At 36.4% G+C, this 72,089-nt stretch overlaps 4 protein-coding genes across 4 annotated transcripts; 3 read left to right on the top strand and 1 right to left on the bottom strand.

Annotated features, from left to right (window-relative positions):
- The first annotated feature begins 6,243 nt into the window (after window positions 1-6,243).
- LOC113355639 (ADP,ATP carrier protein 1, chloroplastic-like) lies at window positions 6,244-10,414 on the top strand. The gene is made up of 5 exons (XM_026598558.1): window positions 6,244-7,324; window positions 8,658-8,912; window positions 9,080-9,223; window positions 9,311-9,658; window positions 9,751-10,414. The coding sequence occupies exons 1-5, from the start codon at window positions 6,557-6,559 to the stop codon at window positions 10,129-10,131; spliced, it is 1,896 nt and encodes a 631-aa protein (XP_026454343.1). The 5' UTR covers window positions 6,244-6,556; the 3' UTR covers window positions 10,132-10,414.
- A 14,695-nt stretch (window positions 10,415-25,109) lies between these two features.
- On the top strand, window positions 25,110-28,303 carry LOC113361056 (root phototropism protein 3-like). The gene is made up of 2 exons (XM_026604436.1): window positions 25,110-25,910; window positions 27,584-28,303. Exons 1-2 carry the CDS (start codon window positions 25,176-25,178, stop codon window positions 28,109-28,111), a joined length of 1,263 nt encoding a protein of 420 aa, XP_026460221.1. The 5' UTR covers window positions 25,110-25,175; the 3' UTR covers window positions 28,112-28,303.
- A 20,865-nt stretch (window positions 28,304-49,168) lies between these two features.
- On the top strand, window positions 49,169-52,235 carry LOC113355638 (pentatricopeptide repeat-containing protein At1g15510, chloroplastic-like). Its single transcript, XM_026598557.1, has one exon. It carries the CDS (start codon window positions 49,228-49,230, stop codon window positions 51,859-51,861), a length of 2,634 nt encoding a protein of 877 aa, XP_026454342.1. The 5' UTR covers window positions 49,169-49,227; the 3' UTR covers window positions 51,862-52,235.
- A 519-nt stretch (window positions 52,236-52,754) lies between these two features.
- Window positions 52,755-56,520, bottom strand: LOC113355637. Its single transcript, XM_026598556.1, has 2 exons — window positions 56,307-56,520; window positions 52,755-56,120 (listed from the first exon to the last, which is right to left on the bottom strand). Exon 2 carries the CDS (start codon window positions 56,104-56,106, stop codon window positions 54,571-54,573), a length of 1,536 nt encoding a protein of 511 aa, XP_026454341.1. The 5' UTR covers window positions 56,107-56,120; window positions 56,307-56,520; the 3' UTR covers window positions 52,755-54,570.
- Between the last annotated feature and the right edge of the window lie 15,569 nt (window positions 56,521-72,089).

Raw genomic sequence — 72,089 nt, 5'->3', positions numbered from 1 at the left:
TTTTAAGGACTATTCTTTATCAACTTACTCGAATCATGAGGAATTTCTGGCGAGGTCACACCAAAAACAAAAGCAAGATGCATTTGTTGAGGTCGATATATTTCACAACCTGTAAAGACAAATGTGATTTGGGGTTAAGGTTTCAGGAGGAGTTAAATAAGACACTGATTGCAAATTTTCTTGGAGATTCCTACAAGACTCAAGGGATACTTTATTCCGGGTTACAAAAAAAAAAAACCCTAAAAGTTGTTCTTTTAGATACAGTGTCATGTTTAAATCAAGAAAGGACCTAAATGGTAGATGGATTTGGTGTGTGTCAAATGAGAGAGATATCAGAAGTTTTGATCCCCAGATTCGAACGATTCAAGATTGTACACCAATTCTGGCATCCACAAATACTCACCAAGTAAATTAGGTTAGTGATTTTATTTATGCGAATGGAGACAGCTGGAATGCTCCACTTAACCAGATTTTTAATTAAACTATTATCACCTAGATTATTAACTTCTACATTACTGATGATGAAGAAGAAAAGCTCATATAGTCCGAGTTCAAGTACACAGATCTTTAGTCTATACATACTGATTGTGGTAGAGAAAGAGAAAAACTCTATATACAATCATCTTCAAGGATCTTTGTTATGACCTACTTGTGATTGTATTTGGTTTCATTCATACAAGTTGTCGAACGAAAAAGTTGGTGATGTACTTAGTACCACCTACTTTTTATTTGCAAGCCCACTTGGCATGAAAATGGAAGCTGAAGATCAGACTATTAGGAATGAGTTAATGATCCCTCTATCAAAGATAAGGGATAATAAGTATGGTTTTTGTCTTTTAGCGCTTATGATGCAGGGTGTGTAAAAGAAGATAAGTCAGCTAAATTTTGAGCAAAAACAACCACAATTAAACATATCATCTCTCAAGGACTTAAGTGGTTCAATCAATATTATGCTCCTCAAGACTTGAGTTCGCCTTGACCACAAGATTATGTTACTATCCAAATTGATCTTACATCCCATCCTAACTTAAAATGGACGCAATCTGCCTAAACCACTTACTGAGAATAATATTAATGTTTTTTGGAATAATAATCATCCTTCATGGGCTACAATGGTTTATAATTGGGAGAATAACCATACTTTTGCACGTATTAATAATGCTTTGCTTCATAGGTTCGTGGTTTCAAATTGGCAATTCGCCCGGCTGTCAAGATCAGTTATAATAAAGTTATTATTGAAGGCGATTCTCATATTTTGGTAAACTCACTACAAGGAAACATCAACAGAGTTCCATGGAAAGTTCTCTGTATCACTGCTCAGACCAAATAATTATCAGACTAATTGAGTCAATGTACTTTACCTACATTATGGGAAGAGCAAATTAGACTGCTCACACTCTCACAACCTATGTTTTGCTCATAATGTGGTGTACATCTCCGCACCCTTTTTCCTGCATTGCTTCTTTCATTGACCTGGAGTCCTCTTTCTTAAACTCTAGTTACATAGTTTATTTTTTGTTTGGCTTTTTAGGCATGCGACAAAAAAAAAACACCTTTGTTTTCTTCCTATTTGTCCTATTTTTTTGGTATGAAAAAAAAATCACTTTACCTATAATGGGATAATATTAAACTTTCAAACTTCAGAAAAAGCAGAAGCATTAGGGCTACTACAGGCAGCTAAATGGACAAGAGAATACAGACTTTCAAACTTCAGTGTTGAAGGAGATTGTAAAGATCTTTTTGATTATTTGAATGATTTGCCTTCACAGATGATGTGGCAGTATCAAACTATTATGGAGGAAGTAAAACATGAAATCAGTTTTTGTTTAATTTTTAGGCTTTGTTTTTGTTCCATGACCAGCAAACAATGTGGCTGACGTTCTAGCTAAGGAAGCTAAGACTTTTAATATTGTACTTGATTGGGTTCACACCTCCCCAGCTTGTATTCTTCAGCCCTTATAAGTAGATAAATCAAATATTAGGGATACTACTGCACTCATAACATTAGATGGTTTACTCATTTTGATTTAAGGGTTACTAACTCCCTAAGTTAGTTCTTGAATGAAATATCCAATTTACAAAAAAATAAATAAATAATAATAATAATAATAATAATAAAAAATGTCGGTTATGCATTCCCTTGAATGAACTCCCTAAGTTCAGTTTTTCAATATCGATTATGCATCCCCTTGTTTACTACGGACAGTCAATGCACAAGTTGCAATTGTGTCATGGATATTTACGGAGACCACGCGCTGCATTGTGCCAAGAATGTCAGCCCCAAATTTCGCCATAGCTTGGTAAGGGATGCTTTAGCGGACATTTGTTATAAGGCAGGTATTTCTGCTCGCAAGCAGGTACCCATGACCTTTTTATCCGAGAATGCCATGGCTATGAAACCTGCAGACATACTTGTATACAGTTGGATAAACGGTGTTTTGATGTTACCGGGGTTTCTCTCTTCACAACTTCCCAGACTAGCAACTTCATTACAGGTCCTGCTATTTCTATGGCCATTTCTCACAAGCATAACAAATATTTCGACAAGTGTTCGACACATGGTTATGAGTTTGGTGTTCTAGCTTTCACAACCCTAGGCGAACTAGGCGAAGACACATGTGCTTTTTTAAAGAGGTTGAAGAATTGTCTCGCCAGCCAAGATGCAAATTGCAAAATCGGAGGTTCTCTTTTCCATCGATTATGTATTATTATTCAAAAAGGTGTTGATGCCCAGCTTGTCGCTCGGCTACCTTATCGCGCTTGCGAGTGACTGCATCAGAAAATTGCTTGGCCTGGGGTAAAGGAAGTAGTTCAGCACTAGTAAATGGAGAAGTACCCGTGACATCATAACAAATGTCCTTGCCATTGTCCCAATTATAAACCAGCAAATTCGCGGGCCTCAAAGCTTTAACCGAGTCAGATAAGAAACCCATACAGACCTCTTTACGAGCTGCAACACCCGCTTTAGATGATGATACTTGTGTTTTTTTAAGAAGGTTGTGGAACTATCTTGCTAGTCAAGATGCCAATTGTAAAGTAGGAGGGTCACTTTTTCATAGAATATGTATTATTATTCAAAAGGGAGTTGGTGCCCAGATTGTTGCCAGACTACTAACACCCTCGATGTAAAAACTGACTTTGTAATATACACTTTTCTATAAATAAATAATAATAATAATAAAAACGGGCACCTAACTCAGCTGGTCATCCCTGTTTCCCAAAGCTTCATGCGCTCCAGGAGGTCCCAGGTTCGGGCCCCAATGGCGTAATATTGCAGGAATTAACATGAAATGTAGAGTTAGCTTGCCCCCTTTGTGATACCATTTCAGCCTCCATCCGCTTCGGCTTCCTTATTAGGTTACCCATGAGACTTGTTAGTAGCCTAACACGACAATCTGTTCAATTAATGAAGTAGTACGATGTTGGAGCTTAACTTGTTATGCTTCCAACTAGTTAATGTAATAATATTTTTCTAATAATAAAAGTTTATAAAAAAAATAATATTATACTAGATCAAGTGTTTTTTTCTTTTCACAAACAGTACTATTAAATTCAATCAAGGTGGCCATCGCTTTACGCGTGTAAACTTTAGAGTAGTTGAGGAGCCTAGTAGAATGGATCTATTTGGTTCCTAAATTTTTGTGACGACTAATTTAAACCTTTGGGACTGGGAAATGCACAAAAAACCATGAACAATGAGACATACAGTATATTTTTCGGAACTAGAGTCGCTGCATCTCCCGTGTAATTGAACTCCTCCTGCATAGTGCGTATGGTATTCAAGCAGAAAATGGCCGGACAGATTAGAAACTTGTTCAGGTTTTATATTTGTTTGACCCCGAAAATGATTTACATTCCGCGGGCCCAATCGCATAGATTGCATCGATGCGGCACAAAGGTGTGAGAGTCGTGAGACCCATACTAAATCCAGTCCTGTAAATCCGCCGGGTCATTAGTTTTTTTTTCTTTATCTCTGGCCGGACAACCCCTAGAATTGGGTCCACGGGATGTATATCACTTCCGATTTGACTCACCCGCAAGATGATTTAGAAAATTCATTTTTTTAACAAAATGTAGTTTTTTTTAATCTTTTGTCCACCTAGATTTTCGGTCGTTGAGCATGAGGCACCACACCACAGTCCTTCTCAAAATGGGGTTCGGTGGAGACATGATTTAAAATCGGCTCCACACATTTATACCATATAAGCTTTACTCGTATGATAATAGGTTTTGGTCTTCAAATTTGGCCTCGAAGAAGCTACCATTCCCCTACCTTGCGTAAAATATGAAAGAAGGCGGAAAGCCATCGGGAAGGACTTTGAATATTTGTTTGAGAATAAAGTAGGTGACTGAATCTCTTTTTAAGGTGGTGATTGAGGACAATTTATATTTGGAATCTAAATTTAAACATTTCAAGTTGGCAACTAGTCAGATAATAATGGTCATATGCTTCAAAAGAAAAAAAAAAAAATAATAATAATAATGGTCATCCACCTCATTCCTAATTATACTAGTATAAATGACTTTTTTTTTATACAAGGACTTGTCATGCTGCACAGTCTTCGTCACTAACATCCTTGTAACAAATGTTTGAATCCATAAAGATGCTAATTGAGAAACATCACCATTTATGCATATTTACCATGTCCAACGACCTATTAAATGGCCCTTTTTCATTAAATTTTTCCCAAATCGATGAAGAATGCATTAAGAAGTGCTTCAGCTATTTCAGAAGCTGAAGTAAATCCGAAACTAATTTTCGGCTTTTTGACTAAGGGAAAATTTCATTTGGTCCTTTTTTTCGATGGTCCCAAGTTTATTTAGTCCTTTCAGAAATCATCTTTTCTATTTAGTCTTTAATTACTTAAAAATATTAAATGTACCAAAGTACCCTTCCATGTTAATTCCTACTTATTTTTTTGTAGCAGTTCATTCTGTCTGATGAACTCCGGAGTCCATTCCTTCAATTGAACACCTAATAAAAACATAAAAATATTCTGTTTACTTGTTTTTTGTAGCAGTTCATTCTTTCAAATGAACACCTAATAAAACCTAAAAAATTCTGTTTACTTATTTTTTGTAGCAGTTCATTCCGTCTGATGATCTCCGAAGTTCATTATGTAAAATGAAACCAAACTAAATCACATATGAAAACAGAGTTCATTCTGTAATATGAGCACCGCAAAAAACTTCATTATTATGACAAAAAAACAGAGTTCATTCTTTCAAATGAACTCCTAATAAAACCTATATGAAACCGAGTTTATTCTTTCAAATGAACTCCTAATAAAACTGTTTGTACCGTGTATAAAATACACATAACGCCCATTAATCAAGCCCGTAAAAAAGATTCCAGAAATTTCCAGAAGTCATGTTGCCCAAGTTGCTTGCGTATCAAGTTTACATCATAATTAGGGTTACATAGCACTATAAGTACATGTATCGGAAACCCTAAAAAGACATGGAATTTTAGGTTAGCTAACCATACAATTGTAAACCACATGTCAATACAATTCTCCCATATGGGATTCCAAAAAAGACATGGAATATTATTTATAGGACTAATTGGTACTATTTCCTACAACTAATGAAAAGTAACTTCTCAAGGTATTTAAACACGCTTAGGGTATTGGGACACTAGAAACAGAAGTGTTTTTGCTTTTCTAAAAGCAGAAGTCATATGCATAAGTCAGAAACAAACACAATTTTCTCTACAAAAGGTCAACTTTTACTTCTAAAATTTATTTTGAAATTACGGGTCCAAATTCCTTTTTTCCAAAAAAATAGAAAAATAATTTTTTAAAATGATATACAATCAGATTAATAAATATAAACTTTTTTTTCCGGCTTGAACACTTCTGCTTCTGGGTGCTAAACTTTTAAGGTTTCCATTGAGAAATATGCACCGGCATATACCGAAGAAAGACGTGCACTGCATCGCAACTTGCCATTGCACAGAATAGGTACTGCATTGCCACCAACCAAGTCATGTTTAGGTCCACCAAATAGTGGACCAAGATTCAAAGAAAGTGTAAGAAAATATCTTCCTTCAAAAGGAAAAAATTGAAGATAAAAATTTAAAATTACCTACTAAGCAAAACCCTTGAAGAATATCTTTTTGGATCCTATTTTATTGGTTTTTAGATTAGACCATTTCACAAATTCATCATATATTTTATTATAAAAATACACTCTTTTCTACTTAATTAGTACTAATTACACCATTAGTCAGTTCTTCTAATCTGTACAAATCTCTTTGTTCTTGGACACTTCTCATCAGAAGCAGAAACAGAAAGCAACCCTTTATTAACCCTTATCACCAGATAAAAAAGATTTAATCTTTACCCTTTTTTGTTCATTAGTGATTGAATAATCATATATATAAACTAAGGGTTTTTCCTCTTTTGCTCTATCTCTGAACAACCCATTTAACACAGCAGCCTGCACCATTATCATCATCTTCTACCACCTTATCTTTCTATGTTCTCCTCTTGAAAACCCAAAGAAAAAAGGGGCTTCTTTGTTCTTCCTTTTTTTTCTTCCTTGGTGAGGGAACATGGAAGCAGTATTAACAAAGGGGCTTCTTTCTTTACCTTTAAATCCTAAAACAAGGGTTTTCAACCAACAAAATGGTCTTAAAAATCGATTAAACATTGAAAAAACCAGAGCTGTTAATGGGTTTAGTTCTTTATCTTGTGGTATTGCTGGTGATGGGTTCCAGAAATTTCAACCTATTAATGGAGTTTACCAGAAAGAGAGGAAATTGAAGGTTTCTTGTTCAGCTGCTGCTGCTGCTGATGGAGGTGCTGGTTATATTGAAGATGTGAATAATAACAATACCCCAAAGCTATTAGGTGTTGAGATTGCAACTCTTAAGAAGATTATCCCACTTGGGTTGATGTTCTTTTGTATTCTCTTCAACTATACAATTTTAAGAGATACTAAAGATGTCTTGGTTGTTACAGCTAAAGGAAGCAGTGCTGAGATTATTCCATTTTTAAAGACTTGGGTTAATTTGCCTATGGCTATTGGATTCATGGTTTTATATACCAAGCTTTCTAATGTCTTGTCAAAACAAGCTCTTTTCTATACTGTTATGGTTCCATTCATTGCCTTTTTTGGGGCATTTGGGTTTGTTCTGTATCCTCTCAGCAATGTGTTTCACCCTACTGCACTTGCAGATAAGCTATTAGCTTCGCTAGGGCCTAGTTTCCTTGGTCCTGTTGCAATTCTCAGGATTTGGAGTTTCTGTTTGTTCTATGTCATGGCTGAGCTCTGGGGAAGTGTTGTGGTTTCAGTTTTGTTTTGGGGGTTTGCTAACCAGGTGAATTTTCCAACTGAACTTATCTTATCCATATTAATTTTGTTTTGAATTGTTGCTTCTACTATGTTCTAATGTCTGTTGTTGGTATTTGATTATGGGTTTTTGTTATTGCTTTTATTGTGGATGTTTTAAGTAATGGTAAGAGATGTCCAGGTTTCGATGTTGTATTGGTTGATTAATTTGCTAGATATTATGGTTTTGATGTGGTATTGGTTGATTGATTTGCTTGATATTATGGCTTTGATGTTAAATGTTTCCTATGTAACTTCATAAGTTAAGCGAGGCTAATTCGTGCTGATTAATTTCTCTTTCAGGACAACAGTTGTTTTGTTTCTTCAAAATTTTGATTGCGGCCCTTTTGATATCTTTACACTAGATGAATACCATAGTTTATCAATTGGATTTACTGTTTTTTTTTTCGTTTTTTTTTGCACCTTCATGCATTGTTTTTTGCATCAGGCCTTGAGAAAGTATGGGGGACATCGATTCTGTTAGGATTCCTTCTTATTTTTGTTTTACTTGAGAGGGTGTTTTCACCTATTTATCATGTGGTTTGTTACGATTCTTCTTATTTTTGTTTTACTTGAGAGGTTGTTTTCACCTATTTAGTCTGCAACAGAGTTGACTACGTTGGTTATTTCCTCGACGTGCTAAAGATTTTTGATCAATGTGTATCAAGATAGTTTTATTGTTTTAGACTAGTCACACATTATAAGCTCTTCTCTTCACATGTGCCTGTACAAGGGAGTCATACTATAATTCTTGATATAAAATTGGATCATGATGTTTGTTCCTTCTTTTGTTCATGGTCGTCTTCAAAAGATGAATGGTAGGTAAAGGAAGAAATAGAGGAAACACAAATCTTGCCAGTTCCAATAGATAGTAATTGTCAATCAAATAACTTGGAGTCCAAAAAGCGTTGATGTAAAGTTGGGATACAGGTTGCTTGCAATTGTGAAAAACTTTTTTACCTCTTGGGTGATCTTGTACTCTTACTTAAAATGTTATAATATGACTGAAGCTACCAAACTTGGCATAGCATGTCTACACCATACTTCAATTCATTCTTGATTTGGTGAAATATTTCTCTCGGAGTATTTAAACATATAGTTAAAAAATCCTGTCTACATGTAGGATCGGGTGTAGATTGATACGTCTGAAATGATATGTTACATGTTATGGTAATAAATGCCATTGTTGATCTTATAGATCACTAGCAGAATACATTTATTTTAAGTGTGTTTACTCTGGAAATTTGTCCGTACTATATGTAATATCTTAATGCTAGTAGGGATGGAGCTAAAATAATTGGATTCGTTTATCTCTGTTGCAGATAACAACTGTTGACGAAGCCAAGAAATTCTATCCACTGTTCGGACTTGGAGCAAATGTTGCCCTTATTTTCTCGGGACGAACTGTCAAGTACTTCTCTAACCTGAGGAAAAATTTGGGTCCTGGAGTTGATGGTTGGGCTGTTTCCCTGAAAGGAATGATGACCATTGTTGTCTGCATGGGGCTTGCAATCTGTGGTATCTATTGGTGGGTTAACACTTTTGTGCCTCTTCCAACACGTAGCAGCAAGAAGAAGGTAAATTGACACAATTCCAATGTTGCGTCACTTTATACTTGTTTTTATCCAACTCGGATGTCATTTGGGTCAGAATTTTCATGGATGCAAACTTTAAATGTCGCTTTCTTGCTGTTATATCGGCATTTCTGCCTTTTGTTAACGTGGGATCAAATAATTACTTTCAGTCTAAGCCAAAGATGGGTACAATGGAAAGTATTAAGTTCCTTGTATCATCAAGATATATCAGGGATCTTGCAACATTGGTGGTTGCATATGGTATTAGCATCAACCTTGTCGAGGTCACATGGAAATCAAAGCTTAAGGCTCAGGTGAGAACGTTTCGTTTCAAGTGTTAATTTTACATCTCTCCTCATCCAACTTTCTCTCACCACCACATTTTCCCCTGCAATTTTCAGTTTCCAAGCCCGAACGAGTATTCAGCTTTCATGGGTGATTTCTCAACTGCAACTGGAATAGCAACTTTCTCAATGATGTTGCTCAGCCAATGGATTTTCAACAAATATGGATGGGGAGTTGCAGCCAAGATTACACCCACAGTTCTTCTCCTCACAGGAGTTGGATTCTTCTCGCTGATTTTGTTCGGTGGCCCTGTGGCACCCCTTATCGGGCAGCTTGGAATGACTCCTTTGCTTGCTGCAGTTTATGTCGGTGCTCTGCAGAACATATTCAGTAAGAGTGCAAAATACAGTTTATTTGATCCTTGCAAAGAAATGGCTTATATCCCCTTGGACGAGGAGACAAAGGTTTGAGCTTTTCTGACAACCCAAGTTCTTGTCTCTGAATTTCGCTAGTCTTCTCTCTCTAGATTTAACCCTATATATTTTCTTGCTTACAGCTTAAAGGAAAGGCAGCTATTGACGTTGTCTGCAACCCATTGGGGAAATCCGGAGGAGCTTTGATTCAACAATTCATGATCTTGACATTCGGCTCACTTGCAAATTCAACTCCCTACCTAGGTGGAATTCTATTGATAATTGTCCTTGCATGGTTGGGGGCAGCGAAATCGTTGGATACTCAGTTCACTGCTTTGCGCCGTGAGGAGGAACTCGAGAAGGAGATGGAAGAGAGGGCAAATGTTAAGATTCCAGTCGTGTCTCAAGAAGGAACTACTCTTTCAGTCGAAGTCGGAAATGGGACTCTAGCAAATGGAATGAGTTCGTCAGGTGGAGACAAGTCCAGCAACAGCTCATCCGAGTCTACAAATCCCCGCATCTAAGTATAACACCTCTTAAACTTACTTGATGGGATGGAAAGAAACCCAGGATGAATAGAAATAATCTGGTTGGTTAAAATTGTGGTAATGTTTAGTTTCGGTGGATAAGATACGAGGCAGGATTTAGTTGCACCTGATTACTTTAAATCCCTTTGTTCGTTCTAGGGTTACAGAATTCAGGATTGTTTAATTACTTAGATTTACAATTTGATGGTTAAATTTTAAGTAGTTCAAATAAGAATCGAAAATTTTGACTTTTAATCGATAAAATTCTTCCTTGTTTGTATGGCTTGGATATACTAGGAAAACTGTCATTTCGTTTCGCATCTGTCATTTACACTGGATTGGTGCAGGATAACTCCAGAATGAAAGGTATCGCAGAGGGTTTGCCCCAGTCCAGCTCCCATTTCGTTTTCATGCTTTTCCCAGTGTTTGATTTTCATGCTTCCCAGCAGTTGCCTGCGGCTGTAGTCTGTAGTTGCCATATGGGTAGTGTCTACGTTTGGATCGATTTTTCTTCTTCCCATTTCGAGTGTTAGATTCACATAATGCCTGACAACATCGACCATAATGCTGCAAATTATGGACATAAAGAAGCCAAAGAGCAAGGCAAAGTAAGGTGTAACCCATGCCAAGATAAGCCAAGCTAGAATAGATATGCAACAGACTTGGAAGATATTAGGAAGATATTATTTCCACAGCTATGGTTGTGAGACAACAGACTTGGCCACTTACATGCCAAATACTCTATCCTGAATCTGTGGATTCTGCCTGACACAGAATTTGGACTCACGTACAACACCATGTCTGAGAGACTGAATAGAAATGAATGTTAGCCATGCGATAGGATATTTTCCAACTGTAGAAAATATCATTAGTCGAGTTGTATGACATTTCATTGCATAAATCTCCACTCTCTTGTCCCTTTATTCGAAAGGTAACAAACGCTGATTTTTGCGAACCTCCATATGTGATCCCAACCGGTTTGCAGCCGATAAATTCTTCAAATGTCGGGATTGCAAGTCTTAAAATCTTTTTTCATTGTGGAGCCTGTGCCTTTTTTTTCTTCTTTTTTTTTGGACCCTTCTGTTTTTATTTGAGGCTGTGCAGCAGTTAGCAAGTGAAGCACCTGTTTGGCATCAAGTCAGATTTGAATCCCAGTCGCATATCATGCTGGTCTGTTGGATCATCTGGTGAACACAGGCATGACCGGTTGCAAATTGTAAAGCTGGCAACAACCTGTATAGCCTCTGCATAAGCCTAAGATCAGCTAACTGGTTGCGAATTGTTATTATTGGTAAATTCTGCTAGGTTGTTTAGTAATGGCTTTGTAGCCTTATCGATCTGTTGCCGTCTCCCATGGGTGCCATTTTGTTCTTTCTTATCATCACAGTTTTTGCTGTTTTTCAAAAGCTTAATGATAAAAACTTTACATATCAAATGGTCTTTGAGTAGCCTTGTTTGGGGTCTAATAGATGCTAATATGTTATATCATATAAGCTTGCAGAAAATAAGGATAATCGGAGTTTAAGTATTGTAGGAGACGATGATGATGCAACATAATAAACTAACTGTTCCAAATCAAAGTAATTCAACTCGTGTTCTATTCAAAAAACATATCTTATTAAAACAACAATTGCATCAAGGTCGCCATCATGAGGCAAGTATTAATTATAGCAGCAGCAAAGGGGAGTTTGATCAGGAACAAATGGGATAACAAGACAGGAACCGCCTTTATGGAATTTGTGGCGCTCACATTGATCAGCACACTCCTTATTATTGGTGCAACTCGTATAGACATCCGATATAAATTGACAACTCCAATCGTCTTGTGGCACTATTGCGCCTGCGCCTGTGCATTCACATAATATGACATATTCTTAAAACTCAATGATACACCAATTTATCAGAAAACTAACAAATAATCAACTTGTGGTAAAATCATTACGAGTTGAAAGTGTGATCTGACCGATTAAGAAAAACATATTCTACGATGGTAAATATAAGATGAATATTTCTGAAGGAGTACTTACTGAAAGTTCTAGCAGCATTAATGGCGAAGGAGGAAGCCAAAATGAAACCAAAGATGAGAGCAATGAAGGAGAATTGTTTGAGAGAAGCCATTTTGAGTGTGAAATTATGTATTCTCTTGTTCCCAATGTATTTATAAGTAAAATGAATATCTTTTATATTAAAATACAGGTTTAATTACTTTGTATTTCGCATTGATAGGAGAGAAAAAAAATATGGTGAAAAATCTGCCATGTCCATATAAGGCTTGATACGCATATTAATTGTAGGCAATGATCATAATTCTGCATGGTCTACAGATAGTGATCAAAAGCTACTAATTTTTAAGTAACGGCTGTGTACGTGATGATCAAGATTCAGTCCAATCTAGTGAGTTTTGAAGAGCTGGTACTGTGCAACATTAGTTGAGTTTTGGCATTAGTTGGTATTGCAAGAGCTGGTACTGTGCAACATTAGTTGAGTTTTGAAGCTGCAGAATGGCTGTAAGCTGAGAAGAATGAGGTGGGAAAGAGCTACAGAATGAGATGGAGAACTGGTAGTTGGTATCAGGGACCATAACTTGGCTCAAGGCAGTGCAAATGAAGTGCTGCTGGTGATGATTTGTTGTGAATGAGATTTGAAATAATTGAAGTTATAGAGTTATAAATGATGGGTTTGCTTGAGTTGTAAGGTATATTATTTTCTGTTAAGCTGTTTTAGGGATTTTAATCTATTTTCAATTTAGGGTTTAATTTATATTTTTGGGTTGTAAATTATAAACTGATTTTATGGTTTGTTATTTATATTTCAGTTCATCTGAGTTTGAAGAAGAACTGGTCAGAGTTGGTTTAGGAAGAACTAAGAAGGTATATGTTTCTATGAAATTGTTTTGGTTGTCCTTTAATATTTTATATCTGAAGTTGGATAATTTAGAAAAGGAAAATACCAGGTCTTTTGTTAATTTGTTATGTGTTGAAATATCTCAACCCGTTTCAATAAGATCTGTAACTAAGCATTAAGTTGGGTTTATCCTAATTAATCTCTGGCTTTTGAAAATTGTTTATTTTTGGAATTCATGTGTTACAAGAGTTTGTGAAGGAACCCAGGGCATATATATGAGCTCTTTAGACACCAGGTTAAGGAAGATGGAAGCTTGCCTATGTTGGTAGTTGTGATGTGTTTGAGTACCTCAGCTTTGCTGACTTTGCAATGCGTGAGCCTTTAGACAGTTAAGGCTGCTATTGTTGCAGAGAAATTTGCTCTTGATCCATGTCGGTTAGGGTGGATAATGATAGAGCTTGTTTGCATCAGCAGTATGTCATATCCCAAATTGCTTCTTATACAGTGCGTGTATATTTTTCGTTCTGCGCCTATATTTCACCCTTAAGATTTGTGTTCAGTATTTTGGTCTCTAATACTTCTATGGTGGCAGTAGATGCCATTTTTCAGTTGATTGACAAGGCAGGAGAATTTGTCTTCTATTTTATTTCTTAAATTTCTTGTCATTCATCATTTTTCTGATGTTTATCTTCTCATCCTTAAGCAGCAGTGAAAGCTAGAGAGTATCTCGACAAGCCTGCTATACATGAAACAATGGTCGAGGTGAGCAAATGAACTTTATTTTCTCAAGCTTATAGGGTTTATCAAACAAAATGTCTATTTTATATGTAGTTATCTTCAGTTGTTGTTATTGTGAATCTAATGGGTATCTTGACTAGGAACCTTGGTGGAAATCTTGTTAGACGAAGGAATATCCCACAAGGACCTTGACCAAAGTAGATTTTTAACTAGCCGTGCCGTCTGCAAATTCCTTAGTGATCTTTTGGGTTTACTGGCCATTGAAAGCCTCTTTGTTGTTGCGGCCACAACAGAACGAAAACCACTTTTCAGCTTTCAGGGTGTCCAGAGTACATCAGATTCCATAGCACTTTCCCTTCTTAAAGAGCAACCATGCTTGATTCACGTATACTTCTGTAATTTATATATTTAGAGAAGGCTTTATTTGCGTCTAGTGATAGTTTGGGTAGAACTTATTCTTTCAAAAGTTATAATTGGGATTGTAACAGCTGATTGTATCATAGGTTTGCAGTCGATAAGAAATATTGTTGAAAGGTTTAATGCATTCAGGTATGCTTCCACTTTGTTCATCATTGTTCTTTTGTTTCTAACTATTTTAGCTCTTCTTATCTTCTTATAGCTCTATGTTGGAAATTAATATTTCAAATGTATCATCATTCCGTAATATATCATTTCATTAGTTTAGTTATTTACTCCTTTTATTTTCAGCGTAGCATAGATTTAGTTCATCGTAATTTTGGATTGAAGTTTCTGTCATTTTTCGTTTCATTTTCACCTCAATAGTCGCATAGATTCGCATCTTATCATCTTTATGCATTGAGTTTGTAGGTTTTGAAAATGTTACGTTATCTTTATCCTATATAAGACTACTACTATAACATTTATCATCAGTGAGATCTTTTGTTGTTTATAAATATTTTGGTTGTACATTATCTCGTTCATTTGGTGCTAAAACTACGAGTGTTTAGTGTTGTAGGGTGCTCGGGATTAGACCACTGCATTAGCCAAAGAGAAAGAAGAAAGAAGGCAAATAAATTTTTCTTTTCATACTCCCAGTCGTTCTCTCGGGTAAGTATCCTTAAATACTCTGTGTATGTGTGTACATCTGTGGATTTAGGAAATTGTAATGAATGCTGGGTTGATGTCTTACTTGACCCTGGTTGTATTTCTCTTGACCGAATTGATTGTCTAGTTAGTATTCATCAAGACTGTCTACTAGAAATCCCATTTTCAGTTGTTGACACACCTGTCTGAGTTGAGATAATGGGTGAATGTTTGGAGTCGGTCCCATACTCTCCATGATTATATGTATCCTACAAGAACAAGTCATGTCTCATGTGTTGTCTTACCCTGGACCGACAATCCATTTTATATGAATGCAAGCATGATATAAATACTTCCGATATTTCGAGGGGTTGATTCTGAAAACTCTTGTCATCATACAAGAGAGTTTGAGCAAATTTAATAGCTCATAAGTTTGCATAAAAATTGTTTATTTTTTTCGAAATATAAGATGCTCAAAGACGCTTTTTAACCCTTATATTCATACAAATCTTTTGACAGGTAGCAGAACCGTCGTCGAGTGTACACCAGCCACTTACATGTAAAGGGAAGAGCTTATGTTATTGGTGGGGAAACATGCATTGTAATTGCTTTCATTTTCAACTGGACATTGATGGTGAGTTGGTCCTACTTGATAACATTTTCGCATGCCCCTCTTTATTTTCTGTTACTCAGCCTGCCAAAACAGATAAATTATTAGTTTAATATCATTGTTTTAATCTTCTTTGTTCTGTTTGTGCAGTTCACACTTTTTTCAGTCCTGGAACCAGCTCTCAAAGCTCTTAAAGATAAGCTCTTCAGTTCTGTTGTTTTTTTCTCAATAAACATTTATGGATTAAAATTTGTACGTAAGTCTACAAACCGGCGGAGTCTATACGACTTCGTTTGCTAATTTCTAAGATGTGTACCTCAATTTACAAGAAGGTATTGTAGTTAGAAGGACTTTTACTTCACTAGGAAATTATCAAATTGATGGCAATGAACCATCAGGTTCTAGAGGGTTAACAAGTACGACGTCATGACATGTTTAGTTGCATTGTTTGGTGCTCTTCCTCTCTGTACAAATGGGCCTCCCAGTTGCTGTAAGCTTTTTTTCTGTTCTCTTATTTTTCTTATTATATATTTTTCCAATATGTTAATTCAGTTATTACACTAAATTGGCTCTATAAACGCTCGCTGCGATATCTGATTGGAAGAATTTGATGATCTCACTAAATTGGCTCTATAAGCATCGATGCTTTGTTCGCAGGTTTATTGAATGATGCTCTCTTGTGAGATAAGAAAGGTTGGAGAACAAAGCCACAACCATTAGGTCCCTTAGCAGTTGCAAGAACTTAGGAATTTCATAAGTTTCTATGAACTGAACTTAGGAACTAAGTTTTTGTTGTGATACTTAGTATACATTTGTATCGAATACTCATATTTTTTGTTAACTTCAATTCAAGAATCTTTTCTGTATTTCTGTTGAATTAATGAATGACATTGTAGTTTGTATATATATGTGGAAATGATGAATATGGGAACTGGGTAATTGCAAGGGGGTAAATGTGGGGTACCTGGATTTTGACCAGGTCAATGGAGAGTTGAATTCTTTTTTTATCTGTTGCAAAATATTAGTAACATCGTTAACTTGTTGCTAAGTTAGAACCAGAACCAATAAATTAGAACCAGAACCAATAATATTTAGTTCCGGGTAGGGGTATTCCTGTAATTAGAAACAGCTTAGCAACGGCAGATCTCAGTTGCGAATAAACACAGTCGCAACAGAGATTATGCCGTTGCGAAAAAATGCAACACGGTGTTCTGCAATAGGGATCTGCCATTGTGGCCCCAGTCAGCAATAGGCAAAGTCCGTTGCTAATCTCTAAAAAATGGTGTAGTGTTTCTTATCTTTTTCTATGGTTACTGGTTCTCAAATGGAAGATGGAGTTAGGGTTACTGGTAGTTCTGGTTCGGGGCATATGGAATCTCTTAAGTGGTCAGATCTTCTCCCGCGAGAGCAAGATAAGGGGACTCAGGATCCTTTACCTTTCGAATCACCGTCTCTGGTTGAGGGTAAGAAGATGATGGTGTTTTCAGAGGAGGAGATTGAGAAGGATGTTCGCAACTGTGAGGACATGGTTGTTGGTTGTTTTGTTGGAAGGATATTGGCATTTCAGTTGGTGAAGAATACTGTTAAGCGGGTATGAAAATTGAAGGAAGAATTCAAGACAATTCCCATTCGGATCAACAAGGAAAGTGCCTCTGCATCTGTGGAATGCTAGGGGATTGGGGAAGCTTGCTAGTGTCATAGGAGTTCCTTTGATGTTGGACAAGCAGACATTAACTAGGTCAAGAATGGCTTATGCTAGAGCATGTATTGAAGTAGCTTTGGACTCTGAATTTCCTTCTTATATTGATGCAATGGTAGGTAAGGTGCAGATTCAAATTCCCGTGGAATATATCTAGAGACCTCCAAGGTGCAAACGTTGTGGAGGTTTGGGAATAATCAAGAGAAGTGTGCATCAGCAGCTGCTGCTGCTTCAGCTGCTAAGGTTGTAGCTATTGCTGCTGCTGCTAAGATAGTGTAGGGGGTAATTAGTCATAAAGAGAATGCTTCAAATAGTCAAGAAGTACGCCAAGTAAAAACATCGAAAAGAGGGAGAGGGCCAAATGGATGAAAGCAGGATAAGGCTACAAGTGAATGTAGTAGGGAGGTATAAGTGAATGTAGTATGGCCCCACCAAAAGTTTTTTATAGTTCTTCTTAGAGCATCCACCGCCTTCTTAGAGATGATAGAAGTTGTCATGTAGTAGGGAAGAATAAGTCCCAGGACTGATTGTATTAATATAGTTCTCCCAGCATGAGATAAATGACATCCCTTCCACCCTGCAAGTTTCGCATCGAATTTATCATTAAGAAAATCAAACGAAGCATTTTGGTGTGTAGGTTTAAGTAGTTGATGCCCAAAATATTTGTCACTAATCTCCATTTGCTTTACTCCTAAAATTCTGGCCACCTCAACTCTTCTTTCCTCCATATGGATAATCTTAGAAAAGCTATTTTACTGAATAACTTCCAAACACTTACATACTTTACTTTGTGCTAGATGTACGCTGACTAACTCCTAGGTTGAAATGGGAGTTCCTCATCTAGGAAGCATACATAACTAATTCGTAACCGTCAAGGTTATATGCCTGACACATTCTTCTAGTCTTGCCGTGCCAATGATGAATTCACCGGCCAAATGCATCATTATTGGGCATCACCTTCCTATGCCTGCATTTTCTGGATGCATCATGCACCCTGGGCCCTGGCCATGCCCGTTGTTCAGGCTGTCAGGCCCTATAAGCTGCGACTGGCCCAACTGGTGCTACCTATACCTATATATATATATATTTATATAGCTATTAGATTTGTGCCCGTGCTACGCAACTGGATTTTTTTTCTTTTAACTTGGTGAGTCGCAGGCTTCGCCCCGCCCCGTGGAGATGCATTTTCGATTTGGTGAGTCCCGGGACTTTGCCCGGCCCCGTGAAAATGTATTTTTGATTTGGTGTGGCGAGGCAATACATTAAATAGGTGGAACAAATATAGGAAATATGTGCAAATTTTATTAAATTTTTCCTTTTTATTTTCACATAAATTGATTTTTTCCTTTTATTTTTGCATAAAATATGTGGTTTTTTTTGGAGATGCATTTCGATTCGGTGAGTTGCGGGACTTCGCCCCGTCCCATGGAGATGTATTTTTGATTTGGTGTGGCGAGGCAATACATTAAATAGGTGGAACAAATATAGTAAATATGTGCAAATTTTATCAAATTTTTCCTTTTTATTTTCACATAAATTGATTTTTTCCTTTTATTTTTGCATAAAATATGTGGGTTTTTTTCTTCTTTTTTTCTTATATGTGTTAATTTGGGGAAAAAAATCCTAATATGGTAGGTATTCGACTTCCAAGTCGAATTTGAATTTCCATAAAATTCCAAACACGTTAAATTAAGAAATTTTTAAACCAATTATACGTTGCAAAATGTCCTCACCAAAACGCTCGTTTCACAAAACTCAAAAAAGACCTATTTCAGCCAACAGGAAGCGAGGATTTTCTCAAAGTTCAATGTGGGAGTTAATTTTGTCTAGGCCTTTAGGTCTTTTGATTAGCTAAAAGTAAAACCCTAATTCTTTCCATCCCTTTCTAGGCTACTCGGCTTATAGGGTTTCAGGTGTTTTATCGGCGATGAGCAGTTCCCTAATAAACATTCTTTCACGTTTACTTGTTGAATCAGTTTCTCTTAGTATGCAAAATATGGCGAAATCTCGACTACAACGATAAGTCCTTGGCTCAGATCGGGTTTACGATCGCCACTCTCTTGTTGCAGTTTATTCTGGTAAGGCAAAGTTTATTTACTTAGAATCAATAAAATGAGCATCGTTTAAGATACGCTGCGGTTGGAAGAAATATATATTATTATTATTCATGTTTATAGGAATAACAGCGTCTGAAACAATTGTATTTTCTTTTCTTTTTTCCTCCTGATGAGTTGACTAGTTTAGGCTTATGTGCATGATAAGTTGAAGCTCAAAAAAATCCTTCAACCTCGGATCATTACTTTTCCGATCTAGTCAATCTAGTCAAGACCTGATATACCAAGTTTGATTATAGTTGCGCTTCCTTTTTAAGTCCGTGGGAGGTTTTTGGCTTGTATGTTTTATCTATGACGTTATCTCTTAGTATAATAGCTTTCTTGCGTAATTTTTTTTTTGTTAACATGGGACTCTTAAGATGCTTTATGTCAAAAAAAATAGAAAGAAAAAAGACACTTTTATTACCTTGTTGGATGAGCAAGGCTAAGAGTACAATGATGTGAGGTACCTAGCTAGGCTCATAGGCTTGATCAACGTTAAAAAAAAGGTCAAGGTTTACATTTTAAGGAAAAATGGAATGAGAAAATTGATGGCGCACTTGGCCCTTCTACAACTGAAAATGCAAGCAAAGGATAAGACTCTACTACCACTTCTCTTTAAAATGTAGACCTTGAATTTCTTCACGTTGATCCAAGACCGAGAGCCTTGGAAACCCGACCGCTCTATCCATTACTTCTAGCTAGGTATGATCCTTGTAATACCTTTGACCTTGCTCATCCAACAAGGTTTTGTTTTCTTTTGTTTTTAGATAAAATCTACGTAATCTCTTAAGGATCCCATTTATTCAAAAGTAAACAAAATGCGAGAAAACCATTACACATTTACTGAAAGATAACATCGTAAATTGAAACTTACTAGCGGAAAACCTCCACTGGCTTGCTAAGAAAGCATAAGTACTATAATTAAATTCTTCTAATCGCTCTTTGGCTAATGACAATACATATTTCAAGCTTTTGAGCGAGGGGTGTATGTCCTATGTTTAGTTATCGTACAACAATTCCTCCATGGGTGACAAAAGGTAATTTCTGCTCGCGAAAGACATGTGGCCGTGCGTATGTGATCCCAACTGGTGTGCAGCGGAGTAAATTCTTCAATTGATGAGATAAGTTAAAAAATTGTGCTGATTTTCTTTTTATTTTAATAAAACGTATGTGTTTGAAGCTACTACAATGGTAAGAAAAATAAAATAAATAAAGAGACAAAATTGCATAATAAACTTCCATGATCAATAATGCGTCATGCCTGTTACTGATTTCGTTTGTCTTTTCCATTGGCTTTTATGTACATTTCATTTTCAATAAAAAGAGCATCCTAAACGCAAACCACAATATATTGTCAGTCTGATTTGAGACCCTGTCGCATATCATGCTGCCTTAATACTAGTGTAAAGATAAGCAGCATTTGTACGAGAAGATGATAACAGATGATAATGCAACGTATAATAAATACAAAACGAAACACTGCCGCTGGCCAACAGTTCTAGCAGCGTTCGCAAACGAGTAAACCAAATATGAGAGCAAAGGGAGAGAAAAGGTGTTCAATATACGGCTTGATACGGACAATAATTGAAGGGATGATTCATAGCATATATAATAATACAGCTAAGAATGACTAGTGGACAGTGGTGTGGTAGTAATAAATCCTGGTTTTAGTTCAAGCTTCAGAGGGCAGTATTTTGTAATTGCAAGTATGATGCAGCAGCAGGTTTTGTTGCCTCCCTGAGCTCCCTCTAACAACTGAAAAATCCATGGTTACTGTCTGCATTAATCATAGTTTTTCCGGTAGAACACAAGTGTTAGATTCACATAATGCCTTATCACAGTGACCATATTGCAAAATATGGACACAAAGAAGCCAAAGAGGGAACAAAGATGAGCGAAGCCAAAATATGGAAAAAGGCAAAGTAAGGTGTACCCCATGCCAAGACAAGCGAAGCTAGAATAGATAAACAACAGACTTGGAAGATATTCACCAAGGGAACAAAGATATTATGAGGATATTATTTCAAACTTGGCCGCATACATGCCAAAAACCTCTATCCTGAATCTTTGGATTCTGCCTTACACCACCATGTCTGAGACACAAAATAGAAATGAATGTTAGCCATGCGATATGATATTTTCCAACTGTAGAAAATATCATTAGTCGTAACAAATGCTGATTTTTGCGACAGAGTTATGGCCCTCCATAGACGATCCCAACAGGTTTGCAGCCGAATAAATTCTTCAAATGATGGGATTACAAGTCTTAAATATGTGTTTCTTTTATTACATTTTTTTTGGGCTGTGTGAAGCCTGTCAATCTATGCGAATAATTCATCAACCACATTTACTAAAAAATTTCAGCTATGGATTCAGTTCCACAAAATTGGTGCAACATGAGTTCTGTTTCAATATGGTCTAACTTCTCCATGTATTTCCAAGGGTTGCAAAAGTACTGGTTGATGTTTACCTTATTCTTGAATCAAATGTGACACTGTTGGAGTTCATTTCACTTGTCGGAGCTCTTCCTAACCACGCCCATTTGCGGCAGATGATGGGCTATACAGTTTGTAAAATTGTTTCGTAATGACTTTGTAGTCGTCTGTTTCCCTTTCCCTGTGGACGACATCTTGTTGATTCTTACATATGGACTATTTAAGTTTCTTGTTATCAGATTTTTCTTTTATCCTTTTGTAAATGCTTAATGGAGGAAACTTTATGGAACCAATGGTCTTACTAGGCTTGTAAGGTCTAATATGCTACTTCGTCCGTCTTTAAAACAGAGATACAGTTAGTTTTTCATTTTAACTTAAAAATAGGCCACATTGAAAAAGTGATAGTATCTCTTTTTCGAAAAAAGAGTGAGTATATCATACAAGCTTGCAGGTAAAAGGATAAGCAGCAAGTGTAGAACGGACGGGCGAGATAATTATAACGCAACATGATAAATAAAAATGGCTAAGTGTTCTGAATCATATTTATTGAACTCATCTTCTATTCAAAAGAGATGTCTTATTAACTTGTACAAGAATCGCAACTAGGTCGGCATCATGAGGACAAGTACATATGGCGCCTGGATTTCAGAATATCAAAATAGCAGCAGCAACGGTCAGGTTCTGAATGGTCGTATGGATTAGGAAAACAGATACCACCGTCATGAAAATTTTGTTTCTTACATTGATCAGTGCACTCCTTACTATGGGAGCATGTTTTGGGGATATCCAACAGCATGTGACAACTGCGAACATCTTCTCGCATCACTACGTCTCCAATATTCACATGAAATAGTATATTCATAAAAGTCAAATCAGTTGTACATTTATAAATTGAACTTGTGGTAGAATCGTTGGAGGTTGAAAGTGCAATCTGACTTGATAAAGAAAAATGCTTATAAGAAACCGAAAATAGGAGACAAATATTTCGAAAGAAATACTAACCGGCAGTTCTAGCAGCATTGACAAATGAGGAAACCAAAATGAAACCAATGATGAGAGCAACAAAGAACTGATCGAGAGAAGCCATTTTGAGTGTGAAATTTTGTATTCTCTTCTTCCCAATATTTATACATATATACATGTTAAGGTTTCATAAACAATTATTTTTGTTCATTGAATGTGAAATTTATATACATATATATACATGTTATGTTTTTTTTCTTCTTATTCTACTGGAAATAGGTTTTAACAAGAATTAATCAAGAAGAATTAAGTACTCTAGATTTTGCATTAACGGGGAGAGAAGAATTTGGTGGAAATACGTTATGTCCATTCAAGCCTTGGCATGCATAATTAATTGAAGGCTAATGAGCATAATTCACACGCATATACACGGCTAAGTATGACTAGTCGCGCATGCACGTCGGCACAGACACAGCTACTACAATGGTAAGAAAATCTAAAGAGACAAAATTGCATAACAATTAACAAACTTCCATGTTCATTAATGCCTGATGCTTGTTACTGCGACCAAACGGAATGTTTGATTCGCCAACCCGGGTGTCCTAGAGCGAGACTTCCAACTCAAGTCCAAAGAATATTGCTGTATAAGCTCTAATTTCATTTGTCTTTTCCGTTAGCGTTTCAATCTACAGTTCATCTTCAACAATTAATGTAAGAGCCATCCTAAGGTTACTAAACTGCCCTGTACTCATATTTGACATTTTCGAAGTTCATTTCACTTACAGGAGCTAGATTCCAGTGGTGGCTTGAACTGGAAATAGGTCTCTAGCTAGCAAACGGATTGAGTTAGTCGGAGGGAAATAAGTCCAGCAACAGCTCATTCTGATGAATGGAAATACATTTGGTTGGTTAAACTGGGGTAGTGTCTGTATGTCTTGGACATGAAGTGTCACTTTCACGCACTAGAAAACGTCATTTGGTTTTGCATCTTCATCATTTACACTGAATTGGTAGGACTGATCTACCCGTGATATGTCCACACCATTATATTTGTGTCTAGCTCACAAAATTTGTGTTAGCATATAAAAATAAATCAAACAGATAAAATAATATAATGTGTTTAGAGGTGATTTTCATCCATAAAATATCATTTTTTTTTTACATTTCCAAAGTCTAATTTAGACCTCCGGCCGTAGTCTGTACTTGCCTAACAGACACTCACATGGGTAGTGTTGTCGGCTTTCGATCAATTATTTTTCCAGAAATCATATATATATATAGAATATACAAATGTTGGATTCACAATATTGTGACATTGTCTGATCACATTTGATCGTAATAGCAATCATGGACATAAAGAAGCCAGAGAGAAAGAAATGCAAATTAAGCAAGTTCCAAAGATGAGCCAAAAGTTTAATCGAAAATATGCAAACTATATAAGAATATATAGTTATTTGCATGGCCCGGTTACAAGGACCACATAGTTTACTACAATGTACCAACAAGTAGCAGTCCTGAGAGGTTCACGGGGAGATTAGTCCCAACAGACTAGAAGATATTCACTCAAGAGATGAAGATATTACCTCCACAGCTAGGGCATCTGGATATGTGAGACAACAGACTTAGCCACGTACAATGCCAACAACTCTATCTCGAAATGTTTATTTTAACATAACCTTTGGATTCACATACAAACCAGACACCTCTGAGATCACAGAATAGCCACGTGATATTGATTTTTTACTAGTATTCACTGTAGAGAGTATCAGCTTGATCTATGTGACATTTCATTGCATGGATGGAACTGTCAACTATTTAATGCCGTTCTCTGTCTCTCTTGATAAATCTCAGTTTCTTATCCCTTTATTCCATATTCGTTTTGGTTGACATATATTAATTCTTCCAAAAGGGTCACGGAGACGCTTATTTTTGTGAGAGAGACAGATATATGGACCTCCATAGGGGATCCCGGCCGGAGCGTGCAACCCTATCAACATGAACCGTATTTGTGTACACATCAAAAATTTCAGCTAATTCGGTTCGAAATTAATGCAACATCATTGAACAAGTACGTACATCTTTCTTTCAGTGGCCAGTACTCATTATATGTGTACACATCTGAATGTACTCATTATATGTGTACACATCTGAATTAATTTCAGTGTTTCAGACACTGTAATAAACCTATCTGTGGAAACAAAAACAGCTACTACAACGGTAAGAAAAAAAATCTAGAGAGACAAAATTGCATAACAAACTTCCATGCTCATCAATGCCACATGCCTGTGTACTGCAACGTCGATTCGCCAATCTGAGAGTCCTAGATTGAGACTTCCAGCTCGATGCCAAGGAATATAGCTGTATGAGTTTTAATTTCATTTGTCTTTTCCATTGGCTTATTATCTACATTTCATTTTCAGCTTAAAAGCCATTCCAAAACGCAATCCAAGATATCCCAAGTTACCGTTTAAACGACAGCTCTCCTGAATTACCTTTTATGTGGTTCTAACTCTTATATCTGCTTCATGTCACTTCATTTTCTTTATATCCGCTTCGCAAGTTCATTCCCATTATAAAACCTGAAATTTCCTCCAGTACTGTTAAGCAAAACAATGAAGAAGGTTTCACCACCTGCTGATTCTACAGTCATCTCTACAACATCACCTACGAAATACACGAGAAAATTCTGGTTCGACGATGCATGTATTCTTGACATGGATCACTTCATTAAAAACCTATACGTCATTAAAGAGAAAGGTGTAAGACCTGATCTGATTTCATCTATTATAGCGAATTATGCATCGAAATGGCTCCCTGATCTTTCAACCGAAGAACCCATGAAAAGTCCGGCAACTTTGACAGGTTCACCTGAGAGTGTTACAGCTTTGTGGATGAAGAAGAGATTCTTTGTTGAGACTTTAGTTGGAATACTTCCTTCTGAGAAAAACTCCGTACCTTGTGACTTCTTGCTGAGACTTCTCCGAACGGCGAATATGGTTGGAGTTGAGATGAACTATCGAGCTGAACTTGAGAAAAGGATTTCATTGCAACTCGATCAAGCGACTCTGAAAGAGTTAATGATACCTGCTTTCGATCATACTTGTGGGACTTTGCTGGATGTTGAACTTGTTCTTCGTTTGGTGCATAGGTTTCTCAACCTTGATGAAGTGTCAAAGAGCGGGACTTCTCTGGTTAAGGTTGCGAGACTAATTGATGCTTACCTTGCAGAAACTGCTCTTGACACAAATTTGTCACTGTTGGAGTTCATTTCACTTGCCGGAGCTCTTCCTAACCACGCTCGTATAGTAGATGACGGGTTGTACCGAGCTATCGACACCTACCTCAAAGTAAGTATACATTTCATTTACAAGGCACCTTTTTTTAGTTGTTTAAGCTAATGAAGGCTGCATTTCTAGGATATGAACCAAATCTTTCGCAGTCATCGGCTTGAGGCTGACGGATTACCCGTACTTACATTTTTATAGCAAGTGAAGCACATCAAGGCTGATATGAGTCCCATTCGTATACCATGCTGCAGGTCTACACAGGCTAGACCGGCTATCTTCCCCTCTTTAGAGAGACTTAGAAAAGTCCTTAGAATCCATATTAGTCCCAGCCTGTTCAAGCTAATTAAATCATTGTACAATTCAAGCTTCTAGCATAAATCCGATTATATTTATGACAAAAAAAAACTTTGTGAGCAAAAGCGGAGCCAGCATGGTCCACAGGACAATTGCACCACTGGCAACCCTAGCCTATTTTCAATTTACGTTCTTTCTTATCAACACAGATTTTCGATCTCTTTTAATATCTCAATGGCGGAAACTTAATAACTCCTAAGGTTTTTGCATAGCCATGTTTAGGGTCTAACTGATGCTTTAGCATATAAGCTTGTAGAATCAAAACAAGGATAAGCTGCGTTCGAGTTTTAAACGTTGAGACGATAGCAATGCAGTATGATAAAAGAAAATAGCAATGCTAGTTGTTTAGTACATAAACCACATTTAGAAAATAGCAATGCTAGTTGTTCAAAATTATATTGATTGATGAATTGATCAAATGAATATAGTTAGAAGATCCAACGATAAAAAATAATACGAGGAAACTCATCTTCTATAAGATGATACCTTATTAACTAAAACTAATACTAGATCCATCATGAGGGCACACATATATGAATTTTTTTTTTTTGATCGATCAAAGAGAAATTAAGCAACATTAATGCAGCAGCAACGGAGCGCCAGACTCCCCCCTGTTGAATCAGGCATGCAGATACCTCCTTCACTGTAAAATTGCTTCCTACATTGAGCACTACAACCTGCCCTATTCCTGCATGGACCCAAGTAGTGACAATCTCCATCTTCTTGCGGCACTAGTACTCCGTCTGCATTCGTACGATACAGTACAGTCATTCACTTGGCATGGATAACAAACGAATATAACTTTCTTTGCTTAAAAATAATAATTTATTAGAAATTATTAAAATCAGCTACTGGTAAAATCGTTGTGAGTTGAAAGTGTAAATTAAATGGTAAGAACATATTGCAGTGAAATAATCATAGACAAATGTACCGAAAGAAACACTTACCAATAGTTCTAGCAGCATTGGCAAACGAGGAAACCAAAATGATACCAAAGATGAGAGAAATGATGGACAACTGCTTGAGAGAAGCCATTTTAATAGTTGTTAGAATCGAAAAGAAAAAAATATTGTGTGAAGAATTTTGTATGTTCTTCCCAGTATTTATATTGGGTAAATAAAAATGAATATCTTTTGCTTTAATTTTCAATCAAAACACAAACTTATGATGATTCAGGGGGAGAAGATATGGTGGAAATATATTATTTTGGTATTTAAGACTTGATACAAATTTCATAACTGAAGGCTAATGAGCATAGCTGCATGACTGCATGCATGTAGGTAATGAAATGGTCATTGCATGTATAGGGTATAACCCAATCAGGGGTAAGGTAATTCTGCAACTCTTGTGACCCCTGTATATTAATTTCTACCGTGCAGGTGCATCCAAATGTGTCGAAACAAGAGAGGAAAATTCTGTGTAGAGTGATTGACAGCCAGAAACTCTCGCCTGAAGCTTCATACCACGCTGCACAAAACGAGAGGTTACCTGTGCGTGCGGTAATTCAAGTTCTCTACTCTGAGCAAACAAAGCTTAACCGTCAACTTGACTGGAGTGGTTCATTCAGTGGACTTCGAAGCCCAAACCCTCCTCCTGAGGCCCCCCCTGTACGTTGCCACTCAAAACGTGATATGGCAAATCAGCATATCGAGATAAAGAGGTTGCGTGAAGATGTTTATAGGCTTCAGAATCAGTGCAACACCATGCAAGGTCAGATAGAAAGACTCATGGAGAAGAAGAAAGGGATATTCAGGTGGAAGAAATTAGCAGTTCCCATGTTTCAATCTGTTAACACGGTGGGAAGGATCGAAGATGGTGAAGCAGAAGACAAAGTAGGGCAAACACCGGTGAATATGAAAACAAAGCTGGTGAGAACTCCCGGGAGATGGAGAAAGTCCATGTCGTGAAAAATGGTGTGAAAGAATTGTTGATTTTGCAGGTGTTACTCTTATATATGTAATCTTAATTGTTCAGTGAGGCTGCTATTTTTTTCCTTTTGATTGTTGCATAACATGCTGTGTAAGTTTAATCTTAATAAAAACTTGGAATATTGGAGAAGATAGCTAGGGACTTATTCAACGTCCGTGCATTATGCTTGAAGTGTGGAAGCAGAGTCATGATAGGATACACGCACATTCTGGTGCATGCCTCGGCGGAGCCCTAATCACCATTGAGAGTAAAAATCCTTTGGGTGACCATAAATTGCCAGGGAAACCAACGTTAAAAACATCATCATCACACCGAGCAAATGATGTATTTGGTAATGAATTAGTTTTTGTATACTTTGAGAGTTCATTTGATTTTGATACAAGAGGAAAATGAAAGAAGAATTTGAACCTCATGAAGCAATCTACATCAACTGCCAAAATAAATAGCAAAAATACTTTTCTTTTCTTTTCGTTTCTTTCTTTCTTTCTTTCTTCTTTTTTTTTCTAGGAAAAGAGACATTGTATTAAGAGATAAAACTTACTGCGGTAGGAAATCAGGAATAGTTTCCCACTACTCATTACAACTATTGGTTCTTCTGCAATGCTTAGCCGCTTTATCGGCAATTGAATTAAGATCTCTACTGACATGATGACTAGTTTTAGAAAATGGGAAGAAATCTAACATAGAATAACAATCATCTAGAATGGCAAAAATACAGCATGGAACATTACGAGAACCAGAAGTCTTTACACGAACATAGGCGTTACATTACATAGGACATAGCAGATAGGCCCGAATACCTGGGCTTGAAAGCTAAGAAGCATGTCAAGCCCACATATGAAAACTAACCATAACGGACAATTCAGCCCAAACTCTTTGGCAAATAAAGAAAAATAAAAGATTCGACCGTTCAGAGTAGGGGTGAGCAACTGATGAGTGGATGCGGATTAGGTACCACCCTCGTCCAATCCATACACGTCTAATTCATAACACGTCTGATTTGACATCCATGGGTGAACGAATGAGCGGACTCGATGTGGATGGATTCGTAGATTTTTTTTTAGAAAAAGAAAAAAGTAAATTTTTAATAAGAGTAATATAACTTAGTTTTAAATTTAGATTGGTGAAGTTTAAATAGTTGTTACATAATAAGAGTAATGTAACGCCTTTCCAACAACCAAAATTAAAATATTTATCAATATGAAACTATCCAAAACTAAATATTTTCCGATCCATCCAAAATTGATAAGTAAATTTTTTATTGATAGTAGGCAAGAGATGTAACATAGACAAGAGGGCAAACACCTCTTGTCCATATTACATCTAGTCCGAAGTATGATGATAGGCAAGAGGTGTAATAGCTTAAATTAGTGTGTGTTCTAAACTGGACTAGATAGGTCCATGTGTTTTTGTGCATATTGCAGTTTTTCTCGTTAACAAACTTTCTGTTGTTTGTGTTATTTTGTCCCTGCATTATGTTGTTTTATCTTTATAGTTGAAATATCACAGGTTGTACGTTATTAAACCAAGATAGTATTAAATCAAATGTACTACAAGACTCGTTCTTGTTGAATTTATATATTAAAATATATATTACAAGACTTGTTCTTTTTGGAATTTGGTTTGTGTAAAGTTCAGTACATACTCGGTGTAACTTGTTAAAACACTGTTGTATACAATTTCGTAACTGAATGTATAAATTGTACAAGGAATGTCATATAGGTTCCCAAACAAAACAGTGGGTAGTGTACTTGGTACCCACTGCTTTTCAATATGTATATCTCTAACCTCATTTCTGGTTTTAATCTGATAATAAAGTTAATTTTCCTTTTATTGTTCCATACTAACCTCATTTCTGTTCATAAGTTCACTTTTGACCAATAAATGAAACATAACCTTTACCTGATAATAAAGTTAATTTTCCTTTGAGCATGTTGGTAGTGTACTTGGTGATATTTCTGGTTTTAATCTGATAATAAAGTTAATTTTTCCTTTTATTGTTCCATACTAACCTCATTTCTGTTCATAAGTTCACTTTTGACCATAACTGAAACATAACCTTTACCTTTGATTGGACTTACCTATATTCACCTCAACTTCAACATGCTCCATGTCAGAGTTTTCAAGCTTATTTTATCCATAATCAAAATTCAACCTCAGATCTTACATCACATACTTGGTCATTCATATTTTCAGTCTATGTTGATAGTATGTAATCTTTAGTCTGTTCAAATCTCATATACGTCTTTCTTTTGTAATTAATGAATGTCTACTTGCAAACTCACAAACTGCCACTCTCCCTGTCTTTGTCAGTTTCGAATAAGCCACATTGAAGCTGTTTGATATGAAGTGATCCTAGTCATGTTGTTTTGGAAGTGGATATCTCTATTATTGTAATACAATTGATAATGATTTTTCAAAAATATGTTGGATTTTTCTTATGGCAAAGAAATTTGATTCCAAAATTATTATTATTTATTTTCAATTGCAAGTAGAAAATCAGTTTGACGTCAAAACCAAGATCATCAGATCTGATGGTGGTTTTTGATCATAATCTTATTCAATAGTCGTCCAAGAAGCATGCTACAGTGGTTAGATCAAGTACTGGAGAAGAATCCAAGTCTTTTGAGCAGACCAATGCATATATACATTGGGTTTGTCAATTATTAAAGGATCTCCATATTTTTCTTTCCGTGACTCTAACTTGTTTGATAATATGAGTTATTTGTATCTTACATCCAATCATGTTCATCGCAGCCGTCTGAAGCATGTAGATGTCGACACTCATTTCTTAAGGTAACTTGTGCAGTCTCATTCTTTGGACTCCACCACATCTCCATCAATTCTCAAATTGCAGATATTTTTACAAAAGGACCGGGTTCTGTAAGATTAATATTTTTGAGAGGCAAATTAAATGTGCTATATACACCCTATGTCAATTTGAGAGAAGTCAATGGTCTGTCAAATAGTTAGTTAGACAGTTAAGTTGTTGTTAACTGTCAGTTATACTGTAATTATCATTCGGTTAAAATTAATATAGATGTCGGTTACTTGTTCATATTAACCGACAGTCAGATGTATTTGTTCTCTCTTTGCCTGCTAGTTTAAATAATCTCTCTGTAGATTGAGTCTGTAACATTTATTGCGTTCTCAATTCAATACATTTCTCTAAAAGAAACCCCGTATTTTCTTTCCTTCCTAGTTTGGGGTTTAGGACATTTATTTGGGGCCTATAGATTTCTTCACCCACCTAAAGTTAGGGGATAAGCGGTATCTTAACTAGGTAAAAAACCCTAGTTAAGACACCCTTTCAAACCCTTTCAAAATCAAAACCTATTCAAATCATTTCCCTCACAAATTAATATCAAAATCTAACTCCATCAATTGATTCCAACTATACACCGATCGAATTAAAAGAAATTTCATCATCAATTTAAAAAAATATTAAAATAAACATAGTTGATTGCAATCCATTATTCTTAATTATACTTGTGATTGATTTATCCCTTCAAGATTGAAAATTACAAACGATCTTGGGTTTATGTGTTGAACCAGAATCGGTCAACGTTCATGTCCATATTGACCGATTCCTATGATAACCGATCGATATTCATGAACACGTCAACCTATTGTCCTAAATGTATTTTCTGGTCGAAGAAAATTAACCAGAATCGTTGAAAGTTAATGCCCACATAAACCGGTTATGATATGGAAGAGATACCTAGTCTTATGTATGTTTTTTTTTGTTAGAATATGATTATGTGAATGTTCACATAAACCGATTATATGAAACAATTAGTTTATATGTAACTAGGAAAACTTTGATTTCTAGAATAGAGAGAATTTCAAAACACCAACCCAAAATCGGTTTACGAGTGCATGAACGTAAAGCGATTATGGGTTGTGTTATGAAAAAAATCGAAAAATTTCACTTGTTTGATGTTTTGGAGTTCGATTTACATTAGTTGATCTCACACTTAACAAGATTAATTTACACCTAACATGATTAATTAATATTAACTAATCAAGGGTAAAATGGATAGTAAGAGAATAGTTGGATAAGAGGTTTTGTGAAATTAATTTGTAGTGACGTTTTTTGTCATTTAGTAACAGGCCTCAAATAAAAGCCCTAGACCCCGAACTAGGATGGTTTTCTTTAGTCCGGCATCGAACTATTCTTTTTACTCCTATTTTTTCACTAATACCAAACGAAGTGTTGATATATCAAGGTGTGTCTTCAAAAAAATTCAGAGCACCGCCCTGTCAAGGAGGAAGCTGCGGAAGGAAGGTCTTCAAGCTAGATTAGAGAAAGGAGGCTCCCCGGATCCACAAGAAAGAAAAAAAAAAATCTAAATCCACCGCTCCTATGGGTTTTGAATTCCTGTATTTTACGAGAATACATAGGAATTACATATCGTGGACGGTCCCAAACATGGGTAGAGAATCATATTCCCTAAACTCAGTAGGACTTCTCTTCTCTAGGACGATTTTCTTTCTCATCTCTCTAGGATGATTATTTCTCGTCTTTAGGACGACTCCAAATATCTCTAATGTTTTTTTGAGTTTTTTTTTTTGTGTTTTGCAGGTTAACAAGTTTTTTGCGGTTCACTTATTTCTCTCTTTTTGTGTGTCAAGACTGGCAGGTTTCATCGTTTGCCTAGCCAGAAAAATCCTTTTTCGGATCTACAATCATGGCACCATCCTCAACACACCAACCTAATCCTGAGTGGGATGAACTAGAAAGTAGAATGGCATCCCTTTTCAAAGAAGACGATCAATCCTTTGAAGTCCCTAAAGATCTTGCAGAAACAGCGGCAGAGCATAAGTATTCTCTAGTTATTACCACCATCACAAGAAGGGAATACAACATAAATAGTTTATACATCATGTTAAAAGATCATGGAAACCCCCGGGAACAATTGATATCTCAAGTTTTCGCAAGGAAATATATCTAGTTCACTTCGACCTAGGTTGTGATTACAACACAGTCCTCGCAAGGTCTCCATGGACTCTAAATGAGGATCTAATGCTGATAAATCTGTGATCCAGATAAACTCCCTCACGAGTATGAATTTTAGTTTGCTGATTTCACTGTAAGAGTTCATGGCCTTTCCCTCAATAACCAGAAGATTAAAATGGTGGAGTTTATTGCGTCAAAGATTGGAACTCCGTATCTTATACCAGCAACGGAACAAACAAAATGGGGGAGCTAAGCAAAGGTCAGAGTGAAGATAGATGTAACAAAGCCTATGAGACAGGAACTAAACTTCATGTTACTATCCAAGAAGGAATGTAAAGTCTCTCTAAGATACGAACGACTTCCCAAATCTTGTTTCTTTTGTGGGAGATTTGTACATATCATGAAACAATGTCCAGAATTGTCAAAGGTGAAAAAGCGGGGGTCTAACAACCACATCCAATATTTAGTTCGGCAATCTGAATAGACAAACTCCAATATAATTTCAAGATAATCAACTAGAAAGTAAAACTCAATCTATAGAAAAGTATATCAAAGAGTTATATCTCAATTCAATCTGCAATCAGACAAATAGGAATTTGCGAGCCTGATTGAATAAGATCAATAACTTGGACGGTATCACAACCCAATATCCAAGTGTCAATCAATTTAATCAAAAACCCAAAGGTCGGATTTAAGAACTGATTGAACTTAATGCACAACCTGTGATATTTCTATTATATAACAAAATACAACGCGAAAATGAAATAACACAGACACCAGAAATTTTGTTAACGAGGAAACCGCAAATGCAGAAAAACCCCGGGACTTAGTCCAGCTTTGAACACCACACTGCATTAAGCCGCTATAGACACTAGCCTAGTATCAATGAACTTCAGACTGGAATATAGTTGAGCCCTAATCAATCTCACACTGGTCAAGGTAAAGTTGCGCCCTTTACGTCTCTAAACCCCATAGGATTCTACGTACTTGATTCCCTTAGTTCACCCAAAACCAAGAGTTTCTACGACCCATAGTCGAAGACTTGATAAACAAATCTTTCTCACACAGAAAAGTGTATTGGAATAGATAAATATGTCTCCCACAAAAATACCTGTGAGTTTTGTTCCGTCTTTTGATAAATCAAGGTGCACAAGAACCAACTGATAAATCGGAATGACATTCCCGAATAACAACCTAGTATTATCAATCACCTCACAATAATGTTAATCGTACGGAAGAGAAACAAGATATTGTGGAATCACAAACGATGAAACGAAGATGTTTGTGAATACTTTTAATCTTACCTGTCGGAGATAAATCTCAAGCAAATCTTAGAAAAGATAATACTCAATCACGATAGTAGAAGTAAGATCAGAACATGCAACTACAGAAAAAATATTTGGATATGGCTTCATAATCCCAATGAAGTCTTCAAGTCGTTAACCTACAGGGTTTCGTGAAAAACCTAAGGTTAAAGGAGAATCGACTCTAGTCGCAACTAGTATCACATAGGAGGTGTGGGGATTAGGTTTCCCAGTTGCTAGAGTTCACCCTTATATAGCGAAAAGGCGAGGGATCCAAAATATACCACAAGCTAAAACTTTTCCTACCTATAAATCCTTTCTCCGAAAGTGATTGTCAATGGACTGAGTCGAGACAATACAACTAATCGGTTCACGCTTCGTGTGATCGTCTATGGATACGAGATCGAGACAATACAACAACGAAGTATGTTTACTTGATACAAAGGTTCGTACTTAACCAAACACAATAGGATTGCTTATCAAGTAAATAGGAATTAACGTTTGTGTAATTTACTTTAATTATAATACGGAAAAATATAAAGTAAATGACACAACAAGATTTTGTTAACGAGGAAATCGCAAATGCAGAAAAACTCAGGGACCTTGTCCAGAATTGAATACTCTCAGGATTAAGCCGCTACACAAAATTACACCTAACTTCGTATAGTTGAGACCAAACAACTAAACCTATAGTTCACCTAGTTCCATCTGTATTCCCAGGCCTCTAACTTATAAATAAGTCACATACTTGGAACAATTCCTTTGGTTCGTATTCCAAACAGTAAAGGAACAACTAATCTGTTTGGTATCAAATCTATTCAACCAAGTAATATGATTCGATCAAAGGCTCTTCCATTTATCTTAACATAAACTCCTTCATCAGGTCCTTAGATCTATCTTATGTTCAATTACCGAAGTAATCGTTTAAGATTAAGCCAACAACATTCTTAATCCAAAGAATTGTGTTGATGCCGATCTACTCAATTAATCAATCCAATCTACCACAAGGATAAACCGATTATTAATTGGATCCTCTCTTACCAAAACAAGTGTTGTGCACACCAAAGATTATAAACCCAAGTCAGATCTTCAATATCTTATGTGTCTTCAAATCTTCTTATATCTTCAATAAAAACCCGCACACAATCACTTGAATCTCTTGTGATCAGTCACGCAAAGAGCGGAGTCTGTTAACAATGGATTATCACAAGATCGTCTTTAGAACTAACAACAGTCTAAAGATCCCTATCGAAACTCTGAACTAGTTTGAGTGAATCTTATTCAGAAGAGAAGATCCTCAAGCATAAACAAACTAGGTGCAATAAGATTTCAACCACCGTTAGTCAATCAAATCAATCGAAAACAAAAGATAAACCGCAATTATCTAGTTTCCCACCAACGGTACACGCTAGAGCTTCTCAATCCCAAAAAATACTTTAAACTGAGCGGCCGTAAGAGATTTCGCCTAATTAGGTTACTCTCCTCTCCGAATAGGCGGCTACACCAGTAATAACAACAAAACAGGAAGTCTGTGTTTACAAAGGATTAGTTTGCTAGAAAGGAAAATTTCAAGTATTTATAAACAAGGAAGTTTGGACACTAAGAAATTTCCAAAACCGAAAATATTCTCAAGATATTCATTAAAGCACAAATTCGGTTTTCATAATTCCCGGAAATGCTCTGTCCAAAAATAATGATCGAAATCTCTTGGAAAATCTAATTAGTAAATGCACATTACTAATTCTTATATTTTCCTACAAAATGAAATTAATAACCTTAATTAAAAGATTCTTAACTTACTTATGTTTCGATCCTCGGATTTTCTTTCTTTAGCTATTAAGGAATAACTTTGAACAATTAAAGAAATAAACATCCACAACACGTGTTCAAAGTATGTCGACATCCTTACTTGGTAAGTTCTCTTTCACACTTACAACCTTGAAACCGATTTTCCACACTTCCAAACAAGTTTAGAATTGGTTCATCTGACTTTCAAGAACTATGTGACTGATCAAACAAACATTCAATCACAATTAAGGGTTTAACGGTTCTACCAAAACATGTTTCGGTTCTACCTCCATGTGAGTACTATGCATAGTTACACTAGCTTTCCAAAAATTCGGTTGACTAGGTACTAGGATCGGTTCCCCACATATATATGGTATCTAACTTATATGTGTTGCACATGTCCATAGGATCGGTTCCCCTTTTCCTAAAAACGTGTTGCACGTGTCAATAGGATCGGTTCTCCTTTCTGCTATAAACCTTGCTGCACCTCATACAAGGATCGGTTCCCCTTTGTGATGTACTGCACCTCTTACTAGGATCGGTTCCCCTTTCCCAAATTTGGTCAGACATAACACAAACCCGATCATACCATCTCAGATGATTACTTAAGATCGGTTTCACCAATAAAAGTCATACCAATACATAAGTCAGGCCTTTGTGAATAGTTCTACCAAGAACACAAACAAGTTGTGAGCGGTTATACTCAATCACACATATTGGTTGTTCATCAGATATGCAATGAATAACAAAACCAATAACACCTGGAAATTTCCTTTTCGGTTCACAAACAAGTTTATGAACTTACTTCCTTAGAACACATGTAAACATGTTCCCTAGGATGAAATCCCCACTTCATACCCATACATAATCACAATAGCATTCAAATGATTATGGCGACGTCTTATCTACAAAGTTTAATGGTTAAACAATAAACCTCGTATTGTATTCCTTAATACTATGTCTATCTAGAGTTCAAATATGCTTCGCAATTATGTTTTCAATATGCACGAGTTGAAAGATACGTTAGGGAATGAAATAGTTCAAGTCAAATATCACTAACCTCAAGTGGAAGGATGATTGTTGTCGTTGTAGCTCCTTGATTCTTCATATCTTCAAGACTTCGCAATACATGTAATGTCTCATATCCTAATACTTTCAAGCTAACCTATACGAAGTTGACTCTAGTACATAATCAAGCGACTCTTAACATGAGTTTTGATTCACTAAAATATGACAACCAAACTTGACATGCCAACGCTTGGTGGGTTCAACCGAGCAATGCTCTAACAATCTCCTCCTTTGTCAATTTTAGTGACAAAACTCTTACATCATATGGATAAACAAATTACAAGAATTCATTACACATATGCTTGATTCCCGAATCCAACAGCACAGCAAAACTGCTTACATTCAATCCTTGAAAATGTCGATGTTGACATTATCATAACAAAGCAAATACTCCCCCTAAGGAAGATAGGTAGATATTCAATCTGCACGTCTTTGTTATACCAAATCATATGACATGTTACTCCCCCTTAGTCCATGCTTTCACTCTTTCGTTAGATAAACGTTCAAGCACCACTGTTCTTTTCCTTAGTGATACCAATCAATATAAAATCAATGCCAGTATCACATGTTTACTTCATATATTTCTCCCCCTTTTTGTCACAAAAATGACAAAGAAACGAAAAAATAAAGGACAACACGAAAAGAATCTTACAAATCTCAATGTACTTGCAACCTGTAGAGTTAGGCAGGAGGGTTCCACACATCATGTTTTGATAACCAATATCAAAACCGAAACTACAAGTAGTTTTATTTTGATATGTTACCAAGGAAACAATTTTCCGAAACAATTTTTCCACTTTAGTTTAGCAAAACAAAAATCAACTAAGCACCTTAGTCCCTTTGCTAAACCGATTGTTCAAAAACAAAAGCTTAATTCGATAAGACCAAAATAAAGATGACTCTATTTTTCTCATCAGGTTCTAATTATCCATAAACTTAGACCTTTCAATTTTAAACAAGACAAGTACTAGGTTAGTTAATTAGCATTTCTTGTTAAGGCATTCGATTAGACTTGAATAACCGAAACCTCACTTCGATAAGTCTAACTAAGATCAGAATTAACTTAGTTTCTCTTATCCGGAATTGAATTGGACTAAACAACTCATCCCGTACACCTTTTATTTTGTTAAGCCATAAATAATTCATACAAACTAACATAAATCAACTTGCATAATTATTCACCTCAACTGGAAGCAATTGAAACATCATAGACATTAAAAGCACCGCAATTGCACCGAAATTTTGTAAGCCTAAACAATTGATACCATACAAACGTAAGATAACAATAGTTTTTGTTAACCGGAACCAATTGAATCACACACAACATCAATTGTACCCAAATTTTGTAATCCTAAACAATTGATACCACACAATAAAGCAAGATAACAATAATTTTTCTTAACAGGAACCAATTGAATCACACACATCCACACACACATCATGGAATAAATATCAATTGTACCGAAATTTTGTTAAGAAAAAACAATAAATATATATGATATAAACTCAGTCTTTTTTTTTAAACAGGAAAACAATTAACTAACAAGATTGTTACCTCAAATTTCGCATCCACTTCTCCAATACGTTTGCATCTTTGTCCAGGGAGAATTGATATCGAAATATCATCATGTTGTCATCCTTATGCATAAACAAATGAATAACAACAACCAACCTTTACCAGAGAAAGGTTGAAAATCGGTTTTAACAATTGCAAGCAAAAGTTGAAAACCGTCGAAACACATATGCTTTTATGCTAAACCAAAACCAACATATTGTGACTTTTTCACATATTGTTTCTACCAGAACCCCTCATGATTCTTTGATAAATCCTACCAACATGGGCTAGAATTTAATCTTGCTAAATCAAAAATTCACCCAAACCACAAGGGTTCACAATATATGAGATTGAATATTAAGGTAGTAAAACCGAAATCAAACATCCCATAAACTGATTCAAAGCAAAGATATAAACATTCATTCAGATGAATTTGCTTCTAGGAATCGGTCAAACCACAAAAGCAAGAGCTACACATATATGATTAGTAGATATCAACATCATCAACTCAAATTACCATTTCTATAAAAGTTCAAAAATAGATAGAGAAGGTAAGAGTATAGAAGAAAATAAATCTCCCTAAAGATGTTAATTAGTCATAAAATATTCGGAGATCATGTGCTCAGTTTTAAGTGCTTCCCCACCTTTAAAAATATTGAGCACTAATGGTGAGCATGCACATTCTGACACAACTAGGTTGTGTTAAGTTGATCCTTGTCTTTTTCGTCACGAGTGACTAAAACCGAATCATCATTCTTGACCTCTTGCTTGGTTTGTTTTCTCTTGTTCCGTCTCTTGTTTTTCTTATTTGACTTGTGATCAAGAGTGTCATTATCAAAACCTTTACTAGTACAAGAGATTTCAGACATAGTGTCTTTCTTTAGCCTTTATAGAAGACTCTTGTAATTATTGTCACCAACAATTAACAGCTGAGAGTCATTCTTGTGACTAACTTTTGGTCCCTTCTTGGCTATAGAGGACTTCGGGACCCATTTAGAGTTGGGTTTCGCAGGAGAATCTTTCTCCTTTATATCATTAGAACGATTGTCTTTTTGAATACTTTGCGAAACATCCTTTCTCCAATTTGGAACATCAGATCCTGTCTTCGCATTTGAAACGTCATCTCTATTTCTATAATTGGGTATTTTATGAGATGACCTTGTCGAGTGATATGCAAAATTTGAACTATCATTATAGTAATTATGTTGCCTAAACTTTGTACAATAACGATCTGAGTTCTTATGAGGAGAAAACTTATCCAATTCATTTGATACAAAAGAAAGTGCATCTTGCATCTTACGAACTTTGCATCGCCATTGCAAGTGTCCTTTATTACCACAATGATAACAATTCTTAGTATAAATATACGAAGTATGAGTTTTGATGTTACCTTTTTGTGGATCCTCTTGCATTGGAGCTCGACGAGTTTTCTTCTTCTTCTTCTTCTTCTTCAACGTTGTTGCTTTCTTGACATTGGCAGAAATGCCTTCTTTGATTACTGCTGGTTGAACACTATTCTTAGGCTTGACAGACTTTTCTTCTTTACAAGAAATATGAGCATCTTTGTCATCAGTAGAAGCCTCTGATTGAGAAGAATTTGTAGCTTTAACAAATTTTACCTCTTTGCTAATATTTGAAGCATCTATTCCCTTATAGCCCAATCCTCGTGTGTCACGATGATTTCTACTTGCTTCTAACATTGAGGTTAACTTGTTTGTGCTTTCATTGGATTTTTTCAGTTCCAAATTTTCTTCTTCCAGCATCTTGATTTTATCAAGAGCACTGGCTAGATCAGCGTCAAAGCATTTTTCTCGTGAGAGATATACACCTTCTTTCTCTTCAAAACTCTTTTGTTGAGAGTTAATCCTTGCATCAGACTCAACAAGTTTCTCTTCCAACAAGTGAATTTTTTCAAGAGTAACATCACACTCTTTCTCTAACAATTTTGTTTGAGAGAGACTAGCACTAAATTTTTCCTCAAGAACCTGTATTTGTCGAGAATTAAACATTGCTTCCGATTCAACACGTTTCTTTTCCGACAAAAATAGTTCTCTTCGAAGATTTTCACATTCTAATTTCTTAGAATTTAGATCGTTTGTACGATCTTCAAGAAGATATTTAGTGGTGCGAGAACCACAATATTGTCCTTGAAAAACCCTCCTCAGTTTCTTGTTCTCACGACAAAGAGGAGTCATAAAACCAAGAAAATCCGAAGTTCTCAGCTTTTCATTTTTCAAAGGTTCCAGCAGTTTAGAGTATTCTGAGATATCCTCTTCTACTTCTTGATCAAAATCTGAGCCATCATCATCAGAAATTTCATCTAACCTTTCTTGTAGACGTATTTTCCAGTCGTCATTGGTTTCTACATTCTTAACAATATTAACTTGTCTTGTAGAATCTATAGAGATGATTTCTTCAGATATTGAATCATAGATTCCATCATCAAGTGTTAATTCAGAACTCTTGATGTCTTGCTTTACGTTAACTGAATCATTCATTAGATTCAATTCTTATAGGTTGGATCGCACCAAACACATATTGTTAGATATTTTCGTGTTTTCCTTCTCTATTACCAATTGAAAAGACGAGGGTACCCAAATATACCACAAGCTAAAACTTTTCCTACCTATAAGTTCTTTCACCGAAAGTGATTGTCAATGGACTGAGTCGAGACAATACAACTAATCGGTCCACACTTCGTGTGATCGTCTATGGATACGAGATCGAGTTAATACAACAACGAAGTATGTTTACTTGATATAAAGGTTCAGACTTAACCAAACACAATAGGATTGCTTATCAAGTAAATAGGAATTAATGTTTGTGTAATTTACTTTAATTATAATAAAACAATTATAATGCGGAAATATAAAGTAAATGACACAGCAAGATTTTGTTAACGAGGAAATCGCAAATGCAGAAAAACCCAGGGACCTTGTCCAGAATTGAATACTCTCAGGATTAAGCCGCTACACAAAATTACACCTAACTTCGTATAGTTGATACCAAGCAACTAAACCTATAGTTCACCTAGTTCCGTCTGTATTCCCACGCCTCCAACTTATAAATAAGTCATGTAGTTGGAACAATTCCTTTGGTTCGTATTCCAAACAGTAAAGGAACAACAAATCTGTTTGGTATCAACTCTATTCAACCAAGTGATATGAGTCGGACAAAGGCTCTTCCGTTTATCTTAACATAAACTCTTTCGTCAGGTCCTTAGATCTATCTTATGTTCAATTACCTAAGTAATCGTTTAAGATTAAGCCAACAAATCCAAAGAATTGTGTTGATGCTGATCTACTTAATTAATCAATCCAATCTACCATAAGGATAAATCGATTATTAATTGGATTCTCTTTTACCAAAACAAGTATTGTGCATACCAAAGATTATAAACTTAAGTCAGATCTTCAATATCTTCTTTATCTTCAAATCTTCTTATATCTTCAATAAAAACCTGCACACAATCACTTGAATCTCTTGTGATCAATCACACACAAAATGGAGTCTGTTAACAATGGATTATCACAAGATCGTCTATAGAACTAACAACAATCTAAAGATCCCTGTCGAAACTCTGAACTAGTTTGAGTGAATCTTATATCAGAAGAGAAGATCCTCAAGCATAAACAAACTAGGTGCAATCAGATATCAATCACCGTTAGTCAATCAAATCAATCGAAAACAAAAGATAAACCGCAATTATCTAGTTTCCCACCAACGGTACACGCTAGAGCTTCTCAATCCCAAAGAAGACTTAAAACTGAGCGGCCGTAAGAGATTTCTCCTAATTAGGTTACTCTCCTCTCCGAATAGGCGGCTACACCAGTAATAACAACAAAAGAGGAAGTCTGTGTTTACGAAGGATTAGTTTGCTAGAAAGGAAAATTTCAAGTATTTATAGACAAGGAAGTTTGGACACCAAGGAATTTCCAAAACCGAAAATATTCTCAAGATATTCATTAAAGCACAAATTCGGTTTTCATAATTCCCAGAAATGCTCTCTCCAAAAATAATGATCGAAATCTCTTGAAAAATCTAATTAGTAAATGCACATTACTAATTCTTATATTTCCCTATAAAATGAAATTAATAACCTTAATTAAAAGATTCTTAACTTACTTATGTTTCGATCCTGGGATTTTCTTCCTTTAGCTATTAAGGAATAACTTTGAACAATTAAAGAAATAAACATTCGCAGCATGTGATCAAAGTATGTCGACATCCTTACTTTGTTAGTTATCTTTCACAATTACAACCTTGAAACCGATTTTCCACACTTCCAAACAAGCTTAGAATTGGTTCATCTGACTTTCAAGAACTATGTGATTGATCAAACAAACATTCAATCACAATCATGGGTTTAACGGTTCTACCAAAACAAGTTTCGGTTCTACCTCCATGTGAGTATTTTTCATAGTCACACTAGCTTTACAAAATTCGATTGAATAGGTACTAGGATCGGTTCCCCATATATATATGGTATCTTACTTATATGTGTTGCACATGTCCATAGGATCGGTTCCCCTTTGCCTAAAAACGTGTTGCACATGTCCATAGGATCGGTTCCCTTTTCTGCTATAAACCTTGCTGCACCTCATACAAGGATCGGTTCCCCTTTGTGATGTACTGCACCTCTTACTAGGATCGGTTCCCCTTTCCCAAATTTGGTCAGACATTACACAAACCCGATCATACCATCTCAGATGATTACTTAAGATCGGTTTCACTAATAAAAGTCATACCAATGCATAAGTCAGGCCTTTGTGAATAGTTCTACCAAGAACACAAACAAGTTGTGAGCGGTTATACTCAGTCACACATATTGGTTGTTCCTAAGATGTGCAATGAATAAAAAAACCGATAAAATCTGGAAATTTCCTTTTTGGTTCACAAACAAGTTTATGAACTTACTTCCTTAGAACACATGTAAACATTGTTCCCTAGGATGAAATCCTCACCTAATACCCATACATAATCACAATAGCACTCAAATGATTATGACAATGTCTTATCTACAAAGTTTAATGGTTAAGCAATAAACCTCGTATTGTATTCCTTAATACTATGTCTATATAGAGTTCAAATATGCTTCGCAGTTATGTTTTAAATATGCACGACTTGAAATATATGTTAGGGAATGAAACAATTCAAGTCAAATATCATTAACCTCAAGTGGAAGGATGATTTTTATCGTTGTATCTCCTTGCTTCTTCACATCTTCAAGACTTCTCAATACATGTAATGTCTCATATCCTAATACTTTCAAGCTAACCTATACTAAGTTGACTCTAGTACATAATCAAGAGACTCTTAACATGAGTTTTGATTCACTAAAATATGACAATCAAACTTGACATACCAACGCTTGGTGGGTTCAACCGAGCAATGCTCTAACATATAGTTTTCAAATCAGGGTTCGCAATCTAAGTTACCTTAGTAACAAAGCATTCAATATTTACCGTTAGATGAAAACCTGATTAGATTCAAGGTAATATCTTTCAACTGTGAGATCAAACTTATCTTGTTGTATACAAATGAAATATACCTTCATTTAAGTTTGAGTAACCGTACCTAAACGTGTATACTAGGTTGGATCAACAGTAGTTAACCGAAGTTAGCTATATGAACACTCTCATATCAACCATATTCATCTTAACCACAACTAGTTCAAATGACTCAAATTAAACTAGTTGTAGAGTTGTTCAATTGCTATATTCTCATAGAAGTATACAAGAACACATTTGAAGCAAAATCGGTTTGATTCTCTTGAATCAATTCATGAACATTATAGACACGGTTTGCATAGAATGCATTCCTTATTATATAAATGTATTAGTTCATGAACAACCCGATTTTAGAACTTTAACCACTCAAGTATGAAAATGGGTACGCATACTTAAAGTAGTCGGACTGAGTATGGGTTCGCTAGTATGCAAACGGGTACGCATACTTCCAAACACAACAAAAATTCCCGGACCCAAACCCTTCGCCAGTACGCATACAGGTATGTGTACTTAGGCTTCCAGAATTTCACCACTAACCGGTATGCATACGGGTATGCATACTATAGTTCCGGTCATGGATCACATATATGCAAGAACGCATACTGTGTTCATAATCTAATGATGGTTAAGTGTTCTAAACTCTATTTCAATCATTGAAACATTCTTAGAGCATTACAGTAGCTGTTTTCATGAACTATTAGCATCAAAGTAATTTTCAAGTTATTGAAATAATCATAACGAAACATTCCAAGTCTACATCAAATGATTGCATCACACAAACCATGTAAGATGTTACTCGGTGATTTTCACATGATCATATTTTGACTTTCGTCAAGAATATAAGATGAACTTGGTTTAAGCGAAAGCTTACCAACACATATTTCAATAAATATGTAAGCGAGTTAAACTCAGCTCGAAATCTCAAATGTTCATAATCGAATACTATATAGTAATACAACTTTTGTCTCAACATAGGAGATAAAGTAGAAATAGACTTTCCAAGTGATAGATGAGTTTTTGTCTCCACATACCTTTTGTTGATGAAGTTCCACAAGATCTCCTTAGTAGTTCTTCGTCTTCGAATGATGAACGCCGTGAAGTCTAATGCTCAACTACACAATCTATCCTAGTCCGAGACATCATTATAAGTAGACTAGAAATCAAGACTTATAGTTTTGATCACTATATTGACAAACAAGCTTGAGATAGCAACGCTTACGAGTTTGACCGAGCAGTGCTCTAACAAAAGGAATGTGAGAAAATGGGCCTTTTCTCTCTAGAAGTGTTCATGGAAAAGATACAGGATATGAAAATCGCAAGATTCACTGAAGAGATTAATGGCAGCTTCAAACCTAAGATAAATCAAGTAATCTCTAGTATCAGATCAAACCATGAAAACTTAGAATTCAACAATGGCAGAAACCCTAATCCTAAGTCAACAAGTCAATCAAGTCAAAACCAACCCAATCTCAATCCCTACAATCAGTCAACTACAATATCCCCACAGCTAGAAATTTTATCCCCAAATCCTGCAACAGCTCAAGAAACCAAAATTATTCCGGAAACTTTCCCCAAAAAAGATAGTTAACATTCAACTGAGAATTCTCAAAAAAATCAGTCATTAACCATTTCAAAATCTATATCAGGAAATAAATGAGGGAAAATTCAAACTCTGGAGTCCACCCATCACCCAATACTGTCATAACCCTACCTGAAACAATAACCCACATCCACCAAAAGCCCATAACCGAACCACCAAATCCTTCACCAGTTCCTAGTCCTACCAACCCATATCACACCACAACCATCTTCAACCCAACTATGTCAAGTTCCATAACAACCACCACCACAAACCAATTCATGCCCACACCTCCAATACCAACCATTCATCTATTACCACCTAAACCAGACCAATCCATTACCCAGAAGAATTCTCATCTGACCAGAACCCAAGAAACAACTAAGACTTTGAAGCAACGAAAAAGACAGATTAGAACCAATTAAAAGAAAACCTCAAAAGAAAGCATTATCCTAGTAAGAAACAAAAGATCACCAGAACTCATGGACTGTGATCCACCAGCAAAACAACAATGCTCTACCAATGAAGAGGTTGTGGCGAATTGCCTGAAAAAGTCGCAGGATAAATGTTGATACAATCCTGGAACTGTCGTCACTTAGGGAATGAGGCGACAGTTCTAACATTATACTCGTTCCTATGCAGATGCTAACCTTCAATTTTTTTTCTATCCGAGACAAGACTGAATGAACACAACAGCAGAAGCATTTGCATCTCTCTCAATTTCAGCATTTTAATTTTGTTACAGCTAATGGCATAAGTGGAGGTCTTGCTATTCTCTGGCAAGACAATGTTGATCTAGAGGTGATAACAAAAAATCAGAATTTAATTCACTGTAAATTTGGTCAGAAGCTGAGCATACCTCAATGGAGACTTTTTTGTGTATATGGACCTCCTGCACATCCTTTAAAAAATGATTTCTGGAAGATCATAAGCAACATCATTTCTACAACGGAAGAACCTTGGTGTCTAATATGAGAACTGGATGTCTTAATGCACCAACATGAAAAACATGGGAGATCACCAAACATAGACATCAGTTGTAATGAGTTTAGGAACATGATAAGAGAAAGAGACGTTTTGGATTTGGGTTATGTATAGCCTGCTTTCACTTGGTCAAATAATGTATTTCAAAACCAACTCATATTTGAGAGACTTGACAGAGCCTTTTGCAACACAGATTGGAGATTGTTATTTACTTGATGCTGCGGTTCTGCATCTCCCAAGGATACAGAGTGACCACTCTCCAATCTTTTTCAACGCCATGAGGAAGCCATCAAGGAGAAAACCAAACTATAAATTTGAATATTACTGGATTGACCATCCTCTGTTCAAGGATATTATACAATCAAAATGGGAAACATCAATTGGAGATACAATGGAAAGGTCATAGGACTTGGGTAAAGATCTCACAAAATGGACCAGGAATACTTTTGGAGACACAAGGAGAAAGATTAAAAGTGAGAAGCAGAAGCTGGTTGACTTACAGGGCACAACTCACTCAGCTGACAAAAGAGAAGAAGAGAAGGAAATCTGTCAAAAAATCATCACTCTTGAGAAAAGAGATAAGATATTTCGGCAACAGAGAAACAAATCCAAATGGATCCCTTCGATAGACAAAAACACTCAGGTATTCCATGTGTCTGTTATCCATAGAAGAAGAAAAAACAAAATCTTTGATATTAAGCAAGATAATGGTGAATTGATATCAGATAATGAACATATCGAAAATCATATCTTATCTCATTTTCAAAATATATTTACAAAGGACTCTAATATCTCTCTTGACCTTTTTTCTTTTGAAAACTCTAACATGCTTGGTGCAGAAGAATGCAGGTCCTTAAGTGCAATTTCTAATGTTGAAGAGATCTTTAATGTAGTAAAGAACATGGGTTCTCTGAAATCCCCAGGTCCATATGGATATCCAACACTTTTTTACAAAAAAAAATGCTGGAATGTAGTTGGTAATGAAGTGGTACAACTCATCCAAGATTGTTCCAGATATTCATGCATCCCTCCAGGTCTGAACCATAATTATCTTGCTCTAATTCCCAAAAAGAAGAATGTTTCCTCTGCATCAAACAACAGACCAATATCCCTCTGTAACGTGCTTTACAAGATTGTTACTAAGATCATAAAAAATAGGTTGAGTCCCTCTCTTGACAGCCTAATTGAGAATAATCAGTCTGTTTTTGTAACATGGAGATAAATTCTAGACAACATTGTACTACCTAAAGAGTTATTCCATTTCATGCATACCTATGATTCATCACAGGGTTCATTTGCTCGCAAACTTGACATGAGAAAATCATATGATAGTATAAAGTGGGAGTTTCTAAGCAAATCCCTTATCAATATTGGCATTACTGGCAGAGCACACACACTTATCATGTGTTGTGTTGAGACTACTTCCTTCTCCATTCTTCTCAATGATCATCTAGAGGGTTTCTTCAAAGGTGAGAGGGGAATAAGACAAGGTTGCCCATGGTCTCCCTATTTATTCGCCATTTTCTCTCATTACTTATCAAAGATAATAAACAAGATGGAGGAAGATGGACACTACAGTGGTTACATGATAAATAGATGGGCTCCAAATGTATCTCATATAATGTTTGCAGATGACATAATGTTGTTTGGCAACACAGACACCAGAACTATAAATTCAATAAAACAATTCTACAACAATATTATAGTGTCTCAGGTCAGCTCGTCAACTACTCCTAATCCTATATTCATTTCAGCAAGAGTGTCCCAGAATCATATGCTGAAGAGATCATTCAAATTCAGGGAGTTATAAGAATGCTTAAAGAAAAAAAATACTTGGGGATGAAAATCTTACAACAAGGAAACAGAGTTGCTAAATTTAACTTTCCCATTGAGAAGTTCATTGAGAAATGGGAAGACTACTAATCCTCCTTGAAGAATCTGGAAGATCAAAGATGATGTGAAAAGATTACGGAGCAACGTCAGCAATAGTACTTTTGAGTAGTACCAAAACTAACCAATTCTGCAGCCCATTTACTGACTGGTTTTGCTCTCTCTCACAAAGTCCAGAATAGATGGACGAATTCATATGTACCGGCTAACATAGCTATTCTCTGGAATGCTATTCCTAAAAAAAAAAAAAAAAAAATCATATTCCTTGAAACAAAAGCAAGTTGTCAATATATAAAGGGGTAACAAAAAAAAAGGCTGGGTGTAGATAGTAAACCTTAAACCCGCAATCAATCTCTAATTAACTTTTGATTATAAACCTCATAATGTAATAACTTTATCTTCTAACGGTTTAAGCTAAAACCCTTGTCAGACAACAATGCTCATTCCTTTACTAAAATGGCGGTCTCTGCTAAAACCCCAGCAAACCCTCTTCCAACAGACCTTATCCATTCTCACAAACCCAAAACCCACTTACCAAAATCACTAAAATTCGCTCCAAACACAACACATTTCCAAATTTCCTTCAAAAGAACCCAAGAAATCTCTGCTTTTCAATCAAACTCCATTGAAGATAACACAAACTTAAACTCTGAAATTTCTCAACTATGTCTCCAGGGAAACTTAGACCAAGCTCTACAATGCTTGAATATCATGGAAGAAATCCGGGTTTCTGTAGACGAAGAAACTTACGTTTCAGTGTTAAGACTCTGCGAATGGAAACGAGGTGTGGAAGAAGGAAACCGGGTTTACTCAAGAATTGCAAAATCAATCACCCATCTGAGTATTCGATTGGGTAATGCTCTGTTAAGTATGTTTGTAAGGTTTGATAATTTAATTGATGCATGGTTTGTGTTTGGTAAAATGAGTGAAAGAGATATTTTTTCATGGAATGTTATATTGGGTGGATATGCCAAGTCTGGGTTTTTTGATGAAGCATTGAATTTGTATCATAGGATGTTATGGGTAGGGATTAAACCAGATGTTTATACTTTTCCTTGTGTTTTGAGGACTTGTGGTGGTATTCAAGATTTGAGTCGAGGAAAGGAAATTCATGTTCATGTTATTAGGTTCGGGTTTGAGTCTCATGTAGATGTTATTAATGCTTTGATTACTATGTATGTGAAATGTGGAGATGTGTACAGTGCGAGGTTGTTGTTCGATAAGATGCGTAAAAAGGATAGGATTTCTTGGAATGCAATGATTTCAGGGTATTTTGAGAATGAAGAGTTTTTAGAGGGACTGAATTTGTTTTTACTGATGCAAAGTCTTGAAGTTCAGCCAGATTTGATGACTATGACTAGTGTGATATCTGCTTCTGAACTTCTCGGTGATGAGAAATTAGGGAGTGCAATTCATGGGTATGTGATCAAAACGGGGTTCTGTGCTGATGTTTCGGTGAATAATTCGTTAATTCAAATGCATTGTAGTGTTGGAAATTTGGTGGCAGCTGAGAATTTGTTTTGTAGAATGAAAGTAAGAGATGTTGTGTCATGGACAGCGATGATATGTGGGTACGAGAAGAATGAATTTCCGAACAAAGCTGTAGAAAGTTACAAACAAATGGTGGTCGAGGGTGTGAATCCTGATGAGATCACGATTGCCAGTGTTCTATCTGCATGTTCCTCTTTAGGACTTCTTGATACAGGTATTAAGCTCCACAAACTTGCTAACAGAGCAAGGCTTATTCAGTATACCATAGTGAGAAACACCCTTATTGAAATGTATTCAAAATGTAGGTTAGTTGATAAGGCATTGGAAGTCTTCAAACAAATACCAGAAAAGAATGTTATATCTTGGACTAATATGATTTTTGGGTTAAGATTTAATAACCGCAGTCTAGAAGCTTTAAAATTATTTCGCCAGATGAAGTCAAGTTTAAAACCCAATTTAGTCACACTAGTTGCTGTTCTTTCTACCTGTGCTAGCCTAGGAGCTTTGATGTGTGGAAAAGAAATTCATGCCCATGTTTTAAGAAGTGGTTTGGATCTCGACAAATTCTTGCCAAACTCACTTATAGATATGTATGTAAGATGTGGAAAGATGGGTTATGCTTGGGTTCAGTTTGAAATGTATGAAAAAAAGGATGTTTCTTCTTGGAATATCATGTTAACAGGATTTGCTGAACGAGGACAGGTAAAACAGGCATCTGATCTTTTCCGTAGAATGACAGTTGAAGGGGTTACTCCTGATGAAGTTACTTTCATTGCTCTGTTATGTGCATGCAGTAAATCGGGGATGGTAAATGAAGGTCGGGAGTATTTTAACATCATGAAAAACCTGTATGCCATTACCCCAAATCTAAAGCACTATGCATGTATGGTAGATCTACTTGGTCGTGCAGGTTTTCTACAGGAGGCTCTTGAGTTTATAGAAGATATGCCTCTGAAGCCTGATCCTGCTGTATGGGGAGCACTGTTAAATGCTTGCAAGATCCACAAGAACATCGAACTTGGAGAACTTGCAGCAAAATACATCTTTGAAATGGACTCAGAAAGTGTTGGGTACTATTTACTTTTGTGTAATCTTTATTCTGCTGTTGGGAGGTGGTGTGGAGTTGCTAGTGTGAGAAAGATAATGAGCGAGAATGGGTTAACTGTTGATCCTGGTTGCAGTTGGGTGGAGGTTAAAGGAAGTGTCCACGCTTTTCTAAGCGGGGACGAATCTCATCCCCAGATCAAGGAGATAAAGGGAGTTTTAGAAGGTTTGGATGAAAGAATGAACAAAGCAAGTTCTGAAATTCTTGGTAGTGCTAGTTTAATAGATAAAGCTGAGACTTCAAGAGCAGATATCTTTTGTGGGCACAGCGAGAGACTGGCTGTTGGGTTTGCACTGATTAACACTGTTCCAGGTATGCCCATTCGTGTGACAAAGAACCTATATATGTGTGGTAGCTGTCATAATACAATGAAGTTCATATCTAAGATTGTTCGCCGAGAAATAACAGTCCGAGATACTGAGCAATTTCACAATTTCAAAGATGGAATCTGCTCGTGTGGAGATGAAGGGTACTGGAGAAAACTGAGCGAGTAAGAAAGACAGTAAGTCTCATTTTTCACTTGCAGTTAAGTATGTACAAGCACTTGCTGGAAGAAAAACATTGCTCTTATACTGGTAAGACATTTAAAGAAGCTATAAATTTACGACTTTTGATGCAAACAAAGATAGTTACAGTGGCTATGGTTTGGATCTCAAACAGAAGTTGTTCAAGTAGGAAGAAAGAAAGTTATAGCGAAATCAGTGTTTCTCCTGTAGTCTAGTATAATGCACACGCTGTAGAATTGTACTTCAATAACTAAAATGTCCAATAGTTTGTACTTTTGTATAAATTTCTGCAGGGATTCATCCCTAATTTGTAGATCACTAGGGACATTTTTTACCAATAAAAGGTGTACTGGTGATTGAAAGTGTTGCTGGAGTTCGCTTTCCCACTGATTTTTCAGAAAGAATTTTTTTGTCATTTGCTTGATTATCTCAATTTTTACAGCGGGGCTTGGTCAGAATTGCGATAGTTCGCTTCTGAGGTGATCTTTCACTCATCGTGTTCATGTGCACTAAGAATCAGAGCTGTGATATTTAGTTCGTCAGATTTGTGTACCATGTGCATAAAACTTTACATAATCCGGATGACTAGTCAACAAGTATTGACCAAAATATTAAGTTTGAACTTTTCTACATTTTTTTTATGGTAATAAAACCTTAAATTGATCTAAGTTGTGGAAGCGGAGACCTTCATAGGCTCGGCAACTCAGACTATCCGATCTTAAAACATCAAAAAAAAAAAAACATATTAGACGAGGATAAAGCAATGGTGATAATTATATAAATGTCCCTTGTTTTACCTTTTTTTTTGTCCAACAACTTGGATTATTAATGGATACCTGGGTTGTGCATATGCGGACACGACGCGGAAGCGATATAATTCTTAAAAAACTAGGATGCAGACACGTATACACATATTTTATTTATATATAAATATAAATATGTAAATAAATAAATAAAAAATTACAACTCGGAAAAACTATCATCCGGTAAGAAATTAGAAGGAAGCCTAGCAATAAGATGTGCTCCAACACCCTTTTCAATAACTACGCTTAACCTATAAAAAAGAAATTCTCCGACTCGAACATTAGCATCATGACTAGACATATAATTGCGCAAACGCTTCAAAAAGTTTACGAAACCATCAACCAATTCCCCTAAGGTGGTAAAGGCAATTGTCTCAAAACCCGTGCATTTCTCCAAATATTTAGCATTCTTGCGAGTAACATCATTCTTAATGGCGAGACCCGAGGTAAAGGTACGAACTCCACCCCCGGTAAAAGGCGAAACACCAGTCACATTAAAACACACATCACGACCATTATCCCAATTATGCAGAAGTATGTCAGCCGGTCTCAAAGCAGTGTCATTGTTCGCAAGAAGCCCCAAGTCAACCACCTTCCTAGCCGGCACACCCGCACGGTAACACATGGCAATAGTGTCTCGCACCAAATCATGTCTAAATTTAAGCCCAATTTCATTCGCACAATGCAAGGCATGATCATCGAAAATATCCATATCCCTCTTGCAGAATGGACAAGCACCATTTTCCTCGAAGAAAGGGATCCCAAATCTGTATCGGAGAATTGCACTAAATTGCCTAGCTCCAATAGTTTTACTAAGCCCCAAAATTGGAATCGCCATTAAAAAGTCACAAGCATGTTTTGTTTGGCATGTTATGCCATAAAACAGAATCACGCTCCGACATAGTATAATTGGTGGGTATGTTTTCCTTCAACGCATCAAAGTAAATATTTTACAATGAGTTCATGGAATGGGTGGCAAAATTACTTGAGCAAAGAGGGGAAACGGCGACACACAGTGAATTGAAGGAGTCCAAAGCACGCTGAAGAGAGGGGTCACTACTACTGATCCTATCACCCCTCAAAATAGTGGACTGTAGCTCTAGGATCTGTAAACAAGATGCAAGGAAACAATAATGTTTGGTATCCTGTATAGTGTACACACCCATACCTCCATGTTTGAATGGAAAAGTAGAAAGCCTTTTCTGAAGGAATCTGTAGCCAGGGACATCACCAGTAATGATGTGTCTAAGGAATTGAAACAGCCGAGCGTCAAATAAGTCTTGAGTTTCTTGTAAAAAATCAGGCTTAGTTTTTCTCAAGGTGAAATAAAGTCTCGAAACACCAGTGCAATTCCGAAACAAAAGCAATTCACCTTGCGGGTCTTCTAATTTCTCTACAGCATCAATGAGGGCTATAGTCTTACGCACTCTACTAACAACCAAATCTTTATTGAATTGAGCATCAAGGATGACCGACCGACCCACCCAAAAGCTTCACACCCTTAGTTGGCCTACTGATATTTGGAGGGAAAACTCCAGGAACTAACGCTCTAGGGTCTGGAGAGGGCCAAAAAAGTTCTGTCTTGGCTACATTCAAGTATAAACCCCTTACACCCCCATAATCTTGAATGATCTTAAAATCCTTTGCAACCATAAGAGTATCTCCTATCAAGGTACCATCATTTAAGTAACAAGCTTGCAATTCAAGCTCACATTGCACGATAATTTTTTTAACCAAGGGGTGAAGAGTAAGAGCAAACAACAAAGGCCCAAGAGGATCCCCTTGTTGTACACCCTGGGAAGAGGCGAGAACATGATCCACGTAATATAAACGAGCAGGAGAAGCGTAACAGAATTCAACCCAACGAGAAATCCATGGGCACAAATTACGTACCTCAGAAAGACCGGTCAATGAGGTTAAAAGCATTCGAGAAATCTACCAGTAACATGGAAAGATTGTTCGAGTCCCCTTTCTCCTCAATCATGCGGTTAACATCATGTAAGATCGCCTCTCCACCACATTTGGCACCCACTCCAAACTGATAATCCCCTAAATAAGCATTGACTTCTTTGCCAACATGTGTTGCAGCGCATTTGGAGACGAGCCTTCTCCATATAGTCCCTACAGAAATGTGACGCAAGCCACCTCCCGGCTTAATCAATGGTGTAAGCGGTGCACTCGCAACGAACTCCCCTAAAATAGGAGGACACATGCCTGAAAGCCAAAGATTAACTACCTCTGTGATGGCTGCGAGTACCTCTTCTGAAATGGCAGCTGCGGAACCACTAATGGCATCCAAAAGATGATGTGCCCTAAGACCATCTCTTCCACAGGAAGTCCCCTTGGGGAAACTTCTAAGACGGCCCAAGACAAGATCAGCTGAAGCCGTCATTGCCTCTTGCGCTATTGGGATAGAAGGAATCTGTGGCGGAGCCGCTGATGGATGCTTACTCCGAAGCTCATTCAAGGTTCCTTCATTGTTAGGAGCAATTCCACTGGATGTGAGAGTGCGAATAGCTACAGCATACAGGCCTTTACGCAGTTTGCCTATGCATAGTCGAAGGTTAGTAGCTTCTTGACTTACCGGATGTGTCTTCTTCTTCTTAACTTCTTCCTGTAGCTTCTGAATATTCCGGTGCTCATCCAGAACATTATGAATCAGCCTCATATATCCATTAACTTCTTCCCATTGATTCAAGGCCAAGTTAATGGACCTAATTTGCATCTTTTTCTTGGTAGAAGCTTTATCTTCTTGACTGCTCTCTGGAATGTACATATGGAGAATGCAAACAGGGAAGAGTAGGAGTTGAATCCATGGAACCAGTTCCTTGGGCGAAGCAACGACTTTCTGAAGAACAACTTTGAAAGTACGAGCAAAGTGGAGCCTGCACTTGGAAGGGATACTCGAGACAGTTGGGATATCGGTCTGAAAAACAGTATGAAGTAGTTCTAAACTCACTGCAGGTAGAACTACCTCATTTGGCTTGTCTGTCCCTGCAACGGTGAAGGCACTGGAACTGCTAAGAGCTTCTACACCTACAACAGTAACCAGAGCAGAAACCACATATCCCTGATGCAGTTTACACTTCTTACCCCAAGCATTGATGTGCATGCATTGAGAGCAAAGCCAACTCTTCAAATGCAGCAGAACTGAATCCCAATCCATGTAAACATCTCCATTGCTTCGTAATCTCTCGCGGCATCTGTTCTTACCTTCTTCCCTTCTGTAATGTTGATTCTTCAAGTGGTTAAACAAAGAACCTCTCAATAACCCTCTACCACCAATACCATTATTGCAACCATCCAATCCACGATAAGGGCATTGATAAAGAACATCGCAACCTTCAGATGTAATCAGGCCATCAGGGGGGATTGCAGACAGGGGATGGGGTATGAGATATGTGGAAACTGTTTGATCAGTTCCAAGCATTGGGAGAAGATCGTCTGTAAAAACCCCAGGCGAAGAAACAAATTATGAAAACCCTAGAAAATAAAGTAAGTCGCTGCACAAGATGCTGTTGAAGTCGAAAAAGGAATCAATGGGTATCTATACAGGAGGGGAATGAAGGTGAGGACCGAAAACAATGAACATGGATCATACAAAAACGGTTTGATTAGATGAAAACTCACAGACTGTATGATCGCCTTCAAATCGCCGGAAAACGGCCCTCCGTGCATATTAAAAAGATAGAGATCCTTATTACTAAAAGATAAGTCATGATGACATATTGGATAAGGAGGAAGAGGAGGAGGTTTCTTCTTGATATTCCTCTTCTTCCAACACCGCAACCACCACCACCATTTGAGTTCAGATGGCAAGCTAAACCAGCGGAGAAAAAGTAAGACTAAGAAATGAAATGAGGCTAGGGTTTTAAGTTATCATCGGATGAGGATTAAATATATCTTGACCGTTAAATGTTATTGAAACTTTTTAGATGGGCTCTAGGCCCAACCAACAGCCTTTGTTTTCGTCCCTGGGCTTAAGTCAAGAACGATTTTTTGGGCACTGCCCCATTTTGATTGGGGACTACTATTTCATTTTCGGGTGGATATTTGGAAGTAAAGTGAAACACCCCTTATGCATGTATTTATTTTAGTACCAAAATTACCCTTTCAATTAAATTAGTGTAATGATTAGTGTGTTAATTGATGATTAGTGAGATTAAATTAATAAGTTTATTTAAAAAAAAAAAAAAGAATTATTGAGAGAGAGTAGAAGAAGATGAAGACGAAACTGAAGATGAGGGTTCTGGAAGGAAAAAAATTAGATCTTTTTCTTTAAGAGCCACAACAAGAGTATAATGTTTTGGGTATTCACGGGTACTTCAAATTTAGTTAATAGTGCTTGAATTAGCCAAAACATTCCTAAAAATGAACAATTTACAAATTGATTTCGGTTTGACTAAAAAAGTTCGGCTACGACATCTGAAGAACAGGTAGCCAAACTCATCTGCAAATGTAGTTCATCTAGTGTTTCTAAAAACACAGGTAGCTGGACTTAGCTTTAATGGAGTTTTTTCTTTCAGAGAAAAGTTCGGTTAGGAGAAAAAAAATTGTGAGGTAACCGAACTTTTTGCGACGAAACCGAATTTTTTTTTTTGCGACATAACCAAAATTTTTTGCGACGAAACCGAACTTTTTTGCGACGAAACCGAACTTTTTACGACGAAACCGAACTTTTTACGACGAAACCGAACTTTTTTACGACGAAACCGAACTTTTTACGACGAAACCGAACTTTTGCGACGGGACGTTTTTTTTTGCGACGTAACCGAACTTTTATCTGAAAAAAAAAAAGAAAAAACCTCCATTAAAGTTGAGTTCGGCTAGTTCGAAAAAAAATCACATAATTCCTAACCGAACTTCTCTCTGCAACTTCCATTTTCAACTCATATTGATGATTACTTCTCATTTTTTCAACCAAAAACAAGTGACAAGTATTGAGTCTGTGAGAATATCTTTGTTAACTATTTAAATTAAGCTATATATATAGAGGTGGTGGTGGTTGGTGGTGGTGGTAGTCGGAGGTGGTAGGTGATTGTCGATGGTGGTGGTGGGCGGCGGCGGTAGTGGAAGGAGATTGTGGTTATATATATAAGTGGTTATTAGGTTGGTTTTAAATTAAACTAGGTTAAGGATAGGTTAGTCATTTCCACACTTTAGGACACCTCTTATAACTATAGGTGATATTCTTATCACATAGTAGTCCCCCTCCACTTTTGAGTAGTGCCCAAAAAACGCTTCCTTACAAAGGGGATCGACCGCTGACCGCATAGATTAGCCGAACCAAAATTTTAAAACAGGGGAGGGAGTATTATTGTATATAAAAGAAAATATACTTATAACGTGTGTGGATATCAAAAGCAAAAGTCTAACACATGTATGTTTGTTTCTGAAAAAGTTGATTTTTTATTTCTAGAACTCGCTCAGAAATTTTGCAAAACAAACTTCTTGCTTTTCAACCTCAAAAATGACTTTTAAAAGCCAAAAAATTATTTCTGGATGTGTATCTGAAACGAGTTATTAGTCCTCGGAAAGAAACCCTTAAAGTTAGTACCAAAAAAAGATTGATAGGCCTATATAATTTGTATTAAAGTTTACTGTTCGGGATATAGTAACCATGGTCTTTTTAATTTGAAAATTTTCATTCTAGTTCAAATATGATTAATGTGCTTGTTAAAACCAATTTCTTTGACAAAGAATGGTTGTTAACGGGTTTTTATGCCTGGTTAGTTTGGGGCCTAGTGTGACTATTTGGGGCCTATGAATTTCTTCAACCAACTCGAGGAGAAGGATGTGAGATGTCTAAAATCGAGTAGAATACTAAATTTCCCTTTAAGAAAATCTTAACCATTCTAAAAAAAATACAAATCACCATCACTAAGCAAAATCATTAATCAAAACCCGATTTTTTTTTCAATTTCCATCAAAATCAAAACTAAAACCTAATCAATCGCAAACAACAATTGAATTATATTTGATTTCTTAGGTTTGAAAAATAATTTGAAAACAAACAATTCAAGTGATTGAGCTAACCCTTTAAATTATATTTGATTTCTTAAGAAGAACTCAACAATGATTTAACTTTAAATCTCTGTAATTCAGTCATCAAATTTTCTGAAAATCAACCCAGAATCGGTTTATGTGGGCCCTCGATTAGTCCGATTGTGGTTGATGTTACAAGCAATTGGTTTTTGTTGTACAACTACATAAACCGATTCTGGGTTGACGTGATGAGCGTCAACCAAAATTGGTATACGCTAGTGCCCACATAAACCGATTCTGAGACCAAGTTTAAAATTTTAGAGAAATCAAGAATCTATCCATGTATCTATATAATCCGATTGTTATTGTTAACGACTTTTTTTTTTTTTTTTTTTGAAATTATAGTCGTTGTCCCTTGTGTATATAAAGAGGATAGCCCATTCTCTATCATTCACTACCTTATTCAAAGAAATATTTCTCCATTGTTCATTTTTTCATTTGAAGATGTCAAATCCATCATCATCAACTACCAACTCATACGAACACATACTTGGAAGATGCAAACGAACTACTCCATCATCATCAACTACAAATTTGATTGAAGACATGATTAAGAGAAGCAAATGAACTACCACATCACCATCAAGTGCTGCCATGACAGAAGAAGACGTAATAAAGGAAAATGCACCGAGTCTTTGGCGATGTACTGTCTTTGGGGATGTACTGCCTTCTGTTTCTTTGGTGTTCAGAAGCTCAAGAACCTTGGTTTCACTAAACTCAGGTACATTTTTGGGCAAGAATAAGTGTAGGAAGAATGAAGCAAAACATAGTTATTAATAAATTGATGTAATGCAAATGGAGTAAAGGAGGAGATAAGCCCGAAAACTAAAAGCAGATATTATTTTTAGTCGGATTTTACAGATTATGTTAAAATACTTGGTACTTCGGTAATCTCATCAGGTACGTGTTAAATATCGCAACCTAATGAAAGTGTTGAGATTTGAAATTGCAGAAAGCACGGACTGAATTTATGTACAAATGACAATTAAATGAACACAATACAAAGAGAAGGGCCTCAATATAAACTACGAGTAAGCCATAATTGTGTCCTAAAACAAGCAATATCTATCAATTTTCCAAATAATGAATAGACTAGTCGTAGTAATGCCTGTTTAGATTTTAGATTGAAATAATAAAACTATTATGCAAAATTCCCATGTATGTACTTATTGGAGGTCGCATAATGATACTACAGGAAAATATTGGAAGCAATACAACAATAAAAGAAAATGAAAGCTATACCAAGAAAAATAAATGAAACTTAGTAGAATAGATGGTAATAATGTAAAAGAAGATTACACTAGCAGTATAGTAATTGATCAAAACTCGGAGAGCTGAAAAACATACAAGTTAAATGCTTACTGATGAAACACCTACAAATGAAAAAATAAGGATGAAACAAAATCTGAATCAAAACATAATTGCTGAGCATAATCACGTGTTTTAGAGTATACCATGTTAGACTTTATGTTGGTTTAGCAACAAATCAGGCTTAGCTAAGTTAATATATGATTAGTTCTAATCTAAACTGGGTTAAGTATATGCCAGACTAAGGAAATATTAGAGTTAAATATAGGAATTAGATTATCTTAATGTTAGCCGAGGTGTCATGTTGACTAAGCATGACTCGCCTAGTGAGGTGTCATCCAACTAATGATGGACATGTTGGATGACACATAGCTATCAAGTGATGACTAAGCCCATTATATCCTCTTTCTTATATATATCCAGTATTTTGTGATTATCCATTAATCTAGTAAGAGGAAATAGAAGTAGAATCTAAGTCAATGAACCCTTAATTACTTGATGTTTTGTTTATTATGTATGGAATTGTGTATTAGGTTGTTATGCTGCTATTGAAGATGCCTTACTCAGAAACTTAAAGAGTACAAGTTGTATTAATATATATTTATCATACTTAAATGAGAACTCCCTCTTCTGATATTCATGTGCCTAAATCAGAACATACCAGATGTTTAGAATGGAAAGAATGCCTTTTTTTATGGTGGTTTAACTTGTAGGATATGTTAATAATAGGGCTATGAATGTTTTCAGCATAAGGGTAATTTTGTAATCATGTTTAAGCATAATGAATGATGAATATGAAGCTGAAATTCCAACATTCTACTTCTATTTCCCCTAGTTTTTCATATTCTTCAACTAGGGCATATACAATTTTTGTTTTGATTTAGCTACACATGGATTTTTCTATGTGTCGATTATTTTACAGTTCATCATGATCTTTTTGTTCAAGCTTAAGTTTTTCGGGTCGAAAAATCTAGATATTCATGAATAGAAGAGCAGTTTAAGTTGATGAGTTTTAGTGGGAATGGTTGTGCATTGAATTTATTAGCAATATGTATGGAGTAACGGTGGAAAGTCTGAAACTATGGGTTGCAGAGTTATAGCAACTTTTTTTTGAAAGAAGTTACTAAAATCTCTATTGATGAAGCATGTTTGCCGTCATCACCTATTGTTTCCCAGGAAACAAGTGAAAAGCATCAAGAACATGAAGTGCAAGAAAAAGCTTCATTTGTTATTTCAAATCCGGCAAATACAAATGCTTTTGCGACGACTGTTTTGTCTTTCTTTTTCGCTACAAGTTTGTAGTGATTGGCAACGCTGGTTAGAGAACTAGGAAAAATAACTCCGGAAACACCCTTGTCAATAGTCATGTCATAGCATTTAAGGATTTGGAGACTGTAGTTCATGTATGGGTGTTTTGTTGGAACTCTCTTGGTCTCACTGAGATATTGTTCTCTTGGTGCTGATGTTGGAGGAACCATAACTCTGTTTTGGGAAGATTGAAAAAGCTTTATTATTTAGAGCATCTCCTAAACTAGGAAGGAATAAGAACAAATATGGAACCCTCAAAACAGATCCAAGAAAGCAATGAAGATTATTGAGACACAACAACTCAGAATGTTCCTGGGTTTGAGAGTCTGCTGATTGTTAGTAATATGGGTGGCTGATTCCTGAATGTATTTGACGTGAGTACTTCCCTGGTTTAGTGGGAGAAAAAGTTTTTTCTTTACTCAGGATTTCCATGGGTTTACAACAATCAATTGGAATCTTGATTATAATGAAGGCAAGGAAAGTCAGAGAGATGTCATAGACAGTACTGGTTGGATCTTTGAGTTTTATTACGTACTATAGGAATCGCTCAATCGTGGCTTGTTGTTGTGTAGCATCTGAGTGTGGTCATTGCAGGTTTTTTCTCCATGTGACTTCTTATACTCTGATGTCAGGTATTTCAGTTACAGTCACATTCAAGGTATGTTTTCCTTTGCGGTACAGATTTTGACTTCATAGTATACTAACTATGTCGTTTGATTTTCAATTTCCTGAAAATTGAAATTGTATGAAATCTGTATTTTTTTCATTATTTGACTAAGCGTAGTCAAAGTGATGCTTTGAGAGTGATGATACAAATTTAATGAGAATAAGTGATGATTGTAGTAGTCTATGTGACTTATATTTTTTCCATGTGTTGCCAAATTGATACTTCGGAGCTGATAAAAACTACATATTTCGTTATGAAAGGACTATGTAAACTTTCGTTTCAGATTTTGTTCGTATGATGATACCCCAAAGGTTAATCATATGTGTAACGTCTGTAATGGAGCAAGAAAATATATTTATACATAATAAATGATAGGTCGAAGACCCAAAGGTTTAAAGATCCCATTGAGTACTATGTATAAGCTGATTAGTCTTGTTTTTTTGTTTGGACTTGGTATATCACAAGTTTACCCAAAGGTGAAGTTGTGGTTGTAGTCTGAAACCAGAATTTAGCTATCATGAAGTTTCAATGACGATTGTGAGCTGTGATTTATAATTATATGGAGTTTCATATGCTAGTATTGTTAATATCATTCATATGAAATAAATGTTATTTGTTTTGTCTGTATGTGTACAATTGTTTGACGGATAATACGCGTGTATGTTTTAGTTTGATGGTGATTCATTGCAGATAATTTTAGAGTGAATTTACCCAAAGGTAATTCATACTAAGATTAATCTTTGAAATGAATCATATTCCATACATTGTTTTTGATGCGTGTAAAAGTTTTTATTTAGCAATTTCAGATTCTTGTATCACGGGTTCATCCAAAGGTGAATTTGTGATGGTATTGAATTGTCCTAAAGTTTAAATGTATATGGTTTTAAACTCCGAATGCTGTGACGGGGGTTATGCCATATTTCGGTAGAGATGATTACTACCTTGACAATGTAGTTCATATCATCTAAACAGAGATGGTTATTGTTGTTGAAAGCAATTAATACTATCTGTACAAATAGTGATAAAGTATAAATAATGGCAGAACTCTAAGGAACAGTGGTAGTATGATAATTTTGTCTCTTATCATTTACACTTGTTCATGTTGTTTATATTTTATTGATAACACTACGGAAAGTCGACATAGCTCATATTGAGTACAACAAGTCGACATAGCTCATATTGAGCACATAAAGTATCTTCGGAGACATCTCATAAAGAATTTGAGCTCGCTGTAGTCTCTTAATTGAGGCATTAACAGATCTCCTTTGTAGTCACTTACTGTAGTCTCTTAACTGAGATATTGGTGTAGATCATTTGTTTTAGTCTCTTAACAGAAAAATTGGCAGATCTCAGTTGATATCATAAAGAACCTGCGGTAGTCTTTTAACAGAGACATTGGAAGATCTCAGTTAAGATCGAGACATTTACTGTAATCTCTTAATTGAGATATTGGTGTAGATTTCTTTGGAGATCATTAAGAATTTATTTTACTGTATAGTCTCTTAATTGATACATTGGTGAAATTCCTAAGTTAAGATTATAAAGAAATCTCATAGTAGAGATATAAACAATTATTTCGATACTAAAGAAGATTTTTTCTTAAGACCTAAAGAAGTCTCTCGAATGAAATACAATATCAGTTGTAATAATAAAGATAAAGAAGTCTCTTAAATGAGACATTGGCAGATCTTTTGAGATCATGGGAAAATCTCTAGCATCGAATAAAGTGATCTCAGTTATGATTATAAAGAAGTCCCTTAATTCAGGCGAACGATCTCTTTAGAGATCGTCTAAAATACTCAATTTTGAAGTATACAAATCCTTGTTATAAGATCAGTGAAATGCATAAAGTTTAGCTCATAATTGTTGTATGTCTTAGTTTTCTGATTATGGAAATGGCGTACGCATCTCCTAAATGGTGTGTAGGTCTTCATAGTCGATTGCTAACGTGCTTTTATCTTGAGCCTGCAGTTTTCAGTAAAGAATTTGTCACTAACCAGAGTGGGAGATGTTAGACTTTATGTTGGTTTAGCAACAAATCAGGATTAGCTAAGCTAATCTATGATTAGTTCTAATCTAAACTGGATTAAGTATATGCCAGATTAAGGAAAGATTTGAGTTAAGTATAGAAATTAGATTAGCTTAATGTTAGCTGAGGTGTCATGTTGACTAAGCATGACTCACCTAGTGAGGTGTCATCCAACTAATGATGGACAGGTTGGATGACACATAACTATCAAGTGATGACCAAGCCCTCTTCTAGCCTCTTTCTTATATATATCCAGAATTTTGTGATTAGCCATTAATCTAGTAAGAGGATATAGAAGTAGAAGCTAAGTCAATGAACCCTTAATTACTTGATGTTTTGTTTTCTTACTTCTATGCTTGTATGGAATTGTGTATTATGTTGTTATGCTGCTATTGAGGATGCCTTATTCAGAAACATAAAGAGTACAAGTTGTGTTGATAGATATTTATCATACTTAAATCATAGCCCCCTCTTATGATATTCATGTACCCAAATCAGAACGTACTAGATGTTTAGAATGGAAAGAATTCCTTGTTTATGGTGGTTTAACATGTAGGATATGCTAATACTAGGGCTATGAATATTTTCAGCATAAGGATAATTTTATAATCATGTTTTAAGCGTAATGAATGATGATTATGAAACTGCAATTCCAACATACCCCTCTTGCACCATAATCCGAATCAGTCTTATCGAAGATAAGTTAATCTTACCAGTTTCATCAGAACCCAAAATACTTCTAATCATAAATCAAAAAATTAGTAAAAATCTCAATTATTTTATCATGTAAGTTTTTATACTTCGTGTCATTCCCATACCTCTCAAATGCTCTTTTTGATACCTCTATCCCCTTATCCTTCCTTCTCTTCTTCTTTAGCTTTTCTTCCTCATCATCATCACCTATGGAATCCGGTTCTTCTTTAAGTAAAATTTGTAACTGCAGCTAGTAAGGACAGAACTTAATCACACAACCTGGTGAGGCTCTTGGAAAACTTGGTATCTCTGCCTTAAAATCTTTTTCACGTTTCGCTCTGCCAATAGTAATCATTTGAAAAAATTCAGCGGTCTTCAAAATCAGTTTCACCCTCCTCAGCCCCTTGGATCCCCAACAAATTTCTTAAACGAAACTGATTTAAAGTGTGGAAACAAACATCCATTAGTCACAATATCAAGCGCCAAACTATCATCTTCGTTGTCGTCATGACTTTCATCCTCATCATTGTCTTCCTCATCACTGTAGTCCTCATCGTTGTCTTCCTCATCATTGCCTTCCTCGTCACTGCCATCCTTATTATTGTTTTCCTCATGACGGTCTTCTTCATCATTGTATTCTCCATCACCGTCTTCTTTATTTTCTGCATCACTGTCTACTTGTATGGCAGCATTCAACTGGAGATGAAATTGGAATCAATAATAAGATATTGCAGACATGACAAGTTAGCCAATGCAAGCCCAAATGGGCCAAAAAAAAAGGGCCAAATCTGATAATTAGTTCTGCTTACTTTCCTTGATAAATACGAGCGACTCCAGATTAGGTGCTGCATTGAGCAAAGAAATTAGTCCTCGATCAGTGGTTAGATTGTCAGATATGCTCAACATTTTGACATTGTTAAATTTCAGCATTTTGTTTGACGAATCGTGTGCAAAGCGAAAAGCCTATTTATTCACAAGGTAATAACAACAAATTAATCAGTCACAAGTACGCACTGAGATTAAACCATATAAGTAAAAAGGAAACAACTGAACTAACTACTTAAAAAATATCAGCAATGAAGAATAGATTACCTTTAGTGTTAGATCACTGACTGTAAGAAATTTTACATGTGCCATGGCTCGAAGTAACTGATTTATTGCTGCAACATTTTTTTTAGAGTACAAGTCAACATCTGCTTCCACCAGTGCTGGAAAGATAGAGAACACATTTTCTTTTGCAACATTATTAGAGTCTGGTAAATCACCTTCCCAAGCATCAAATTTAAATAGCTTCAATGTAGGAATTGAAACACATAAATTGCTCAATCCAAACTGAAACTCGCACTTTTGCAGAATCAACTCTCCAAGGACAGGGAAATTTGAAAAAAAAATCCTCATTCCAGCACTCATCCCTGAAAACGAATCCGGGAAGTTTAAAGTGCTTGAGTCTGGGAAAAAAGATACGTTTAGGAAAGGTAAAAACACAGAACATTCTTTCTAGCTCCAATAAAGTTTGTCTGACGATCAAATGTAACCATCAAAAACCACCAACACCTCCTAGAAGATCTATCAGCAAACCTACCCAGTTGTTAAATCTATGAAGCCAGTTCTTCCAACACTACCTGCTAAACTTGTGCCACCAGTCGAAGTTTCTACACCACCATCTGCAATGACAACAATCATTCTTTTCGGCTGGCCAACTCGACATGTGGCGAAAGATCTAGACGTGAGAACCATATAATACTACAAGAAACTACACAATAATACTATCTTTTGTAATCCTTATCCTATCTAGTCATTATCTAGAAGCCCTAAGGGCAAGAATGTAATTCGATGAATAAAACCCCCTATATAAGAGAAGGAGATATAGGTTAAAAGGGGCTCCTTCCTTCTTCTTGATTGGCTCGGCGAGCTAGACTCTAGCTCCCCCTCTTCTCCCATGGATGGAGTTTCAAGTCCCATGAGAACCTCCATTCATGGATCTCTGTGTATCACCACCAATAATGTGGATGTAGGTACTTTAGTGGCCGAAACACTATAAAATCCTTGTGTTAATATTTACTTTTATGCACTTTCTCTTTTATGTATGATTTTCAATGATTTATATTCATTAGATCTTGTTGGATGTAGTAATCAGATTTTATGCAACTATATTTTGGCGCTAGAAGCAGGAGGTATGGAGATATAATCTACCTCCCTAATAATAGCTCTATATTGTTTTCATAATCTCCTTGAGAGAAGTTCATACCACTGTGTAGAATTTTGTCAAAGTTCATGAGTAGATCCCGGACTCAACACGATCTACATGATCATTGGAGTTCTGAAGACCCTCATACTCAACACCATTTTAATTGATTTTCTTTGAATTTCCTATTTCTTTTAAGATCTCTTGTATCTTCCTCAAGAAACTCAAGAGAGTAGAGGATCGCGGTGAAAATGAAGTTCAAAACACTTCGGCACTTAAGTGATCTCCTCCATGAAAGGGCTGTGAAGAATCTCTAGTAGATTTCATTGCTAAAAGGGAAACTTTGGTAATTTTTATCCTCTTTTCAAAAATTTCTAAGACATGAGGCGATGTCAAGTTTCTAGATCTACAAGTTTCTAGCTTAAACAATTTATATGGCTGCCATGATCGGAGAAACAGTTGCATGGATTTAATCACCATCTTCTGTTGTCAGGGTTGAAAGAGAGTCAAATTCCAGTCACAGAGAGCTCCAATGGTGCTAAGACGAGCTCATCTCGAGCTCATCTCATCAAGGCATAATTCTGGTGCAGAAGAGATCATCCGATCTCGTGAAGGTGAATTCCTAAGGCAATATGTGTGATCACCAGATCTCATAAAAGCATAATCCCTGTGACCAAGAGTCGTCCAGCCTGGTGAAAACGAAAACCCCGATGGCGTAACTGAGATCATCCGATCTCTTGAAGGTGTAAGTCCAGTGACAAAACGAGTCGCCTCATTTAGGTAAAATTCCAAGGCGATAGATGGGATCACCCGATCTCATGAAAACTTAATTCTGGTGGCAAAAGAGATCTCCCGATCTCGTGCAGGCATGATCCTGTAGGTTACAAAGATAATCATACCTCGTGAAGGCATGAACCTAATGAAGGAAGAGATCATCCGATCTCGTGAAGGGAAAAACCCAAACGGCGAAAGAGATCATGTGATCTCATGAAGTACCAAAATCCTGGTGTACAAGAGATCATCCGATCTCGTGAAGGTAGGATACCAAAGGTGGTAGAATAATCATCTGATGTCGTGATGACAAAACAAGTCATCTCCTGAAGTTCAAATATTAACGGCGAAGAGAGATCACGCGATCTCGTGCAGGCATGATCCTGTATGTTACAAAGATAATCCTATCTTGTGCAGGAAAAACTCTAACGGGAAAAGAGATCATCCGATCTCGTGAAGGCATGAACCTAATGGTGAAAGAGATCATCCGATCTCGTGAAAGTAAAATACCAAAGATGGCCAAAGAGATCATTTGTTATCCTCAGATACCATAAGCCTGACGACGAAACGAGTAACCTCGTGAAGGAAAAACCCAACGATGGAAGAGATCATCCGACCTCATGAAGCAAAAATCTCATGAAGGCATGATCCTGATGACCTACCAAAGAGATTATATGATCTCATGAAGACATTAAGACAAAAAAGATCGTCCGGATCTCGTGAAATTGAAATATTAAAAGGCGATGGATAGGATCATCCCATCCGATATCGTGAAGGCAATGCCGTGGAAGAAGAAAGAGTTATCTCGCGGAGGAAGAATCTTGACGGAGATAAATGCATCCCTCCGATCTTGAGAAAACGATGTCAATGATGCCAAGATGAGTTCAACTGGTACTGCCAACGAAGTATCCATACGATGGAACAGTTGATTGGAATTAATCACCAGTCATTGTTATTGCAAATCAAAACTTGTCGATCATACATGGAGGTCAAACCACTCTGTAGACGATAAAACTAAATTTCCTAACGGAGTCATGAAAGAGCAATCACCATTGCTGCCATCCTGAAGTGACGAACAGAGAAGTATAACCCAAAACAGGGAGGTGTTAGTAATGCACGATCCCAATGATGGAGAAAAAAGGAGCCACACGATGAGATAGTTAATGCTGACGTAAAAAGGAAATATCATATCCTTTGCAAACAAAATATCCTATATGACAGACGAACTTTATTTTAATTAGTGACCCAGAAGGACAAGCTTTCCGGTGGTTATGATTCATGAAGATTAATGGTGAAAGGAGAGTTCACCCACCCACGTAATCGCGGTGCCAAGTCTCGCTGCCAATCGACTGATTAATCAACCTCATCGGAGGAGTACTATCTCGTGCTGTCAATAGAGGAGCCAGAGGCACTCGAGCAGCAAACTTCGCATGCACTTAAGAAGTAACCATGACGATCAATGACGGAGTAAGGGCTCACTGCCATGATGCTATAATAGATTAAAGTTAATCACCAATCTCTATCACTGTGGTTCTAAGACGAACTGCAGTATGTTTCTTAATTGACAAAGTCAAGTTAAGTAACATTATCATAAAGAGCTCAGACGAATAAACTCGTGATCACCATCCGGTCACCAACATGATTTTTCATTTTTTTGTATAACCATATACTAACTCGGAGTAGCAGCTCGGAATGGTAACTCGAGCTTGCCAGTTCCAACCAGCTCAGATCGGATAAATCATCTCGAGCAGTAGTAGCCATATCGGACGAATCAATCCGAGGAGAGTCGAATGACTCTCTCGGACTCACAGCCATATCGACCAGACGACACAACTCATGCGATACCATAACGATGCTAAATCGTGAGATGGCCTGAAGAGCCTAACAACAGTGAGGAACAATGATGACAATCCCAAACGAACAAACTGGAGGGACGACTCCACATGATGGAGACTAGTGATCAAAATCACTGAAAATTACATACTATGATACATTTTCATATATAAAGACAAAAGGGTGACACTAATGGTCATGCAACCAGGTGAATCCCAAAGGCGCAAACTCGAAGAAGTAGAAATGGACCATTGGAATTTATCGCCAATATCCATTACTGTTGAGTACGAGCTCGAGAAGCTTGTAAAACATGAGATCGAACTTACCATGTTTATTATATGATGGAATTCGCGGTTACCACAAAATCAACAACAACGAGATGGCATGAAGGCTGACGCACTGTCACATCCGTTAAAAACTCATAATGAGACGAAAAAGAAGCTTGAAAGGCCATGCGGCACAGTCCAATTCTATCCACATCATAATATCAAGTTGACATATCTTGTTAAAACTTTGGTAAATTCTTTTCTTATCTTTATTCATATTATTCCATAGATATTTATACATGACCGATAACTTGAGACTTAAAACATTCCTAAGATACGGATTTGAGACTTTCCTTATAAGTCTCAAATTCATGACTTACATGGACAATCCTTTCCTAATATATTACCACACTTTCCTAATATATCACTTACCTTATCGGTCTCAAATTAGTGACTTACATGGACAATACTTTCCATAGACTGACCACTACGGTCTTGGAAAGTATTACGACATTTCCTAATATATCACTTTCCTTAATACCCTCCTCAAGACGGAGCATGCAGGTCACAAATGCCCATCTTGGACAAAAGACCTTGAAACTGAACTCGGCCTAATGATTTGGTGAAGATATCCGCCAACTGCAACCCCGTAGGCGTATAAGAGGGAGAAATAATTTTCTGTACTATCGCATCCCTGATGAGATGACAATCCACTTCTATATGTTTAGTTCTTTCATGAAAAACGGGATTCTGAGCAATATACAATGCCGACTGACTATCACAAAGAAGACTTATTCCCTGTGTATGACAAACTCCCAAATCACTAGTAATTGCTTCAACCACTTCAATTCACAAGTAGCTGCAGCCATAGATCTGTATTCTGCTTCAGCTGAACTCCGAGAAACTGTGTACTGCTTTTTGGTCTTCCAAGACACTGGTGAATCTCCAAGAAGCACAAACCATCCTGTCAACGATCGTCTAGTCAAAGGACAGCTTGCCCAATCTGAATCACACCAGCCTTTTAAACTTAGACTACTATCAGAGCGCAACAAAATTCCTTGCCCAGGATTCTTTTTCAAATATCTAACTACCCGAAGTGCAGCTTCCCAATGTTCTTGTCTTGGATGCTGCATAAACTGTGACAAAATATGCACAGAATAAGCTAGATCCGGTCTAGTCACAGCCAGATAAATCAATCTTCCGATCAGTCGTCGATACCTTTCTGCATCACTCAGTAACGGCCCTGTTGCCAAAGCTAGACGATGATTAGTTTCCATTGGAAACTCTGCTGGTTTTGCTCCTAATAACCCCGTCTCCATAATAATGTCCAATGCATATTTCCGTTGACAAACATAAATGCCTTGCTTACTGCGAGCTATCTCCAAGCCCAGAAAATATTTTAATTTTCCCAAATCTTTCATCTTGAAACACTGTCCCAAATATGTTTTAAATTTATTTAGCTCCACTATATTATTTCCTGCAACAATCAAATCATCCACATACACCAAAACATTAGTTGCATCTTTCCTTTGATCATAGTGAAGAGAGAATAGTCTGAATAAGATTGCCGAAAACCATAATTCTTCAAAGCTGTTGATAGTTTTGCAAACCAACAACGTGGAGCCTGTTTCAAACCATACAACGATTTCTTCATTCTACATACCATATTAGGATTACCTTTCGCAAATCCAGGTGGTATTTTCATATACACCTCTTCCTCCAAATCTCCATGTAGAAACGCATTGTGTACATCCATCTGATGTACTTCCCAATTTTTAACAGCTGCAACAGCTAGAAAAGTGCGCACTGTTGTCATTTTTGCTACAGGTGCAAAGGTCTCTTTGTAATCTAAGCCTTCCACCTGATGATTTCCAAAGATCACCAATCTTGCTTTCAAACGAACCAAATTCCCATTTTCATCATACTTCTCTGTATATATCCATTTACTTCCTAGTGCTCTCTGCCCTCCGGCAATTCTTGCAAAGCCCAGGTATCTTGTTCTTCTAGTGCTCGTACTTCTTCCATGGCTTTCCGCCATCCTGGATGTTTCATTGCTTCTTTAAAGTTGCGAGGTGCAGAACCCCAGTTATAGCTGCAAGAAATTTCTTATACGGTGTAGAAAATTTATCACAACTAACATAATATGTCAAAGGATACGGCGTACCTGAGGAGAATGATTGTGATGGATGAAGATGAGATGGACTATTTTCTCTAATGGTGTGCGTCACAAATCCCTTAAGCCTACTTGATGGAATTTTCGTACGCTTTCCTTTACCCATATCACCTTCTACTGCAACATCAATGCCCG

Source organism: Papaver somniferum, chromosome 3 (genome assembly GCF_003573695.1).
Source record: "Papaver somniferum cultivar HN1 chromosome 3, ASM357369v1, whole genome shotgun sequence".
In the NCBI taxonomy this organism is placed as follows: domain Eukaryota; kingdom Viridiplantae; phylum Streptophyta; class Magnoliopsida; order Ranunculales; family Papaveraceae; genus Papaver; species Papaver somniferum.
Note: the sequence above shows the minus strand (reverse complement) of the source record. Positions and strands in the feature narration are given on the sequence as shown.

What these genes read in the sequence shown, in the direction of transcription:
- LOC113355639 (XM_026598558.1), top strand. Translation starts at nt 6,557, where the DNA reads ATGGAAGCAGTATTAACAAAGGGGCTTCTTTCTTTACCTTTAAATCCT. An exon ending in TTTGGGGGTTTGCTAACCAG is followed by an intron (nt 7,325 to 8,657) that starts GTGAATTTTCCA and finishes TCTCTGTTGCAG; the next exon opens with ATAACAACTGTTGACGAAGC. An exon ending in CCTTGGACGAGGAGACAAAG is followed by an intron (nt 9,659 to 9,750) that starts GTTTGAGCTTTT and finishes TCTTGCTTACAG; the next exon opens with CTTAAAGGAAAGGCAGCTAT.
- LOC113355637 (XM_026598556.1), bottom strand. Translation starts at nt 56,106, where the DNA reads ATGCTTGGAACTGATCAAACAGTTTCCACATATCTCATACCCCATCCC.
- LOC113361056 (XM_026604436.1), top strand. Translation starts at nt 25,176, where the DNA reads ATGAAGAAGGTTTCACCACCTGCTGATTCTACAGTCATCTCTACAACA. An exon ending in CTATCGACACCTACCTCAAA is followed by an intron (nt 25,911 to 27,583) that starts GTAAGTATACAT and finishes TCTACCGTGCAG; the next exon opens with GTGCATCCAAATGTGTCGAA.
- LOC113355638 (XM_026598557.1), top strand. Translation starts at nt 49,228, where the DNA reads ATGGCGGTCTCTGCTAAAACCCCAGCAAACCCTCTTCCAACAGACCTT.